General features: G+C 42.3%; 6 protein-coding genes across 6 annotated transcripts; 2 read left to right on the forward strand and 4 right to left on the reverse strand.

The window, feature by feature from the left end:
• Window positions 1-10227: 10227 nt before the first annotated feature.
• On the reverse strand, window positions 10228-13600 carry LOC127336208 (uncharacterized). The gene is made up of 10 exons (XM_051363004.2): window positions 13392-13600; window positions 13035-13228; window positions 12773-12844; window positions 12455-12544; window positions 12299-12341; window positions 12055-12161; window positions 11629-11724; window positions 10880-11070; window positions 10725-10794; window positions 10228-10598 (listed from the first exon to the last, which is right to left on the reverse strand). Exons 2-10 carry the CDS (start codon window positions 13215-13217, stop codon window positions 10476-10478), a joined length of 975 nt encoding a protein of 324 aa, XP_051218964.1. The 5' UTR covers window positions 13218-13228; window positions 13392-13600; the 3' UTR covers window positions 10228-10475.
• An 85-nt stretch (window positions 13601-13685) lies between these two features.
• On the forward strand, window positions 13686-15835 carry LOC127336209 (small ribosomal subunit protein uS17). The gene is made up of 6 exons (XM_051363006.2): window positions 13686-13895; window positions 14454-14494; window positions 14599-14699; window positions 15081-15225; window positions 15319-15408; window positions 15577-15835. The coding sequence occupies exons 1-6, from the start codon at window positions 13701-13703 to the stop codon at window positions 15665-15667; spliced, it is 663 nt and encodes a 220-aa protein (XP_051218966.2). The 5' UTR covers window positions 13686-13700; the 3' UTR covers window positions 15668-15835.
• A 772-nt stretch (window positions 15836-16607) lies between these two features.
• LOC127336207 (UDP-N-acetylglucosamine diphosphorylase 2) lies at window positions 16608-20702 on the reverse strand. Its single transcript, XM_051363003.2, has 15 exons — window positions 20305-20702; window positions 19814-19868; window positions 19551-19702; window positions 19414-19453; window positions 19093-19182; window positions 18902-19014; window positions 18695-18769; window positions 18464-18503; window positions 18273-18355; window positions 18120-18197; window positions 17862-18005; window positions 17707-17774; window positions 17311-17425; window positions 17050-17206; window positions 16608-16956 (listed from the first exon to the last, which is right to left on the reverse strand). Exons 1-15 carry the CDS (start codon window positions 20476-20478, stop codon window positions 16859-16861), a joined length of 1482 nt encoding a protein of 493 aa, XP_051218963.1. The 5' UTR covers window positions 20479-20702; the 3' UTR covers window positions 16608-16858.
• A 4970-nt stretch (window positions 20703-25672) lies between these two features.
• LOC127336206 (uncharacterized) lies at window positions 25673-30038 on the reverse strand. Its single transcript, XM_051363002.2, has 5 exons — window positions 29896-30038; window positions 28680-28732; window positions 28478-28582; window positions 27599-27748; window positions 25673-27067 (listed from the first exon to the last, which is right to left on the reverse strand). The coding sequence occupies exons 2-5, from the start codon at window positions 28680-28682 to the stop codon at window positions 26048-26050; spliced, it is 1278 nt and encodes a 425-aa protein (XP_051218962.1). The 5' UTR covers window positions 28683-28732; window positions 29896-30038; the 3' UTR covers window positions 25673-26047.
• Window positions 30039-34684: 4646 nt separating this feature from the next.
• LOC127336204 (iron-sulfur assembly protein IscA-like 2, mitochondrial) lies at window positions 34685-37734 on the forward strand. The gene is made up of 4 exons (XM_051363001.2): window positions 34685-34971; window positions 35703-35833; window positions 35980-36088; window positions 37376-37734. Exons 1-4 carry the CDS (start codon window positions 34816-34818, stop codon window positions 37436-37438), a joined length of 459 nt encoding a protein of 152 aa, XP_051218961.1. The 5' UTR covers window positions 34685-34815; the 3' UTR covers window positions 37439-37734.
• Window positions 37735-38423: 689 nt separating this feature from the next.
• On the reverse strand, window positions 38424-48646 carry LOC127336203 (carotenoid 9,10(9',10')-cleavage dioxygenase 1). The gene is made up of 13 exons (XM_051362999.2): window positions 48508-48646; window positions 48287-48418; window positions 47715-47817; window positions 47368-47627; window positions 47097-47276; window positions 44471-44549; window positions 44303-44384; window positions 43534-43596; window positions 43313-43451; window positions 41077-41347; window positions 39544-39608; window positions 39290-39448; window positions 38424-38735 (listed from the first exon to the last, which is right to left on the reverse strand). The coding sequence occupies exons 1-13, from the start codon at window positions 48622-48624 to the stop codon at window positions 38625-38627; spliced, it is 1761 nt and encodes a 586-aa protein (XP_051218959.1). The 5' UTR covers window positions 48625-48646; the 3' UTR covers window positions 38424-38624.
• Between the last annotated feature and the right edge of the window lie 21852 nt (window positions 48647-70498).

Genomic DNA, 70498 nt, shown 5'->3' on the forward strand with positions numbered 1-70498 from the left:
CACCCGCATTTTATGAGACAATAATACATCTAAAAGAAGAGGTTGTTGAGTTTGACATTTATCAATTCTGGTAAAATAAAAAGCAACGAGCTTAACTTTCAAATTGGAAAGATTCCCCGCTCTAATTAGACGTTAAAAATAGATTAGTGCCGGATGCGGAAAAGGTTGGGTTTTCCCATGAGTGGATCCTTTTTTATTTTTTTAGAAATCCTAATTATTATTAATTATGAATTGAATAAGGGATATTATGGATTGAATGTGTAAAAGAAGCAGTATATTGATAAAGAGGCTCTATTCCAAAGTCAAAAGAGCAATTAGCCTGCAAAAATAAAAAAAATTGTTATGTTCTCTTTTGTAATTTAGAACAAACATAAACTAATTGGGTAGAAAAGGAGTGGAAAAAGATCTGTGGATTAGACTACCTTTCTTTCCAGGGTTTGTATTCAAAAATACCCTGTTCTGATCATATTGCACTATGTATCATCATTTGATAAACCAAGGCCCAAGACACATGTGTTGGATTTACCGCGAAAGAGATCTAGCACTTGAAACCACACAGATGCATAACAATATTATCTTGTTATTGCGCTCGGTATTATCATGATGTAGCACATTATATATGTGCATTGAGAAATAAAAGTTTAGTACCCGTGGCAACGCACGGGCATTTGTACTAGTAATTCTATAAGCTCCAACATGGTTATGCGTTCTTCCATAGCAACAGATTTTAATTTTTAGGTTTTTCAAATTTTTATGGATTTTTGGGTATATGAGAAAAGTAAAACAAAACAAAAAGAAACTAAGCAAAAGTAAACTAAGGAAAATAATACTAGACAGAAATAAACTAAGCACAAATAAACTAAACAAAAGTAAACTAAGCAAAACAAAATAAAACAAAATAAAAACAGAGAGAGAGGTAGAGTGTACTCCCCAGGTGAACTTATGAGTAGAGCTATGCCTCCCCGGCAACGGCGCCAGAAAACAGTCTTGATAACCCACAAGTATAGGGGATCGCAACAGTCTTCGAGGGAAGTAAAACCCAAATTTATTGATTCGACACAAGGGAAGGTAAAGAATACTTATAAGCCTTAACAACTGAGTTGTCAATTCAGCTGCACACGGAAAAGCACTAGTAACGGGGGTGATGTGAAAGTAGCGATAATATGAGAGCAATAATGTGATAACACAGCAGTAATAGTAACACAGGAGCAATGGCACCAGAGAATAGTTGATACTACTTCCAATGACATGTAGAACGAGTATATGATGATGAGAGATGGACCGGGGTTCCCAGCGATCTACACTAGTGGTAACTCTCCAATAACAAGTGATAAGTGTTGGGTGAACAAATTACAGTTGGGCAATTGATAGGATTGATAAAGCATTAAGAAAGAACATCAATTCATTAATCATGTAGGCATGTTTTCCATATATAGTCGTACGTGCTCGCAATGAGAAACTTGCACAACATCTTTTGTCCTACCAGCCGGTGGCAGCCGGGCCTCAAGGGAATCTACTGGATATTAAGGTACTCCTTTTAATAGAGCACCGGAGCAAAGCATTAACACTCCGTGAAAACATGTGATCCTCACATCACCGCCATCCCCTCCGGTTGTCCCGATTTCTGTCACTTCGGGGCCTTTGGTTCCGGACAGTGACATGTGCATACAACTTGTAGATACAATCTAAGCAATAATTATAGAGCTTAAATCTAAGATCATGCCACTCGGGCCCTAGTGACAAGCATTAAGCATAACAAGATTGCAGCAACAATAACTTCACAAACTTTATAGATAGACTAATCATAATGTATCATCCATCGGATCCCAACAAACACAACACCGATTACATCAGATGGATCTCAATCATGTAAGGCAGCTCATGAGATCATTGTATTGAAGTACATGGGATAGAGAGTACCAACTAGCTACTGCTAGAACCCGTAGTCCATGGGGGATCTACTCACGGAGCATGATGGAGGCGGTGGCGTCGATGGAGATGGCTTCCGGGGGCACTTCCCCATCCCGGCAGGGTGCCGGAACAGAGACTTCTGTCCCCCGAATCGGAGTTTCGCGATGGCGGCGGCGCCCCTGGAGTCTTTCTGGAGTTTCGTCAATTGGTATCGAGTTTTTAGGTCGAAAGGACTTATATAGGCGAAGAGGCGGCGCAGGAGGGGCGACAGGGTGGCCCCACACCAGGCCGGCGCGGCCGGTGTAGCTGCGTGGCCCACATGTGTGGTGGCCCCCTGGCTCTCCTCCGACTCCCCTTCGGTGTTACGGAGCCTCCCGGGAAAAATAAGATCTTTGGCGTTGATTTCGTCCAATTCCGAGAATATTGCCTGAACAGCCTTTCTGGAACCAAAAACAGCAGAAAACAGGAACTGGCACTGTGGCATCTTGTTAATAGGTTAGTTCCGGAAAATGCATAAAAACATTATAAAGTGCGAGCAAAACATGTAAGTATTGTCATAAAACAAGCATGGAACATCAGAAATTATGGATACGTTGGAGACGTATCAGTATCTACTATTTTCTGGTGCCATTGCCTCTGTGTAACTGTTACTACTGATAAACTCTTGCGAGCAAGTCTGTTTTCAGGTGCAGCTGAATTGACAACTCCGTTGTTAAGGCTTTCAAGTATTCTTTGTCTCCCCTTGTGTCGAATCAATAAATTGGGTTTTACTTCCCGCGAAGACTGTTGCGATCCCCTATACTTGTGGGTCATCAAGACTATTTTCTAGCGCCGTTGCCGGGGAGGCATAGCTCTACTCATAAGTTCACCTGGGGAGTACACTCTACCTCTCTCTCTATTTTTGTTTTATTTTATTTTGTTTTGCTTAGTTTATTTGTGCTTAGTTTATTTCTGTTTAGTATTATTTTTCTTAGTTTATTATTGCTTAGTTTCTTTTTATCTTGTTTTACTTTTCTTATATACCCAAAAATCCATAAAAATTTGAAAAACCTAAAAATTAAAAACTGTTGTTATGGGAGAACCCACAACCTATTTGGAGCTCATAGAATTATATAATAATTATAGAGAATCAAGAACGGGTAAAGTTATGAGTGCTGTGATAGAAAAATTGAATACAATTGCTAAAATCTTGCTTAAACGCCATGATATAAACTGTTGCTCTCAACAGGATACTAAACATCTTCAATTTCAATGTGGCTTTAGTGAGGAAATTTTAATTAAGAACTATAATTGGAATAGCTATATTCATCTTGGGTTCGAAGAGGTAGAACAATTTGTCTTATTTATGGGAGCCTCTGAGATAGAATCCTTCATGGTTAAAAATTATGAAACTTGTGTTGTTTGTAAGGACCTTAAAGATTATGTCTCTTTTATCCTTAATTTTTGCATAGAAAGTTACAGCAATAATCCTTATATCATTGATTATAAAGAGAGACTCATTAATGCACAAGAATGCACTCACAATTTGCAGAACCTGTGGAAAAAGAAATTGATGAACCTGAAAGCTCATTGGATGAAAAAGAGGAGGAAATTGATGAACCTGAAAGCTCATTGGATGAAAAAGAAGAGGAGAGTGATGAACAAAAGGAGGAAGAATGGATTAGCTACCCATGCCAACCTTCTAATGAGAGTAACTCTTTATCTCTTACACTATTTGATTGTCCTCCATGCTTACCAAAGGAGGTTGAATGTTATGTTCCTGTGGATTCTCTTGAAATATTCCCTATGAGTAAAACTTGTGAATAATTATGCTACTGTTATCTATGATAATCCATGCTACTTTGATAAATCTTATGATAATGCTTTGTTTGAGCCTGATGTTGAAATGCATGGTACTAAAGAGTTTTGTGTAGCAAATGTTTATGATAAATCTCTAGATGATGGTCCTATGTTACTTGATAATATTAATTGTACTACTAATGAAAATGGGATTGGAGAGTTCTTGACTTTATGTAGGAGTCCCATATCTCTTGAGAATGATCAATCATCTTGTTATATTATTGATAAAAGTGGGTTTGAAAGTTTTAATCCCATTATTTTTGAGCTTGATAAAAATTATGTGTTTATGGATCATGAAAAGCATGCTGTATGTGATAGTTATATTGTTAATTTTTCTCATGATACCACTGAAAATTATTATGAGAGAGGAAAATATGGTTGTAGAAGTGTGCATGGTACTAAAACACCTCTCTATATGCTGAAAATTTTGAACTTATTCTTGTTTTATCTTCTTATGCTTGTCACTTTGTTCTTCATGAATTTATTTGTGTACAAGATTCCTATGCATAGGAAGTGGGTTAGACTTAAATGTGTTTTGAACTTGCTTTTTGATGCTCTCTTTTGCTTCAACTCTTATTTCTTGCGAGTGCATCATTAAAACTGCTGACCCCATCTTAATGGCTATAAAGAAAGCACTTCTTGGGAGATAACCCATGTCTTTATTTTGCTACTGTTTTGATGTGTTTTGGAAGTTGATACTACTGTAGCAACTTCTCCTTATCTTTATTTTATTGCAATGTTGTGCCAAGTAAAGTCTCTAATAGAAGGGTGATGCTAGATTTGGATTACTGCGCAGAAACTGATTTCTCGCTGTCACGAATCTGGGTATGATTCTCTGAAGGTAACTCAGAAAAATCTGCCAATTTACTTGAGTGATCCTCAGATATGTACGCAACTTTCATTAGTTTTGAGTTTTCTGATTTGAGCAACGGAAGTACCTCTTAAAAATTCGTGTTTACTGGCTGTTCTGTTTTGACAGATTCTGTCTCTGTTTTTTTTGCATTGTCTCTTGTGGACTTTAAGCAAGGCTTTCTAGACGTGGAGAGCTGTAGCTAATGTTTTATTGAGTTCTTGCAATGTGTCACTATAGGACCAAGGTGGATTAAAGTTTTTTTGAGTACTAACCCCTCTAATGAAGTTTATGAGAAGTTTGGTGTGAAGGAAGTTTTCAAGGGTCAAGAGAGGAGGATGATATATGATCAAGAAGAGTGAAAAGTCTAAGCTTGGGGATGCCCCCGTGGTTCATCCCTGCATATTTCAAGAAGACTCAAGCGTCTAAGCTTGGGGATGCCCAAGGCATCCCTTCTTCATCAACTTATCAGGTTTCTTCTATTGAAACTATATTTTTATTCGGTCACATCTTATGTTCTTTACTTGGAGCGTCTGTGTTTTTTATTTTATTTTTGTTTATGTTTGAATAAGATCGGATCTTAGCAATCCTTGTTTGGGAGAGAGACACGCTCCGCTTTTTCATATGAACACTTGTGTTCTTCGTTTTACTTTTAATGTTCAATGACAAAAGTTGGAAGCTATTGCTCTTATTGTTATTTGGTTCGAAACAAGAAAATGCCTCATATTGTCTTGGATAATTTGATACTTTGGCAATTGTTTTGAGCTCTCAAGTAGATTATATTTCTCTTGCATCATGTAGTTTAAACTTATTAGTGGAGAAATACCGTAGAGCTTGTTGAAATTGGTTTGCATGATTGATCTCTCTAAGGTCTAGATATTTTCTAGTAAAAGTGTTTGAGCAACAAGGAAGACAGTGTAGATTTTTATAATGCTTGCAATATGTTCTTATGTAAGTTTTGCTGTACTGGTTCATACTTGTGTTTGCTTCAAACAACCTTGCTAGCCAAAGCCTTGTACTGAGAGGGAATGCTTCTCGTGCATCCAAAACCTTGAGCCAAAACCTATGCCAATTGTGTCCACCATACCTACCTACTATGTGGTATTTCCTGCCATTCCAAGTAAATACTTCATGTGCTACCTTTAAACAATTTAAAAGTTATTATCTCTTATTTGTGTCAATGTTTTATAGCTCATGAGGAAGTATGTGGTGTTTTATCTTTCAATCTTGTTGGGCAGCTTTCATAATGGACTAGTGGCACATCCGCTTATCCAATAATTTTGCAAAAAGAGCTGGCAACGGGGTTCCCAGCCCCAATTAATTAACTTTCATTAATAATTCTCTTCACATGTTTTGCCCTGATTCATCAGTAAGCAACTTAATTTTGCAAATAGACACTCCTTCATGGTATGTGAATGTTGGAAGGCACCCGAGGATTCGGTTAGCCATGGCTTGTGTAAGCAAAAGGTTGGAAGGAGTGTCAACCATAAATAAAACTAAAGTACATGTGTAAACAAAAGAGAAGAGGGATGATCTACCTTGCTGGTAGAGATAACATCCTTCATGGGAGCCGCTCTTTGAAAGTCTGTTTGGCAAGGGGGTTAGAGTGCCCACTACCATTCGTTGACAACAACAAACACCTCTCAAAACTTTACTTTTATACTCTCTATATGATTTCAAAACTTAAAAAGCTCTAGCACATGATTTAATCCCTGCTTCCCTCTGCGAAGGGCCTTTCTTTTACTTTATGTTGAGTCAGTTTACCTACTTCCTTCCATCTTAGAAGCAAACACTTGTATCAACTGTGCATTGATTCTTACATACTTGCTTATTTGCATTCATCATATTACTTTGTGTTGACAATTATCCATGAGATATGCATGTTGAAAGTTGAAAGCAACTGCTGAAACTTAAATCTTCCTCTGTGTTGCTTCAATGCCTTTACTTTGAATCTACTGCTTTATGAGTTAACTCTTATGCAAGACTTTTGATGCTTGTCTTGAAAGTACTATTTATGAAAAGTTTTGCTATATGTTATCTATTTGTTAGCAACTATAGATCATTGCCTTGAGTCACTGCATTCATCTCATATGCTTTACAATAGTATGATCAAGGTTATGTAAGTAGCATGTCACTACAGAAATTATTCTTTTTATCGTTTACCTACTCGAGGACGAGTAGGAACTAAGCTTGGGGATGCTGATACGTCTCCAACGTATCTATAATTTCTGATGTTCCATGCTTGTTTTATGACAATACTTACATGTTTTGCTCGCACTTTATAATGTTTTTATGCGTTTTCCGGAACTAACCTATTAACAAGATGCCGAAGTGCCAGTTCCTGTTTTCTGCTGTTTTTGGTTCCAGAAAGGCTGTTCGGGCAATATTCTCGGAATTCGACAAAACGAAGACCCAACATCTTATTTTTCCCGGAAGCATCCAGAACACCGAAGGAGAGTCGGAGGAGGGCCAGGGGGCCACCACACAATAAGGCGGCGCGGCCCCAGCCGCGCCGGCCTATTGTGAGGGGGGCCTAGGCACCCTCCTGCGCCGCCTCTTCGCCTATTTAAGCCCTTTCGGCCTAAAAACGCGATACGAATTGACGAAACTCCAGAAAGACTCCAGGGGCGCCGCCACCATCGCGAAAATCCGTTTCGGGGGACAGAAGTCTCTGTTCCGGCACCCTGCCGGGACGGGGAAGTGCCCCCGGAAGCCATCTCCATCAACGCCACCGCCTCCATCATGCTCCGTGAGTAGTTCCCCCATGGACTACGGGTTCTAGCTGTAGCTAGTTGGTACTCTCTCTCCCATGTACTTCAATACAATGATCTCATGAGCTGCCTTACATGATTGAGATTCATCTGATGTAATCGGTGTTGTGTTTGTTGGGATCCGATGGAGGATACATTATGATTAGTCTATCTATAAAGTTTGTGAAGTTATTGTTGCTGCAATCTTGTTATGCTTAATGCTTGTCACTAGGGCCCGAGTGGCATGATCTTAGATTTAAGCTCTATACTTATTGCTTAGATTGTATCTACAAGTTGTATGCACATGTCTATGTCCGGAACCAAAGGCCCCAGAGTGACAAAGAATCGGGACAAGCGGAGGGAAGGCGTAGGTATGAGGATCACATGTTTTCACCAAGTGTTAATGCTTTGCTCCGGTGCTCTATTAAAAGGAGTACCTTAATAGCCAGTACATTCCCTTGAGGCCCGGCTGCCACCGGCTGGTAGGACAAAAGATGTTATGCAAGTTTCTCATTGCGAGCACGTATAACTATATATGGAAAACATGCCTACATAATTAATAATCTTGATGTTCTGTCTTAATGCTTTCAATCCTATCAATTGCCCAACTGTAATTTGTTCACCCAACACTTGTTATTGGAGAGTTACCACTAGTGTAGATAGCTGGGAACCCCGATCCATCTTTCATCATCATATACTCGTTCTACATGTCATTGGAAGTAGTATCTACTATTTTCTGGTGCCATTGCCTCTGTGTAACTGTTACTACTGATAAACTCTTGCGAGCAAGTCTGTTTCCAGGTGCAGCTGAATTGACAACTCCGCTGTTAAGGCTTTTAAGTATTCTTTGTCTTCCCTTGTGTCAAATCAATAAATTGGGTTTTATTTCCCGCGAAGACTGTTGCGATCCCCTATACTTGTGGGTCATCAGGAACCTAAACAAAAGGAAAGAAGATTCATCCATCTTTCCTATGCCTGGCTTAGGATGACAACAAGGGCACCAGATGACTAGACCATGAGCTCTCTCTAAGGTCATCTCCAGCGGCGCGACGCAAGCGGACGCTGAGCGACCGTTTGTGTCCGCCGTGACCAGAAATGCGTCTGGCACCACCTCCAGCGGGGCGACGCAAAGTGATCGGGCCGTCCGCGGAGACGCAAATCTGGCCCAAATATGCGCCAGGTTTGCATCTCGGCGGATGCTGCGCGGACGCGCAAAGTGTCCGCTCGGTCCTCGCGCGGGCCCACCTGGCAGCGGCACAACTGCTTCGTCTTCCGCGGTATTACTTCTGGGCGGCGCGCTGCAGCCTTTGCAGGGGCCACGTTAATGGCGTGCCTCGGCTTCCGCGAGCGTGCACAGCTAGTAGGCGTTGCACTGGCAGGCCATTGAAGGCGAGATGGCGTCGGAGCCTCTTAAAGGGACGCTGCCGGCGCCCATTTCCCCGACCAAAACCATTGGCAAAATCCCACAGTAGCCACCACACCGACGCCATGGGGAAGAAATGTTGGCCGTTCCGAAAGACGAAGAATGACCAGGAGGCTAGCGGCTCGCGTTCCGGCAAGAAAGCACGGGTCGGCCGGTACGTCCGCGTTGACCTCGCTCGGCACTATGGGAGGAAAACCGGCCGGTACCATGGCCGGACGCGAACTTGCCGGGAGGGGGCTGGTACCTGAACTCGCGGCGCGTGCCGGTCCCCCCCCCCCCTCCCCCCCCGTGCCGCGCGAGGGCCGAGAGCGGCGGGACGAGGTGCGGCGCCGCCGCGCGGTCTTGCCGCCGGATCTATGGGAGGATCCGGCGTACGCGCTAAACTCCTACAACTGGATTTCCTTCGGGACGTGGGAGTTCGACGCGCGGCGCCGCGCTGCCTACCTCGCCGACGTAGACTACTTCGAGCGCGAGATCGCCGCCGAAGAAGAAGAGAACGACCATGAGGACGAGGACGGCGACGTGACCATGCCGCAGTACGACCACGACGACGGCGGACCGGCGTGGGATCCGGAGACCCAGCCGCCGGACATTTCAGAGGAGGAGGCCATTGCCATGGCACTGGCCAACAGCGAGCAGGACGAGCTCAACGAGCTCGCTTTGTGGGACGGGCTCGCAATCCAGTTCCGCGAGTCAGCGCTCGCGCAGGGGAGGCCGGCGACTCCTCCGGCCACGCCGACGCGTTCCAACGTCCGCGCTCCGCCTGCTGCTCCAGCGTGGGATCCCTGGCCACAGCCTCCTGCCTGTGCGGCGGTACCTCCTCCACCGCCGGCGTACGAGCTTCCATGGCCGACGCCGCAGCTGATTGACCTCGTCAGCGATGACGACCAGTAGACAGCGCGTATTTTAGCACGCCTTTCTGGCTTTTTTATGTCCTTTTTATTATCATGTAAATTATGGCGTATAAATGGAAAAAAAAATTATGCGTCGTGCCGCTGGAGCCACCCCCGATGGAAACGGACACCCGGACGCTTTCGACGTCCGTTTGGACGTCCGAAATGCGTCGCGCCGCTGGAGATGCCCTAATGGATTGGTGGCGCCAAGCAAGACACGCCACGGCCACATCGCTTCGCAAAGGCCTCGCTTCTGCCACCCTATTCATCACTTGGATGACCTGGAAGCACAGAAACACTTTGAGGGAGCTATAAAGTCCCGACACATAACATCAAGGAAGATATCAGAAACACAAAGAACGTTTTCTCGGAAAAAAATTCTTCATTTTCGAGCTGTAACACTTTGCAAAAGCTTTCAACATAAAAACTGAGCCAAACGACGGTCTTTCTTCTAAAAACTGCTTGGGAGTGCCTCACATAATATGCGCTCTTCCAATTCAGGAAGACAATGTGTTCACAGTTTCAGTTTAGAGAATGAACTTCGATAGCAACAGGCCAACATCAGTCCTGGTGCAAGACCAGATGAAAGTAGCAACTTGCTTTGCATGTGTTCACAGTATTACACGATAAGCAAACCAGCTTAGCTGCTAAAGATGCTACGACACAGCACAACACAACATTTCCTTTCCTTGGAAGGTTGAGACTACACGATACAACCTTCTTCTAGACATCCGAGGGAAGATATCTTCCCCTGCTTGCAATTCACAAGAGAATGTATTATTGTTGTACACTACAGCACCTAAACTGGATTATATCCCCATCATGTGATCCAGGCCTGGCTGGGGAGGACCTCCCATGCCAGGTCCTCCCATGCCACCCACTGTCACATTATGCAGCAGTTGTTGGAGCCAGCGCCTTGTCGCGGGGTCATCCTTTATTTGAGATAAATAAGTGCAGTTAGTATCTGATCCTTAACTTCGATTTTTATACACATCAATTCATTTAAGATGAATGAAGTCATGACTGGTAATGACAGATAGGTTGATAGCATGACTCACCCTAAGAGAGATATTGAATGTCCCGTCTTTCAGCATGTCTGGGAGGCAATTGTGCAGTGCAACACAGGCCCTGCGGGTAAATGGGGAGGATGAAAATTAGCACATGGGGAGATATATGTAAATTCATTCTGTAACATATGAATGACAGCACAAACCTGGGATTATCTGACAGCCTGAGGTAGCATCGGATAATGTGCTTGAGCAACCTTGTGGAAGGCTGATCAGCAAGTGATATTACCATGTTTCCTAAAACGCTGCCCACAGCGTAGAAACGCTCAGCGGTAGCACAGACGTAACGCAGTCCAATATCATCCAGCAGAATCTTTTGGACAATGAAGGTAGCGACCTGTTTAGACATTGAACTAATTATAGCAAAAATTGTAATCCCAGCCTCAACTTTGAACTCAACCAAAACAAAAACTTAAGCCCCCTCAAAGCTCATATGCAATTACTGTAGGTTATTACTAATACATGAAAGATGTAAAAAACGATGGCATATTTACATTTGAACAAAGTTATATATATATCTTCCAGTTCAAGTAATAACTAATCAAAGTAAGGCACTGAAACTAGAAGCAATGTCAGTTCCTGAATTGCCAAAGCCAAACATCCTTTGAGGTTTCTCACATATACACATTTTAGGTTTATAAACCGCAATTTCATTTTAAGTTCTTATCAGGGAGAAGCCCCGTGTGGCAGAAGAAGGTTGTAATGGTAATCAGTGGCCTACTTTACAACCCAGACCTGGCAAACCAGTGAACTGATAGTAAATTTGCTTCAACACGAACTTCAGACAGCAAGATATTTTTTTCGAAAAGAAGAAGCAATTTGATCTTTGCTAGAGCTAAACAGAAAAGAAATATTGTGATAATTTAAATGAGGATTGAGATGGCTGGCTACATACGGTTTTTGACAGCTCACTGCCCATCTCCATGGTACGCAAGCACAGAGGAATTATTTCAGTTTGCAGCAGAAAACCGATAACTTCAGTATCATCAACCTGCATGCATCAGAGGTAAAGAAGCTTCATTAACATTTACAAAATTAGTTTGTGTAAAGACATGCAAGTTTATTCCAAACACAGCATGAGAACATTGCTTGTTTATCAGCTACATAATTGATTATCTCTTTGTTAAACACAAAGTAACAAGGATGTATCCCTTGTGACCATATTAGATTCATCATTCATGCCAGGGTATTCGAATAACAACATGGATCATCCTTGGTGGCTTATTACAGAATTAGGGAAAGGACCATGTTTGGCAGAGTTGGATGCATTATATAAGATAAGAATGACCATTCATGTAAAACTTGCAGGCAAATAAATTACCTTAACAAGAGCACCGATGACACCCAAGCTGGTAAGTCGCAAGTACTCAAAGGGTCGTGTCTTGCTGAATGTATTCAAGAACGGGTACAAGAACAGTGGCACATGAGCTGAAAGGAACAAATGGAGGACAGAAAGGGGAAAGTGAATAGCTGAAAGAAACAGTAGAGCTAAATAGCTCTTGTCGTATCATACTGCTGGGTTTTAGGTATATGTGAGACACAGTAAAAATGGATGTACTCGTTACCGTGTAAGAAAGGGATTCTGGTATCAGGGTGCGATGCAACACACTGCAATTACCGTAAAACAAGCATACAAGTAATTAGAGGATAGACATATATGCAATGGATCTGGCATAGCAAACTTCAAGCAATTCATGAATGTAGTTTCCCCCGAACTGTACCTGAAGAAGTGCAAGTGCGTTGCAGACTCGGTTTGATGCACCTGGCGACAAAGTTGGGGGTGAAAGTGCAGGGTAGATTGACACAATTTCCTGCGAGTAAATACACCAAGTGAGGAAGGCAGGCTTAGCCTTAGACAAATTGCATTCGGAACAGCAAGTGCCGACTTGAAAAACAAACGGTGACTGATCTCAACAGTTTCTAAGGGTATAAACAGAGGGAGCATAAGGTAGGAAATCAGGGCCAAAGCTCCCAGTATTTCTACTTCAATGTCCAAGCATGCGCATCCTAAAGAAAGGGTACAGATGAATCATGCATACCTGAAGCAGAGCAGCGATTGTGCCAAAGGAGTGCCACAGGAGAGGGGCCAGGTCTTGAAATATCTCCCGTTTCTGAAACGAGTACAGTACATCAAGTTAGATTCTCATCACCAACCGAACACGCAAGTCCTGCAGTTGCTCTGTTCATCCTAATGTAAAACAAACAAAGCCGCGATCCCTCCCAGAGATAAAAGAAAAACCCCACGCAACACAATCCCTCTTCGAGAGGAAGGGCTAGAACCCTAGAAGAGCAGGGGCGGACCTTAGACAGCTCGAGGAGGGCGTTCTCGCGCAGGTCGCGGTCGCAGAGGTCGAGCACCAGCTGCTCCGCCGACGCCAACTTCCTGTCGTTGGGTTCCTGCGCGCCGCCGATCGGGGAGGGGGACGGCGGCGACGCCCCCGCGAAGGAGGGCGGCACGGGGAGGGAAGGCTGCAGGTTCGCCATCACGCCGCCAACTGCAACGAAACCAGCGCGAGGCCATTACGAATTTCCCCAACAACAACAACAAAATCAGGCGCGGATCGCGCGTAGCCGCGCAAGCGGCGCGCGCGCCGCCGGTTGACGCGAGCGCAAGCCGGATCAGGGAAAATGTGCAGCAAGCGGAGGTTTGGAGATTACCGAACGACGAATCAACTCAGTGGAGTTCCGGATAGATCTGCAACCACACACTGCTCCGCGGAACCCTAGCACTTGGAGAGGGGCGGAGGGGGCGGAGGCAACCGGAAACCACCGGAGCTCGCGGCGCCGCGCCGGAGATCACCGGAGCTCGCCGCGACGCGGTGGGGAAAGGGCAGGGCGAAGGAAGAAATCTGCCGAATTATGTTTCCGTTTCTGGTCGGAGCGAGCATTAATTAAGATCGAACGGCCGACGGCTAATCCAGCATCAACGGCGTGATCTAGCTGGGCCCATCTAAATGGGCCTCCAATATGGGCCGGCCCGAGAAGCCCAGAAAGACGGAGGGCATTCGGCAGCGGCGCCCCGTCGTTATAAGAAGGCACCCTAGGGTTTGCGCCCCGCCGCCACCTCCTCCAAGAAGCCTCAGCTCTCGCTGCTCCCGCACCTCCCCGCGCGCCGCCGCCACCTCGCCGCTCGAAGCCCGCAGCGCAGCCATGGCGGAGCAGGTAAGGGCTCCTCCTGTCCTTCCCGTCTAGTGGTGTCCCTTGGTTCTTCCGTTCGCCTGCTCGCTCCTGGTACTTGGATAGTTGGATTTGTGCTGCACAATCGCGCTTCGGGCCGTGTATGCTTAGATCTGTTCGTGAAGAGGTTTTTGTATTCGTCGCAAATCGGTTGGCAGCAGGTAGTTCTTAGCAGTTTCTGTGGCCAGAAATATCTGATCAGGGTTTGATGTTTGTGGGTGAGATAGCGTTCTACTTCACTTCTCACCTTGTTTGCTAGTGATTCCTTGTTTCTGCGTAGCCATTAGCTGCTTAGTGAGTGACTTTTTTTTTGACGAACAGCCTTGAACTGTCATGTTATACAACTATATATGCGATCTTGATTTGCTATGTACCCGATTCATGTGAAATCAATAGGGAGTGTGCCTGTTGTTATATTTTCTGGCTAATTATTGCGGTGCATTAGCCCAAGATTTGTTCCTCTACATGCATGTTTCAGTCCAAGCATATGATTAGATGTTGGTCGTCTTGTTTTAATGGTTTACATCCATTCTTGTTGTGCAGACCGAGAAGTCTTTCCTCAAGCAGCCCAAGGTTTTCCTCAGGTGAGGAATTTGTTCATTTCATGATCTTGTTATTGTTTAGCATTGGACAAACGTTTTCTTGATCAAAGTTATTGTACTTAACAATGCCTTTCTGTTTGATATAGCACAAAGAAGGCTGACAAGGCTAAGAGGCCTGGCAAGGCTGGCAACCGTTTCTGGAAGAGTGTTGGCCTTGGCTTCAAGACCCCAAGGGAAGCCATCGAGGGTAAATAATAGGCCACCACCCCTTCTTGTTTAGCTGTTTCTATACTTGCAAGTAGCTTCTGTTATCTTGATTCTGGATCAGTGCTCCACAATATCATGTTTCTTGGTTACACTAGCTGTGCTCTTTTACATAAAGGATTTTATTGGGTTAGTACTAAAATGTTGTTGAGTTGCTCTCAACATTTGGAGTCAGTGTCTCATGGGAAAATTTCATTTTATGACGTGGAAAACTACTGAGATGCTGGGTTCACTTTCTATTTTTTCTGAGAAATTGTTTCTAAATGTCTAGGATTAATTCAGTATGCTTGAATGATTAATAAGATGAGTTGTACATTATCTTGTCTACTCATTGTACAATCTATTAAATTCTATTCCCTTGCAGGCACATACATTGACAAAAAGTGCCCATTCACCGGTACTGTTGCCATCAGGGGCAGAATCATAGCTGGAACATGCCACAGCGCCAAGATGAACAGGACCATCATTGTCCGCAGGAACTACCTCCACTTCGTGAAGAAGTACCAGAGGCAAGTAAAAGGATTATGTATTCCTGAAACAACATATTTTTTACTCCTTCTGAGTTGCATTTCTAACTCAGAAAACAATTGCGCTCTTTGCAGGTATGAGAAGAGGCACTCAAACATCCCTGCTCACATCTCCCCATGCTTCCGTATCAAGGAAGGCGACCATGTCATCATTGGCCAGTGCAGGTAACTACTCACTACGATGTAGACTTCGTCCTGGTTGGTCTGTATGCTTAAAACACGGAGTTTCATGGGCAATTGTTGCTGTGATCTCCAATTCTTCGTTCTTCCCCTATTGATTACTGCACAACATGATTTTCTTATGTTGCTGAACTTTTTGTTCTGTCTTTACAGGCCTCTGTCCAAGACAGTCAGATTCAACGTCCTCAAGGTCATTCCAGCTGGAACCACTGGTGGTGGGAAGAAGGCTTTCATCGCTGCCTAAGCTTAGACTCTGATTCATGAGTAGTTCATAGTCAGAAGTTTTTCGCACTTAAAAAGATCTACCAGGCTGGTGTTTTGGTATTTGATTCCATATTTTCTGTCAGACTGAAGTCTCTCGTCGTATGAACGTGTTTGTGGAATCTATCTATCATTAAGAGTTTTGCTTAAATTGTACCATGTGTTGTGTTCTTGTTGATTCTGGTCAATTTGTTTCCCTGCTGGCTTGTTGCTTGCTCAAATTGACTGTTGCTTCAGCTGTCAACGTCATGTCTCAAGACTTCCCATCAGTGTTTGTATCTCATTTGCAACACAGTACATGACTACTCGTCACATTTTAATTTTTGGTATAGATACATCAATATTTAGTAAAGGTGGAGACACTTATTTTAGAAAGAAGCTGTACGACCTAGCGAAATCGATTTGGCTGTCCAACTATCCAAACATACACGAAGTGAACTTAGATTCCAAATGGTTGTTTTCTCTTTACTCGCAAATTCATTGTGCCAGAATTGATCACCGAAATAACTACGGGTAGAGACGGGTAGATCGTCTCATTCAATAGCACTGCTTAGCGTATTCTAGTTTGTAAGAAATGCCCATTTCCCTCGGACTTCCTTTGGGCAACGAAGAGTGTCTCCGTCCAGTATTTGTTTGATGGTTTCTCTATGCTTTCTTTCGACTGGAAAGCTAAGCTATTCTCAGTGCTCTTATACACCCACACAATCGCGACTTTGTACTTCTTCTACTCTCATTTTTGTTTAAATATCTCGGAAACTGATGCTTCCAATCTTCTTCGGGATGCACGTGAAAAAGTGGGCACTGGTTTTCTCCATTCCCTCCATCGTCGAGTGCCATCGTGAGGAGGAGACTATGGTTTTGCGTCCTTTTTCTTCAACTAAAGACAACTTCAAATAATTTCGTAGTGAAAGACAAAAGTCTCATCAATCAAGGCATGTTTAAATGCCTTTGAAGAAGCAAAGAAATCATCTACATGGTTACAAGTGCTTCAGAACCTGGGCCAAATACTCACAAAATACACAATAGGCCAGTATCCGAAACTCAAATGCTATGGCTCAAGAGCTCAACCCCGTCCACCCAACCTCTGCTGCATCCATTTGCAATTGTTGTGGACAACTGCTTCTACCCTTTGCAAGAGTAGGGCAACTGCTGCTGTTGCCATGAACCAATGCACCTAGAATGAGATCTCACTAGGTGCGTGGAATGTTCGCCCACGGCAGATCGCCTCAAGGTTTTCGCCGGCATACGAACTGAGTGGAGAAACCTCGACGCCTAAGGAAAAGTGATCATGAGAGATGACCCGGAATGTACTTATTTCAAATGTTCAAGTAGTGATTTCTTGCAAGTTTCTGGGTAAGGAATTACCTGTCATATACAAGGGTACTGAATGGGTCAGAAAGCCGCCAGCAGCAACCACCCATCTGCTGTGGAGCCGGAGCAGCATCAGTTTGGCGGTATCAGGGGTGTCATAAGCTGCGCCGTTTGCATTCTTCACTGGTGCAAATTCCTCCTCGCGTGACACCTGAATGTTAAGAGATGCACCGGTGAGTATCTCCAGTTTTTTAACAGGAAAAAGAGATGGAACATAAGATGCTACTATATCAGGACAGGTAACAGAAGTTGGACCTCGAAAAGTGTCGTGGACGGGGAGTAACTGAATGCATCGAATATGTATTGTTCAAGCTTCAGGCCCATTGTACACCCATGAATGGAAGGTATCTTCTTCTCTGCAAGATGATACCTGGACACCAAGTTTGTAAACGTCAAGTACGAAAACAGAACATAATTTTTCTGGAGCATGACATTTGCCAGGTAACTTTACTTCCATGACATGCCTAGCAGACCCTTAAATAACAAAGCCTAGCATAGGTGTAATTCTCACTCTCCCAAGAGGTGAAAAGAGTAGATAAGCAGCAAATAGGCAACAAAAGTATCCACCAAACTCGCAAGTTTGGAAGAATTGGCAAACATTCAATGAATTCATAATGTTTCAGAATTTAAATTGGACAGAGAAACACTCACACACTGTCCTTTTCAAGGCTGTTTGCCACTTGATTCAAAAAGTCCAAAGCGAACATATGCAAGCATACCTGCAAAAAAACAACGGAATATGAAGTTGTCATGCGTCAGAGTGTTTGAAGGAAGGAGTGAGCGGCAAGCGAAGGATAGAAACGTACATTGCTCCAACAATAACGAAGGCGTCCTGTTGATTGATTGATTTCAGTAGCCATAGCCGCATCCATTTCACTATACTCGACCACGGAGAGAGGTCCACCACGACCTCGTTGAACAAACACTCCAACATTCTCTTGTGGATAAGCCTGTTCAGAATACGACTAACTATCAGTGGGTTGCACAGTATGGTAAATGGTAAGGCATCAAGTGATGAACCATGAGAATTTATTCTTGCGACCTCTTGAAATATTTGACTTTACCTTCCTAACAACCTTTGCAGCAGAAGATACACCCTTATCTATAAAGTACCCTAGGAATGTAGGATCGGCAACACGAACCTGCGTATAAGATATCGATTAGCGAATGAGGCCGTGCAGAAAAATCAGTTGACATCTCAATGTGTCTTTCCTCACCAATGCGTTATCAACACCGTAGCAATCTACATATTTTACACCCCGTGCAGACATATCTTCAAGCAACTTCTTAGACTTCAGGGCTGTGAGATGTTACAGTTGTAAAAAAAAGCATCAGCAATGATCATGTATTTAATAAAATAGAACTACCGCACGAGACATAGCCATTATTCCAGATCTATGGGGATTACCGGAATAAATTCCTCCATTTCCATCAGGAGCCTTTGCAACCTAGTTTCAGCAGAGCATGATCATTTAGAATTGCAACATATGCACTATCAAAGTAGATTTGCAGGCATAACAATTTGCATTTAAAGATATCACACCATGAGTAACTTAGAAATCAAGTTGCAATAAACCACAATTCTGCCTCCAATTAATATATGATCAGATGAATGAATCATAAAGTTAAGAGATGGTACCCTGTATGGTGTCTCCATGATAAATCTGCCATCGTCAGAAACACATGGAAGAGTGCCTTGTTGGAAAAAGGTCACCTGCGATGAAAATGTTTGAATTTCAAGCCAAATTGTTAAAGATAACTCTTACTATTGAATTGGAGATTATGCACTTATTATTTAATTCCCATGAATATTTAACGCCGCAGAAGATATTGTACTTGTTCTTACCTGTTCAGCCTCTAAGCCAAAATATTTACGGCTTTCAAAGAATTTGCGTGTGACATCATGGGTGAAGGGGCTGGTCATTATATACCAGTGGATCGGTAAAATATTGCCAGGAGCTGCAAATATTTTCAAATTAAGGGTAATGACGTGAAGCAAAAAATAAGATCTAGAAGCTTGGGATCAAAAGACATTACAATCACTGGATTGAGCAGCCAACTTTTGAATACACAAAATGCGTTCCGCCTGGAGTTGGAAAAGTGATTTTCCAGATGGAAGTCCAATATCTGAAGGTCGAAAATGAGGTGTCAGAAACAAACAATGAATCATGATACATATAATGTAAGATGAAATTATCAGCAAAGTGCAATTCCAACTAGTAGGGATGAAGAAAGATGCATATAGTAGTACCCCCTCTGTTTTCTATGGCATACATTTATGCCTTAAAGAAGAGAGCATACCACTGCACATATGCAGTCAAGTAGTAAGATACAAGAATTCAGGTGGAATCAACTTACTGAAACATCCCTTAGGATCGGAGATACCAAGTCGAGTCCCCTGCACACAAAATGAGAAGAAATTAGATCATAAGAAAAATGTTTTCCAATGTGTTGCACAGATAACAGGATTGTGAGATTCAATGTCATCAGATTACCTGACCACCAGCCAATAAGACAACGGCCAGCTTCCCTTCTGAAATGGCTCTCAGCCCCTTCTTCCACCACCGTTCTTTGTCCTCTGAAGACCTATCCTCCACCCTGGAGACACTGGATTCCGGTACGGGCTCGACAGCGGGCGCCAGAAAACCTGTGCTTAGCAAGTTCACCACATTAACTAAGACTGCCAATCAAAGATACACATGGCATAGTGTTCTTCGCTGTAATGAACGATAGATTATTCAACTAAAAGACCTCTAACCTTGCGATCCAAGAGAACGTCGAATGATCCGATCAATCCTTGAAAGATCCAGACTCTGCGATATAGTAGTATGAACAGCTCCATCAGACAGTGTATTCAGTAACACACAAAACGGTAAACAAATGCTGCAAATTTGGATTGTGGCGTGAGCCGAGGATCCAAGGCAACTTATCCAACTGGATACAATGAAGTGATGGAGATTTACACCTCCCATTCTCCACAAATCTTAGCAGCATTCGCAACTCAGAAACAAAAAAAAAAAAACTCCAGCTGACAACCGAATCAGCAAGCAGAATTCCAACTTAAAACAGAGTTACCTGTCTCATAATCCCGACGCGGAAACAGATATGCAGAAAGAATAAAAAAAACTCGAATCAAAACCTTTGCCGACAATTCCAACGCGCAATGCAAGACCAAATCTTTACCCCGCGCCGACTACGAGCGAAATCTTGGTCCCCGAACAACCGAGACCGCGGCGACATTGGGCTCACCTCGATGTCCCGGACGAGGAGGTCCCGGTCCTCGGGCGAGAGCTCGTCCCAGAGCGCGAAGGCGCCCTCCTGGCCGTAGTCCTTCATCCTCTCCAGCAGCGCCTGCGGCGGCGCCGCGCCCCACCTCCCGACCGGCCCCACCGGCGCCACCGACCCAACCATCATCTCCTTCATCTCGCCGCGCGCGGCAACACAAGAAGCGGAAGGCAGACGGCGGGTGGCGAGGCGAGGGGAGATTAGCAGAGAATTATCAGGTAGAGATCAAGAGGGGATCCGTGATTGGGCAATGATACGCTGTGGCCAGCCAGCTCGGAATGTTCGCCGGTGCGTGGGCCGCCGCGCGAGGTTATATACCACGGGCGCGTGATGCCTGTGCAGTGCATCGCAGCTGTGCAGTGTAGGTGTCGCTCCTCGATCCTCACTGGATTTTGGATTGGAGCAGGTTGCGTAGATACAAGGCAAACACGTGCCATGGCGGCGACGCCATTTGGTTGTTACGATAACCATGTTTGGTTTGACAGACACACTTGTGTATACCTGTTATCATTTGGTTAACCTTTTTTCCTTTTTGCTATTTGTTCAACAGCAAATTGTAAGATAGGGTGTGGCTAGTTCTTTACTGAAAATTAACTTAGTTCTTAGTTAGATGACATAATTAAATTTTAATTGCAATTTATGAATAGAATGAACCATGAAGCAAATATAACAGTTCGGAGTATTTTTTTAAATTGCAGCTCCACTTTTCAGTTGCAACCGGAAAAACTCGGTTCAAATTCAACTTGCAATTTATATGCACGAATCATGATGTAATAAAACAATGTAGAACTTGACTAAGCACTAACTTAGCTAGCTGAGAACTAGCAAACCCTCTATAATAGAACCGCATCATGGTTAAAATTGACAAATTAACAACAAGCTGGTCAAGCAACATGATTATCATTACCAGCCGGGGACTTGATCATCAATACCATATAAATCTATACTATGTTCAGTGCAAACTGTTGTTCACTACAGTCTTTGCCGCTTGTTCCATTTTGGGGTTGGTCATGCATGTGATTTTTAGTATTCTTTCCTTTTCATAATTAACATAGCTTTGTTTATATAATAAAATATATTTAGATACACTTTTATCTAGATAAAGCCGTGTCAGTTAATTTGAAATGTAGGTAGTAGTACATTGTTTCTAGCACCTGGGAAATGAGCCTAGCTATACAGTACATGTGTTCTTACCATATGAGAAATGGTCTCTGTACAAGAGTGGCTAGTGCATCCAGCTTCAAATTCATTCATGACGTACCACCAGCACCAGACCTACCCCTGGCAGTTGATAAAGTGTTACACTTGCTTTGCATTCATGCTGTCATGGGCCACAGTGAATTAATTGGCATGCATATCAATGCATACGAAGAACAGGGAAACATGTTGCAGTATTGCAATCTCAGATACTACAACAGTACTGTATAGTTGAGTACATTATCTGGTAAGCGGGGTAGGGCACCTTATCTTAAGCTTCTGAATGATAATTAATTAACTAGACATATATCTCCAAAATATCATTTGACAAGAAGTTCATAGTCACTTCTTATAGGGAGTGGAGGTTTAAAGCTCAGGCTACGCATGATTCTTTTTTAACCATCAAAAATAATATTTTCAAGTTCCAAAAAATTTCAACCAAAATTCTAGATATAGAAAATTACGCGCTCTATCAACTTGAAAAACTCTTAACGCGATATACCCTGTATTTTAGGCTGCACAAAAATGGCGGCATCAAAAGTAGTGAACAATGCAAATATTTAATCCTTCGAATTTTGTCAGATTTTATCATTTTTTTGTTGAGAAACACAGTATAAACGCAGACGCTCACATACACGCGCATACACTCATCCCTATGAAGGCACACACGTGCACCCTACCCCTATGAGCATCACCGGAAGACTGGCGGATTGAATCTTGAAATTGACGAAGTCACCATATGCGTCTCACTGTCGACGGGAATGTCGCCTCCCACTGAATGAATGTTCCGCCTTTATGAGACACACAGATGTCAAACCTGAGGTTTGATCTCTGGTGGGCTAGGGGTACAACCACCCACCTAACCACGTAACCTCGGGTTTGTTCTCTAATTTTATCATTTCTGTTAAGCCCATCAAATAAGTCATTCCGGGTTGACATATTGTGTGTTGATAGGGTACATCAATATCTACATTTAGAAATTTCTTCCATGTTTTCTTTGAAACTTTGCGTGTTTTCCAATTTTAGAAAAAACCAAGCTCCATGTAGCTCGAGCTCTAAAGTGGTTTTTTCGCTTCTTGTGATAATAGTATATATCCATATGATCCCAGTGGCAATTTCTTTGCTCCGTGAGCGTTTTCACCAGTCTAGTTGGTGCATAATTAAAACTCAATATAAACACTGCATAATTAATTGAATCGGTTGGATTAATGGATGCAACTAGAGAACTGACAAGACAGACGGATCACCGACAGGACAACCTGATGAATCGACCAAAGGCTTGAATTCCAAGTTAGGTTGTCTTTCTGCCCAAAGAAAGGTGCCACCATGATTTTCTATCTCTCTGGTTGCAGGATCCGCTACCAATAGCAGCCTAGCTTTTACAGCCTTCTCTCTCTAGATCCTTTTTGCTCTCTCTCTCTAGATTCTTTTTCTGTCACTACCTACATGTATATATGATGCAGCATTTTTCTTGGGCGTGCACCTCACTCAAGAGATGGGTAGCAAGCAGACCAAATCCAAAATGCATGATGTGAAAATGTGAACCGTTTATATATATCATCAACCAACGGTTTGGTGATGCGTCGCTCGATGGGAGAAGATGACCATGCATCGCATCACATCGACGTCTAGAAAAGGTGTATTTTTTATTTTGGTTTTCTGTCGAGTGGACGGTAGGAGTAGATGCAACCGCATGCACCAACCGGCCGGGCTGTAGTGCGAGTGCGGTGCAGAAATGAATGGTAAGATGATCAGGCACCTGACACGGACCGCACGGTGGTCAGGCTGGAAAACAAAAGGTTAAATTGGCATGATAAGTTGCCCTGCAGGCACGCAAGCATTGGCACATGAAGTCCTCCACCTTTGGAATCCCTTCGAGAAATTCAGAGGAAATGGTAGTAACTAACTATGTTTTTTTCTTCTTAGTTTCAAAGTGGTGCGTCAAAGGATTTCTATTTCAAAACAACACATCTCCAAATGAACAAGAAGTGAGATATTGGCGAAATCCTACTCAACGCCTTAACGTCAGAGAAGAACAGTAGACAAGAATTGGTAAAACTGGCAGCTACATGACGAGAAGCCCAAAAAATAAAATTTAGAAAACATGAAGCTTACTAACTTTGACTCTGGTGAATCTATTGATTGATTTGGTATTAGAAATTTGTGCTGCTTTACGCCTTATTCATTAGAACAGAGGGAGGAGAAAGTATTGAACACTAACTTTTTCGAGAATACACCCTGGAAGGTGTACTAATCATATAGAAGAAAAGGCAAGAAATCCTGAGCCACAGGTATTAATGCCAACAAGGGGTGGTAGCTCCCCTCAAAAACAAAAGCCTAATGTACACCCCTCCACGAAAAAGGAAAAGGCTCAGGAAATCCAAAGGACTCTGAGCGGAAAAGCCTAGCTACACACCATCTCTGGTACTTCTCCGTAATCCTATGCCTAATGGTCGCCGCCGCCAGGGTGGCGCCATTGAACACCACATCATTCCAATGCCTCCAGATACACCAGAAAACACTAACTAGCTCGACACAAATTAAAGAATCAATCACAACAGCACAAATTTGAGGGAATCCTATTCCATTGTGTGCAACGAACCTGAAGAAACGATTCCAATAAGTTTTCAACCATAGTTGGTGTTGGTTTCTTTTAGTAATGGACTGAGAAACACCAAATGCGTCGGCCTTATCAACGATAGTAGGTGTTGGATTCTTTTCGCTGCTACGGCCAGTGGCTGCTTTAGCACTGCATTCATCATCATCATATTATGTTCACAGGTCTCAAGTCGCTGTCATGCAAGCTAATTAGCTAAACCTGTAGCTGCAACGGAACCTGACATCCGAACTAGAAACACTCAATTAAGCTGATGGTTTTTGGAAAGGAATGAATGGATGTGTAGTCGATGGACATTAAGCCTTTAACCAAAACAAGCTGAATTTGCTTAGATAGGTAGACCAATATGCAAAATATTGCTAGACTTTCCAATTTTAACTTTACCAAAGTTTTTATCATTTTGACACCTTGCACGCCCGCATGAATTTTGAGGAGAGCCGGGAACTGGCTTTCCTGGATATCTCTGCAACTGCCAGGTGGTCACCAGTACATTTTCTTGCGTCAAAGTTGTGAACTGGGGACAATCATGCACATTATAAGTTTCTCATATCAAGGAAAATATTTCCTCACCGAACAAAACTCAAAAAAAGTCATGTCATCAGTGTACTAAAAAGTCAGGAAAATATTTTCTACCAACAAAGAAAATAATAAGAAACTCGCAACGCAATATGGACAGCTCAATTACAGCAAAGCACGCAAGTAACAAAGAAATGCCTAGTTGATGGCAAAATCTCACGAGTTAAGAGGCACCACACAGACAATGTACTGCAAGTCTATAACATATCCAAGCGAAGAATATGCTTGCTCCCTAAAAAAAAGTTTCTTAGTGATGTTCATTAGCACATTACTATTCTGTTCAAAGGTGCATCTCATCATGAGATAGCATGGATATCGGGGATCATATAGTGTTAGGCTCAGATTCTCTAGTCTATTATAGGAGCTGCAGCTTGAGTGGGCAACTAGCAATCATGCACTATTTTTTAGCCTGCATACCCCCATTTGGAAGCCTTGTCAGCATTGTTTGCACTATCTGTTAACTTATAAGCAGATAAGGCACACTTGAGTACCTGTACAGATGATAAAAGTGCCAGTAGACGGTTCTGTATTATCACAAGATCATCTCCCAATTAAAGATTGACAAGTGATGAAGATCGGATAAGATTTAATTTGCATTGAGAAACTTTGACCTCTAGCCTCAGTCACAGTGCAAGGTAGTGTGTGTGTGTGTGTCTGTGTGGACCTCTCAACTTCTTTTGATGTCTGATTACTGGTCCTGGAATAGTTCAGAGGACCACAGGCACAGATTAGACCATTGATCTGTACTTCCATGGCATCCAATGCATCGCCATCCCAACAACTGTTGCAAGCAAGTTCAATTATTACCCAACCACAGTGTACATGGCAAAACAAAATACAAGGTGCAACTGCCAGCCACACTGATGTACTTCAAGAATCAATGAAGAGAGTGGTACATCACAACAACATTTGACACTCCATCAAAAGAGAGATTCGATCAGGGACAGTAAAACAGAAGCTAAATTCAGGCAGAACTTAGTCCAGTTCAGATCAAATGTCTTACATGCAGACAGAGTGAACCCCAGCCACGAAAATAAAAGGGGGTGCCACAATGCTGCCGGCATCGCTATCTGCTAACCACACGATGAACGGAGTTATTGGTCAGCTTACTACCCAAAAGGTCTATCAAGTCTAGCATATGATGATATGGATCGATCCACTACTAGCCACAACAAGGTACAATCTTTCTTACAACATGCATCCTTGTCAAGGTACCTAACGGTGACGAGCACTAAGATAAGAAGCCTAGCTATGACCCAAACTAAGGATTTTTTTATTATTTGCATTTCAGCAGTTGTCGCATATACTCGGTGGAGTTCATTGGGGAGGGAACCAACCACTGCTGTAGAGATTATCTGATTGCCTAGGCATTGGCAGCCTGACACGGTCTACTTGCGCATGGTTCTTCCCATCATAAGTGGAAGAGGAACAATTCGACGCTGCCCCTTTGTTCAAGTTCTGTGGTGGAAGCAAGTAGTTTGCGACGGCTAGATTGTTGTCAAGAACAGGGATCTCACCTGTAAGAGTCTTGAATGCAAACTCAAGGCATGGATCCCCTCTGGTCAAGTCCGGTGGTGGAATGAAGTAGTTTGCATCAGCTAGATTGTTGTCAGGAACAGGGATATCACCTGTAAGAGTCTTGAATGCAAACTCAAGGCATGGATCTGACAAGATACCTCGCAGCAGCGACGATAAGGAGGAACCAGGCATATCATCAGCTGTTTCAAAGAGCCCAGTCTGTTGTGGTGGAACATGTAACTCAGAAGGCGCATTTTGGTATCTAACATCTGTTATAGAGCATGCAACAGATGTTCCTGGTATCTGTTCATGAGCTGAAGGACACTTATCTCCAGGATGTTCAGAAGCACTTGCGATATGTGCTCCATCTTTCTTCCAAGGAAGTAAAGAGGGTATAGCCTTTGATTTAGGATTTTTGACCAGCTTTGTTGGTTTTAACTGAACGGCAATATCTGTTTGTGTGCTGACAGGCGAATCTCTGAGCACATTACTGGTTTCCTGGTTGTGTTTCAATTCCTGGTTGACTTTAAGTGCAGTTAAACGAGGCGACGCTCGAAGAGGTGTAGAAACCTGTTTCGCAGGTTTAGTTCGTTGTTTCTTTCCCTTGGATTTTGGCCCCACATTTGCATTTTCTCTCCCAGTTGATTCATGCTTCAGAGACTGATTGTTCACGCTTGCCTTCTGAAGCTCTAACTCGGTTAGCCTCCCTAGGGAGACACCCTCGTGTTCTGATAATGGCATGTTTCCAGCATTCTCTCTACTCTTTGGATTCGACTCATGAGCACTATCCATTTGTATGTTATCTGAAGTTCCTTCTGCCTGTATATTTCAAAATAGAGGTTAAGATGGTGCACTAATAACTAAATAGAAAAGACAAACATAGGTAACAAACAAAGATCCTTGGAATTCACTCATCTGCAGTATAGCAGAAATCTGAGGGCATCGGCAGTTCATTGACAACTACAATGCTGATGCTTAAGGTCAGCATAGGAAAATTTAACCATCCCCAACTTCGTATCAAAATTTCTTCAGCATTTTAATATTTTCGTGCCCCTTCTCTCTTATATTTTAAAATACCATAATTTCAATGGGTGTGTTGCATTGTAGCAAATTGTCGCAATTTCTTAGGTGCATCAGGAAACCATCCATTTACTGGTGTACTTCAGCAAACGAAATACTTTTGCATTATCTTAGAACTAATTTTATACTACCTGAAATACTTTTTATGTCACATTGTTATTACTTCACCAATGAATAATTAGCTGACACAAGATATTTGAGCAGGGTGGGTGGCGCTAGGAACATTTAGACATGGGTCAAATAAGAAATGTCACATTATAAAGAACATACATGATGAAATCGGTTCTCTGGAATCTGCAAGTCTTCAACTTTTCTCTTGTTTGGTGTCTCAGCAGAATTGCTGGCATCTTGAGACTCGAGATGACGGTAAACATCTTTCAGAGAGCGGAATTCATAACTATTGGTAGGATCAATGTAGAACTGTATAGATCAAATGATTAGATCAGTGACAAATACAAAATAGAGATTAAATAGAAAATGAACAAAAGGATGCCAATGTCATATAAATTGTCCATACCATCTTGTGGCTAAGTAAGAGCCCAAACAGTATTGTAAGAAAACAAATCAAGAGTAAAGAAGAAGTTACTTTCAGTTAATTTCTATTTACCTAGAACTCATTCCCTAAGAACTCATCAAGGCATGTTATCATGAATTCATTCAGTTAATTAAACAGGCATGTTAATGTGAATTCTTTCAGTAAAAAGGCACGTAACTTATTGTACACTATCTATATAATGGTCAAAGTAACATCTTTCCATTTGTTGTTCATTTGCATACCATGACAAGTACAAGACTCGATGTTTTTTTTTGTCCAAAGTTGAATAAAGAATCCAAGTTTCGCTGCATTGCTCATATAGTACACAGCTGGGCAAATAACAAAGCCACTAAAACCCTGGATCACCGACGTATACCACTAAATTAAATTGGCCAGCGTATTCCTTTCCTAGTGAAAAAAGGAAAGGCAGCGTTCTAACCTCCACTAAAAGAACCGTACAAATCCTAATGCGAGTGGGGAGTTAGACAGTTGTTCTTTGTTCAATCTCGAAGAAATTTGGACATTAAAATAGTTACTACCAACTTGATGCATGAATATATTGCCCATTATCGGTTAAAAAAGGATCTCAATTGACCAAGGGAACTACAGTTTACCATGTCCCTCCTGGCTCTAGCTCCAGGTCGAACCTTTCTGGGCCTGTACTCTTTGGACCAACCATCAGGCAACCCATCTCCGGCAGGCTCATTCTTGCTACCAACCTAGCAGGTAGGTAAGAAATTGGAATTAAGCTAAGCTTGACAAACAGCACTGAATAGTTATACAAAACAAAACGAGAAGGGTGTAAAGTTCACATACCATGATTCCGTTTGGGTAGTGCAATCCAGAAGGTCCTCTTTGGCTAAAACATCCTAAATCATGCAAGGAATATGTTAAGCATCTAAATGAAACAGACAGACACATGGAGCTTATTGTGAAGAAAATGGCTTTGTTATACTAGCAAGTAAGTATCCGTGTACTTTACTGAAGGAGCAATACACACTGCCTGAAGCGGTCTGATGGCACAAGGCCATGGGAGCGCAGCACTTGCAGAACATGGGCTGAATTAGCTCAGATCTACTCCTGATACCTCAAATTCAGCTATTAATAGAAGTGTTAACCTAGCCCTTTCACAGACGGATCTAGCTACACAAAGTCCCAATCTAGCAGTTGAAAAAGTACCGTTAACCAAGAGGGCTAAATAGGAGGGCTAATATTTAGAAGGATGCTGATTGCAGTGGTGTGTGGAATGCACGTGCCCCCAGTCTTGTTGCTCATTGTTCCAGGGGAAAAAGTGTTGCTGCTTATGCTGTTTTTTTGCTGCTCATACTGTTGCTACTGATTGTTAACACTTTAATACTTGTGTTTAATAAATAATCTCTTTATTTAACCTAAAAATAAAAAATCACAGTGGATATATCTCACCAAAAACCCAGCTTACGAACTTGGTAGGGTGATTGGAGCTGAAAGATCTCTCCAACAAAAATCTCGGAGTACTAACTAGTATAATCAGCAAGAAAAAAGAAGGAAGCGAAGAACTGGGCAATACTCGTTCTTGTTTTTCGCATAGGAAAATCTGGCGTTTCCATGGATTCCTCAGCCAGGAGACCAACCGAGTTCAGAGGGACTGAGCCCTGGAACTAGTGTGCTCGATTCCGTGAACAAAGTCACATACATGCAGCTAGGGACTGCATGCACCAAGAGTATGTACTGCATGTATATCTTTCGCAGAGTTTCAGAAATCCAGATCCAGAACCTCGCACGGATAGATTATCACCAAACTTAGCAGCACGGGAGGCGAATCGCATGCGAACTCGAAGAACATTTTCTTGGCAGACAAAGCGGTAAGGCCCCACGAAGCAGTAACCCTCGAGGAAGAACACACTAGGTAAATTTGGTCGGGGAAGGGGGAAAAAGAAGTATTTCGCACCAACTAATCTGAGATATACTACTATAATCTGCACACAGGCCAGCAAAAAATGAAAATAAAAGGACTGCGCGCGCCAAGAAACGGTCAGGTGGAGCGGGAACTTACCCAGTCAGTTACTGCCCAGCCGCCGCTGCCATGGAGCTCGTCGCCGCCGAATGGGTGGGATTGGAAGAGGAGGAGACCTGCCCGGGAAGGAGGCGAGGACGAGGACGAGGACGAGGACGAGGAGGTGGCTGGCTCCGCTAGGGGACGAGCACGAGCACTAGTACTAGGGGCGCAGCCGCGCAGACGGAGGAGGGCAGCGAAAGCGGCAAGGCTCCCTTTCTTCTTTTTTCTTTTGCTCCGTCGTCCTCGTGATCCCGTCATGCGTCGACTGTGACAGTGTCGTCCGTCCAGGTAATTATGTTATGTCCTCCATGGGGCCACCAGTGGGCAGACGTTTCCCGTCGCTCCGCCTCCAGGCTCCCAGCCCTCCACAAACTGCACGTGCCATCTCAAAAAACAATTGCATCTGCATGCGACTCCAAGCTCACTCAAGAGAAAGAGCAATGGGGCAAATGCCTACACATCTGTGAGCTGAATTTAGACAAGAAAAGGTAGGCAACGACCGTGGTCGTTCAAGTGCATGTTTTGCACAATCATGGGCTACTCCGTTTAGACTTCTTTTGATGTGATAGATTTCGGAGAAGTTGTTCTGAGGTCTTTTTGTAGTCTGCAATTTGCTGCCTAAGTTCCGAGGGCAAATAATTATTTGTAACTGGTGAAGCTGAAGCTGCTCTTGCAACGTCCTCGGGTCGGGACGTACGGGTTCCCCGGCAACGACGAAATCACCCGCGTAGGCGCGTGTATACCTGTGCATTCTTCGGGCCGGGCCGGGCCTCGGGCTGGGCCTAACAAAGCCCGACGCAGAAAACCCAGGCCCAGGCTCGGCCTTGCCCGGCCATCAGGCCTAACTTTTAGGCCCAAGCCCGGGCCATCACTGCAAAAGCCCGTCGGGCCTCGGGCCGGGCCTCTTCCCTATTTCATGCATTTCTCAAGCCCAGGCCCGACCCATCATAGTCATCGGGCCTAAAATTTCGGCCCAGGCCCGCCCCACAAGCATGCTCGTGCTGGCCCAAGCCCGGAAATTTCGGGTCGGGCCGGGCTGCCCATGGCAAGGTTTGGGCGCGTGCCATGATGCCCCGCGCGGGGCCAATGACGCAGAGGCGGGGAGCTCCAGTGTCGCTGCCTGTGCTGCCTGTTCAGTCATGGTGTGCGGCCACGACGCCCGCGCGGGGCCAACGATGTAGAGTCGGGGAGCTACAGCGCCGCCAACCGCGTCACTTATGGAGCCATGGCGCGTGGGCACAACGGCCTGCGCGCGGCCAACGATGCAGAGGCGAGGAGCTCCATCCCATGTCATCTATGAAGCCATGGCGCTCATGACTGGCATGTGCCCGAGGCGCTCTCTCCCACAACAATTCGAGGGCATGGTCACGGGCGGAGCTACATAGTCGTTCAATGGTGCATGTGCACCAGGGATGAAGGAATTTTTCAATTAGTTGGGTGCAAAAATGGCAGTGTGCACCAGGTTAGCTCAATATAAGTGCACCACGGATGGAAAATTCACACAAAAATCAAGCTCAACGTGATTTTTTTCTATTTTTCTCCATTTGTGGAACTAGTCCAGCTCAATTTTTTTCTAGCTCTGCCCCTGGGCATGGTGCCAACCTGTTTGGATCTTCTCAACAAAAAGTTGTTCCCGGCGGTCAAGGCCAACCAAGACGCCTTGCAGACCTTCGTCAACGCAAAGGAGGTGGCGAGGGCGAATCCTGCGGACGCGGTGTCATGTTGAGGAGACGAAGGAGGGCCTCAACCTAAAGTAGGAGGTCACCGAGAGCCTCTCCATCCAGCACGGTCTCGTGTGACCACCACGTCCCCCCTACGACGACGACAGTCACATCTTCTAGGCTCCGCCGATGAGTGCCACAAAGCCTAGGCTGCCGTTTAGGGTTAGCTTCTTGGAATCTAGTTTTGGATTTCCTTGGCTATGCTTGCAATGAAAATGAGAAAAAAATAAGCAACCTTTTTTTTATCCGGTACTGTTTGATTTCGCGAACCCTAAACGCGTTTCTGCGGTTGTTATTTGGCTGTGCGGGGATCGATCAATATTACTGCCTGTGTATAATCATCACCAGGCAAAAACAACAGCACAGAGCTCTCGCGTCGCTGCACCAAAGTCAAAAGGCATCCCTCCTTTGCGCTTCCTTTTTCGTACTGCTACTGTGATGCATGCGTCCTTGTCTATTGAAGTCAGCGTGATTTCCGTCTGCCTCATCGCTCCGTAATTACTTCACTGGCGGCACCCTCCTGTGCTGCGCCATGCCGATCCAGGCCTAGGCGTCGTGCGTCTAGCTCCGGTGACTGTTGTCGTACGGGCGAGGAAGCCTAATTCGATGGCATGGGCAAGCCACTACTACTCTCAATTATTGGTCTCTCAATTCTCAACTGCATTGCTTCTTCAGATGGATAAGAAGGATCATCGTCATCACACGGATCACTAAATCAGGCCAGGACGAACAAGATGCTCTAATGATTTCTTTCCTAGACGAGACGGAACCACCGGAAAAGGGTCAATTGGATAAGACGGATGACAGCAAGGAATCCAATACTCCTCCGCAAAGGCTTGGCTAGCTAGCCGGATCATATATGACAGTGATAAGGTTTCCTGAAAAAATCGGCTATAAGCTCTGTATTTCTCTGCTTACCAGTAGTACCACGTCTTTTCCAGTGTCAGGCGTTCGAAGCCATGGATGGACGGCTCTGCCTCTCGGTGCTGCTACGTATGGGAAAAAACAAATCCTAAATTGCAGAATCTCAGAATCCATAAACACAGTCTTTGTCTTCTTCCAACCTGTGAATAATCGGCACGCTAGAGGCCAGACTGATGCTCATTCATCGACAAGTTCTGGTGCAACGTGTTGAGACGTATGGAGAAAAGTGACTAGGTAGTTCGACACGACAACTCTTGCCGGTAGTGCTTGTGCTACTCGGTGACTTACCGAAAATACCGATCTACATACTCGCCAAGACTTTTTTCTTAAAAAAACATTTATCTAGACTTTATCAAAATTTGTCAAATTTGGATAAATTATCATAATTTTTGTAAATATCGGTCGGTATTTTCTCATACCCGTAAGTACCAAGAAAATCAGTTACCGATGAGCTTTTGGAAATATCGGCCGAGAAAAAACTTTTGCTCCGAGCGCATGTACGGGGCAACGGAAGTAGAAAATGCATGGTTGCACTCGGCTTCACAACCCGCCATATCCAACCCATAGTTTAGGTCGAGATTGATGTTGTTATTAGTACATTATGAGGGGTTTTCAGGTTATCATTCATACATAGGTTTATATCGACATGATGTTTTTGCATCTGGGAGGTATTTGCTCCTGGTCATTGAAATAAATTTTGAATGTATTATAAAGTATAAAAACATTCTGAAAAAAAATCACACGTACATCCTGATGTTTTATATGTTTGCAAAGTTCTTTCACAAAAACTGATGTTTTTTGTGTCATGTCTAAAAAAGACAAGAAACCTTTTTACACAAGACAAAAAATGTCGGTTTTCCGTGAAACTTGGCAGTTTTCGCAAAGTCGTTTCACAAAAAACTTATATTTTTTTGTGTCATGTTTAAAAAGAAAAAAATTGGTGCTAAAAATAAGTTCTCCACGAGATAGTTCCTTGTCTTTTTTACACAGGATAGATAATGTCGGTTTTCCGTGAAACTTCACATGCATAGATTATCGAATATACGCAATTTTTTTCCCGCGCTTGAGATCAGAAGTGCATTTTCCGTGCTTGCTTTCCCGACATACTGAGTAGTGGGCCCTTAAACATAATGGCTATTGGCCAATAGCTTTCGTCATGAGAACCAACCTGAGGTTGGGTGGTTAGGAGGGTGGTTGTACCTACAGCTGGGCATGGGCAGCCCGGCCCGGACGGCCCGGCCCGAAAATCCCGGGCCGGGCCGGGTCGGGCTTGCATGTCGGGCCGGGTTCGGGCCTGATTTCTGAGCCTGAACGTCGGGCCGGGCCGGGCTTGGGCTTGCAGGAAACGCGACCTAAGCCTAGTTCGGGCCGGGCTTTGTCGGGCCGGGCCGGGTTCGGGCCCGATTTATAAGCCCGAAGGTCGGGCCGGGCCGGGTTCGGGCCTGGGAATTTAGGTTCGGGCTTTTTCGGGCTTGGCCCGAAACCCGGCCCGGCCCGAGAAATGCCCAGGTGTAGTTGTACCCCCAGCCCACCAGAGTTCAAACCCCAGGTTTAACATCTGTGTGTCTCATAACGGCGGAATATTCTTTCAGTGGGAGGCGACGTTCCCGTCGACAGCGAGGCGTCTGTGGTGATTTCGTCAATTTCAAGATCCAATCCGCCGGCTCGGTCTTCCGGAGGTGCTCATAGGGGTAGGGTGTGCGTGTGTGCGTTCATAGGGGTGAGTGTATGCGCGTGTATGTGAGCGCCTGTGTTTGTACTGTGTTTCTCAAAAAAAAAAAAGCTTTCGTCATGGCAACATTTACCAACTTCCATTTAACAACCAACACAAACTTAATTCAGATGACACCTAAAAGTAGAACTTTGTTCATGACAGTGACAATATAACTTAGTTCAAACAACACACAGGCAAATAATGACCGCCAACAATCACTTGTTGAGCATGGCGTGAGGGCTGGAACGAACGCAAATATTTTATGAAAGAATATCGAGTTTATCAAATATTTTATTAGAAGTAAATGTACAGACGCATAAACGAACGCAATGAGCGCATTCGTGGACAGTGCCGTCGGGTTGTCCACCTTGTGCAAAACGACCGCGTGTCACGTTAGACGATCGACTGTGTGTGAGATTCATTCATTTTTGACGCGTCGTCGATCTATCGAGAAGGCCGACCCCAGGTCACAAAAAAAAATAGAAGGCCGACCCAAACGCGCCCAGGCCCCTCCTTCCGCCTCGGCCGTAGAGCGCAGCCGCCGATTAGTCACCGGCGATGGCTTCGGCTCGCCCCCCGCTCCGCCGCCTCGCGGCCATGGTCTACGGCCGCGTCCGCGCGAACCAGCGCCTCCTCACCTCCTCCACCGCCGAGCGGGCGTCGCCGTCGCCTGCGGAACCGGAGGCCGTGCGCATGACGGAGGGCTGCGTCCGAGTAGGTATTCCGAACCTTCGGTTATTCTCTGTACTTGCTCCAGTATTCTGTGCGGGATGGCCCCGAAAGGAGATTTCTGCAGTTTCGGGAATCTGGAGGTTTTCCAGTTAACTGAGATTAATTTTAGGTTTGTTAGCCACGGTTCTGCATGTCTGTCTGTCTTACTGATTTCCATGTTAGTAATACCTTATAAGTATACTTCTGCCCTGGGAGGGGGATCTTTCTGGTGATCTGTCTAGTGATTATAGAGGCGGCATCAGGGTGATTCTTACATTTACTTATTATAATTGACCACACAACTCGATGGTAGAAACAAATGTTCAAACCAATAAATTAGATTGTCTCGAACTCTCATCTGATATTCTGTATTTCTTATGATGAATATTTCATTTTTCATGCAAGTACTATTGTATTGCTTCGGATTCAAATTTTAATCCTGTCGCATCTGGTTCATACTGCATTTTGCTTAAGATAACAAACACTTTTTTTAAAAAAAAGTTTAGGGACTATCCTTCTGTATTTCAATCATCTCCAAATGAATTTACCCTCTCTAGTTTTTACCAAGCCGGAGTAGAAATAACATGCTGTCAGTTCTACCTCATAAATCTTAGTTTCAGATTTTTAACATTAGGATATTGCAAAAGGGACCAGAATAAATATCAGGATAGAATTACCTTGAAATGACCTTTTTCTCATTTTTGTTATGCATTGGCCAATTTCTTACATTGCAGAGACTGAAAGAGTTGCATGCTAAAGAACCATCTGCTGAAGGGAAGATGCTGCGAGTAAGCGTTGAAGCTGGCGGATGTTCTGGATTTCAATATTCTTTTTCTCTGGATAACAAGAAAAATTCAGAAGACCGGTAAGCCAATTATTCTGGTTGGTTTAATTTTTCAAATATTTACACAATTGCGAATGAACTGTTTATCTGACCAGCGATTGGTGTAGCGGGCGGCTTCATACTCTATATATTTTTTATTATTCTTTCTGGTCTCACTATACTTGCAGGGTCTTTGAAAAAGATGGTGTTAAATTGGTTGTGGATGATATCTCATATGACTTCGTGAAAGGTGCCACTGTGGATTATGAGGAGGAACTTATACGCTCAGCTTTTGTGGTTAGTTTTCAAAGTTAGCTCTTTGTTTCTTGAATTGGAATGTTTTTACCAGGCAACTGGGGTAGCTCATATGTTGATACAACCAGTTTGCACTGAGATGATTAGTGCTGGCCTTGATCATTCACCGCACGTAGCAAGCAATTAGCAGCAGAATGAAATATAAAATATGAGTATTCGATGGACGCACTTAATTGGAGAAAAATAGATAGAAGATAGTTAGCGGAAAAGCACAGGGAGATTTTTTTTGACCCTCGCACAATTATGCAAGAAACAAAGGGTGCAGACTTTCTTCTCACCAAGGTTGCTCAACAAATCTCAACACTCAGATCAAAACCTGACATGGTTGTTTTGTGGGTTTAGTCACAAGTCACATTGTCTCCCTTACAATGGCACACGACCTGAGATATTTACAGCCAACTCAAACACAAGGAGAAAAGAACAGAACATGTACACGTAATTAACTTGGCTAGGACTCATTCCCTTATTAATAGACCGCATGCCTCATATTTCTGGCATGCAACTGGTACAAACTGAAAACAGTTTAAATAGAAACTGAACAAACTGGACTCTTGGTACGCAATGCTCACCTGAACCGATCCCAAGTTCCTTCACTGTAATCACCTTGGCTCATAATTTGATTCAGATGTGACTCTATTAGTCTATTAGGTAGCTTGCTAGTTGCAATGACACTTGAAACTGAACCAAACAAAAGATCTCCTTGATCCATGCACTTCCCAATGCGTCTGCATGCATGTAATGTTTTGTAGTATCGCTTTATGTTCGTAAAGTAGTAGTAAGCACTTCGATATGTATATTTTGGCCCAGCTTCATCATCAACCATGACAACAGAACAGTAGAGATGGGGTAGCCATATGATATTTTATGCTGAACATTAATTAATTCCTTTATAAAATTCTTTGAGCTAAAATTCTCCTACTGTCTCATTTAACTATCATCAACTATAAGCTCAGTGACATTATTTCTAGGCTCATGAGGCATATATCTTTTAAATAAAATAAATAATAAAAATAATGCCTGGTTGAACTTACCTGCCACATTAAGATGGATTGAGAGAATTGCATTGGTTTGATTTTTTGTTTCAAGTAAAGAGAACTTGAAGTTGTTAATTGTATTTCTGATTCTGATTCTTTCCTCGCACTAAAAACAATGGTTGCATGCCTATTTCTGTCCCAACTTGATTGTTTTTTCTCAAGCTAGACACTGGTGCTTTCAGTTCTGAATATCTTGTAGTTTGTTAAAATTTATATATGCCTTCATAATATGCAGGTTTCAACAAATCCAAGTGCAGTTGGGGGTTGCAGCTGCAAGAGTTCTTTCATGGTCAAATAGTTTCAATTTTATTAGCTTGAAGAGATAGGTAACTATCATAGCATTTTGTGGTGAACTATACCTCATTGATACACTTGTACAATTGGTATTATTGGCAGTTTCAAAAATACTCCTGTATGAGTTTTGGCATAGAAATATTATCACCAAATTCTGATTTATATGTATTTGCGTCTACCATGTGATGACAAGTTATGTACATTGAATAATTTGGCCTTTGGTACTTATATCATATGCTACTGTATCTTGTAATATTGATACGACAGATATATTTGAGAGATTGTGTGTATTATCTGAAATTCCGAATTATTCGAACTTTCTCTGCATGTAATAACAATGTCCCTTCTTTCATTGAAAATTTTAATATCTACCATGCCATTGTTTATCCAATGTTCTTTTCAGTTCAATGTTTTCTGGGAACTCAGACACTTGAGTGTTAACATTTTAAGTCCTGATGAGTCGTCACGATATTTTGGCTATTTGAATCCTTTGGTAGGAAATTGATTGTGCTACACATTCATCTTCAACAACTTCACATGTTTGGACTATACTGCACATTAGCATTGTATTGCATAATGTATGCTAGTAGTCATGTTGATGTGGATATAGAGGAGTACATTGCATATATTTTACAAATGGAAAGTTACACCTTCAGATCTTTCAGATCAACATGGCCACACTCCTGTTCCATTTCTATTGAGAATGAAACAGCAGAGTGTTACACCTTCAGATTGGCATCTTTCAAGACCATCTGTGTGTGGTTCATTTGAGACACAATCTTTGAATAATTGTTGATCTTCTGGCATCTCACAGAAAATTTATCGTAGTAAATAAGTAAAGACATTGCTGTCTTGTAACCTCTCTATGGGGATATACGATTTAGTGAATAATTAAATTTTAATTGACAAAGCTGTTAATAACACAACCATGTGCATCTCCAGTAAACTTTAAGCATAGGAAGTAGCTCCTTTTTTGTGGTGAATGGAGGGCTTGTAGGAAGAATCTATCCTTTGCTATGTACTTCATGAGACAAGTGCTCTATGAAAATCATAGGACCGAAGTTACATATTTGCTATAGGGTCACAGTCTCAACAAGCTTTAAGACTTATGAATGATAAAATGAGTATGTACTACTACATCTAGTGGTAAATGCAGGTCTTATAGCCTTGTTGTGAAAAATTCTCCTTTGTCATGTGCTTTTTGGGACAAATGCTCCATGAAAACCATAGGGTACTCTTTGCGGCAATGTTATCTTGGCAATAGGCCCACATCCAAATCTTCGAGTGTCGATGAGATGCACCTACAACATGAGAAGATGAATCTTGTAAATGTTTATTACGATGATACTGAAGGTATCAAACTAACACCTTCCGTATTTCATTCATTTGATTTTTTTTTTTGACAGTCTTGGGCTCTTGGTGATAACGTGTATTCGCTCTTTCCCAAAACTTCAGTCCTATCAGTATTTGTTTTGTCTTAGGCCAAACTTATCAACATCCACCATAACAAATCAATATCATGAAATATCTTTCTGAGTGTATTTAATTGATATGGATATCGATAGTTATTTCTGTAAACTTGGTCTTCAATTTTTTTGACTTAGGACAAAATAAATAGGACTTGCATTTCCGGAAGGAGGGAGTATGTTATAAGATGTTAAGCAACTGTGTAGAGTAAATAGATGGTACATTCATGGAAACAGCTCTGAGGCTCTATGCTGGTAGCTAAATGACCGGATGCCAATAATTAGAAAGCGTTGGAATGTGCTGGTTTTTATAAAACAACAATGTCAATTAGTAACAGAACCATTATAGGAGATATAGTAAAAGATGGATGGATCGGTTGAAAACATACTTCTGATTTATGTGTCCCCTCATCATGCACAAACGAAACGATCCAGCCATCATCTTCGTTTGCACCACTGACCTTTGGCACAAAAGTTGCTCCTGTGCAGAACTGGTTTCTGTCTAGGTGATGATACTCGACCTTTATTAGACCCTCTCTGCCTGTGTCCTATAAGATTTTCCAGATAGGAAATTAATTTCATTTGATGACAGTAATTTCAACTGATGGACCAAAGTGAAAAACTTGTTTAAAGATGATAATACCTTGGTGGTTACATCCTCTTTTTCATCAAGGAGAATTTTTGCGAAACCTCCGAATTTTGGTCGTACTGCAAGATTGACAATAGTATTAAACTATATTGTATTAAGTTTGTGTGTGATGAGATACTGAGAGATGACATCTGCTGTATTTAAATCTATAGCCATTCACATGATATGTTATTTGGCAGAACTATGTATATGACCATGAAGTCTTTATTCAAGAACAAAACAAATTCCATGTATTATCAAGTTGAATCATATACACCAGTTGCAGATGTGTTGTACGTATACGCCAAACATTACTTCGATCAGCAGTTCTATTGTTAAACATTTGCAATATAAGTTGACTTGATTTCGGGATGAACACAAGAATAAGTGGTCAATAAATATCATGCTTGTTGATACGGCATGAATTGAACCTAGCCAGTTGATCTGGGCCTTTATAATGCACATAAGGTGGCACGTGAAATCAGGAATTCGATTCTGTGGCCTCGGCAATGCTCCAAATACTCATTATCATTTTTGTATGCCCAGTGTGATGATTCATAAAGGTACTGGGTGGGGAAGTTAAAATGCTACTTTTGCATGCTTTCTAAGAACACTTTGTTTTTACTAGAGATGCACCTCATCTATATGTGGTGATACTTCGGAAAAGTCTTATGTGGCCAAAAACTTGCAGGGGTTATTGGACTCAAAGGTAGAGTACCTTCTTCAACTATTGTGGCTGTTCTATTTAGTTGCATTGTGGAAAAGAAATATTATTTATTTTCTACATTAATACTTCCTCCATTCCTTTCTATAGTGCCTATAGATTTTTGGCATTTGTTTCAGAATATAAGGTTGTAGCTTGGCTTTTTTCCAATTACCCCCTCCCCCGTTCAGCTCCCACACAACATGCGTGAGAAAAAATCCATATAAAATTGGAAACAATTAATTGAGATTCCTAATGCATGGCCCAACGATTCCTTAAAATTAGGCAGCAATGTTTTACTTTCCTCAATTGAACTTGGCTGCACATATATGGAGAATCAACAAGAGAGATTTGTGGGATTTGTTATGGTAAGTTAGGAAGATACGGATTTCCCAAATTTTGCGTTGATCTCAAATCATTCAGTTAGGGGGTCTTGTGTAAAAAATACTCTTGCGCTAATTTCCGTGCCAAAAAACTATAGGCACTACAGAATGGAAGAGAGGGAGTATATTTTAATAGGTTGCTCACCTGTTTCTCGTAAATGAGACCTTGTTTAGTAATGGAAGGGGTTTGGTAGAAACATCATGAAAAATTACTTTCAAAATCCGTGGCTCATCAATGTGATATCTTTATCTTGGGTAGTCAAGCAATAAAATTCCTTATTTTTCCGTACCTATTGGGCTCACATGACTCTCTAAACTTTTATGACTCTGTCAAGTATCTGTACAAGCAGCTGGGACAAGCGGCCAAGGTATGGATAATAACTGTTACTTTATAGACGATTTCTGTTGTTTTAATGGAAGTTGCATGTACTAAAGAATGTAACAATGTATGTTTAGCAATACCTATTCCAGGACCACCCGCAAAGCTTGCTGGAGAATCTGCCACTTGTGCATATGCATACTTGTGGCACAATCCAACATACTTGTTGTTAATAACAGGGAATTCTAGAGCAACCTCCATGCCAGTTAAGTATTTGCCTGTAACTTTCCTTGTTTTCAAGTTCAATCTCCACTCATACAAGCGAGAATATTCCTTGGTTGTTTCTTTCGTCATATCGATGAGCCTTGGGCCCATAATGATAGAAGGTGGCACATGAAATCCCCGTACAATGACCTAATAAATCATTAAATGAGAGAAAATTATAATATGGATTATGGAAGAGGAGCTGGTGAACAGTTAGATACACGTAGGCTGTTGCTTATAGATGTGCTGCAGCCTGTCACATGACAAATTCCAAAGGGGATAGATGCGTCTGATTGGTGGGCAAGGGTATTTTGGTTTCTGGCCGGCATGCAGGAGGGCATTGGGTTTAGAGGCAAGCCTCCCTCTTTCTTTATTGGGCATGCAGGAGGGTTTTGGTTGGACCGCTGGCTCAATGGAGTCTAGGTGATCGACCTTGCACCTAACCTGGTGGCCAAGGTGACGGCACACCGGAAGAAGTCTCGGACAGTCAAGGAAGGCCTCACCATGGCGTGGTTGCTGGATTGTGGCCCGGACATGGGAGAGGTGGCCCTGGATGAATTCTTTGGAGATGTGCTCGCCAATGTGCAGCTCACCCTGAGGCAGGAAGATGTGATGGTTTGGAGATGGCCGAGAGACAGGGTCTACTCGGCCAAATCAGCTTACGGGGCATTCTTCCTGGGGACGCCGATGGCACCAGGAGCGACCAAGTTTGGAGGTCGCGGGCGCCTTACAGCTGCAAGTTCTCCGTTGGCTAGCGTCGAGATAGGTGTTGGAAAGCTGACAGACTTCAGCGTCGTGGCTGCTTCGCTGGCTTGCCCGCTTTGCGATCAGGGGCCGGAAACTATCCAACACCTGTTTCTAGGTTGTGTGGTAGCGTGTGAGGTGTTGTCTTGGGCCCTCCGTCGATGGGCCAAGCTTTAGTGGATGCCTCTGCCCGACTCAAAGTTCATGTAGTGGTAGACGACCAAGACATATCCCACTAACCTACGCCGTGACCTGTGGATGGCCATCGTCCTAGTCTTCTGGTGCATCTGGTGCCACTGGAACGATGTGGTCTTCAGCGAAGCTACACCGGCAGCCGGAACAATGAGGTTGAAGATCAAGGAGGAGGCCGAGAGATGGCGGTTAGCTAGGTTGTTCCGTAGTGATGTTTTTTTGGCTTTCCGGAGCCGTTGCCCCTTTGGTTGCAGGTAGGAAATTAGGACCTGAGTGAGTTGTGAGCTGTCACCTCATGTTGACAGCGAAGTGGTCGCCCTCACGGGGTTGTACATGCCTCTTGGCATCTTCTATATGATAATACACCTTCCAAGTTGTATTCTCGTTTTACACTTGTCTTAGAAAAGAGCTGTACGAGAATACAGAATAGTACTGGATCCAACTTGGGGATTCAGTTTAGGTCGTCCTATTTAAAGAAGGTGATTCATCTGATACTGTACTGGCAACACGCCCTGCTGGCTACCTTTTTTAGTTCCAAGAGCTCCCCTAGTCACAGTGTGGCTCCAAGATCCCAAAGCTCTACCAATCTGATGTTGCCATCCCCTTGTGGGTTCGGGGTGTGATGCTAACAGTGGCAGCCCATTCATCATTAAGGGATTTGAGGAACATGTAAGCCTCATTCATTTAAATGAATTTTGTAGGATTCCAATCCTTAGAGCTTGTTGGATTCATAGGACTAGAATCCTTTGGGTTTTTTTTTCCTACGGTCACTGTACACTTGATTCCACTTTCCAAAGGAAGATTCCATTGAGTCCAACCTCTAGAAAATCATCCTTTGTGCCTATGCTAACTATGTTATCCCTCATGAAAATTCCTTTGTTTTTCTTGTGGTGCACAACTTCTGTTCCGTATTCATATATTTTCAGTTCCTGTAGGAAAAGAATGTGTCATGACATCCAATCCCTACATTATCCTGTTCCCGCATTTTGGGAATTCTGGGATCAAAGAGGCCTTAACTTCTTGACCATTGAACAATTTTTAGCAATTTGTACTTGTTGATCAAAACTGGTTTCCTTTTGGGTGAGAAATTGGTGGACTGCTGCCATTCTATACTACAGCAGACCAGTGTATACTTCAATACGCCAACATAAAGTGTATTGGCATTGTTTAGATTTATACCTCATCATCTTCCTCAAAGCAGTTGACAAGATGTATCGTGCAGAATGGCTGTACGTAAAACCATATTATCGAGCTTGCATCGCCATAATGGGGCATGACCCCTATTCTCGCGTAGCTGTCCTTTTCAAATTCAATCAGCCTGCATGAGGGGCATATAATGGTTAAATTGGACACTTCATTAGAATTCTGAAATGGAGACAAAGATTGTTGTTAGTACTTACGGAGCACCTCTCAGCATCCTTCCTTTGCTGAGTGTAAGTGGAGTATCTAAGATAATGTTGTACCTACACTTGATATTTGATTCCATCAATTTCGTTTCTTTGCATCACTGGATTGCTAGCATGCCGTTCTTCTAGAAACTGCATCTTGCTTTGTTAAATACTTAACTGTCTTGATGCATGCACATTTTTTTGCCTTAATTTAAATATATAATTTTAGATAATCATTCAATAAAAATAAATGTGTTCTATGTATACAAATTTAAATGAAGAATTTATATACTACTTGTTAGTGTGTACACATTGACCATTCATTATAATATATTCAAGATTTTTTCCGGAGAACACACATAAACGTGCACATATTTTCATTAATAAAATCAAGGTTTGTATACACAAGAATGACAGGAGTGACCATTTAACTCTAGGAGTGTGGGAGTCCACCCAAAGACCCACCCTTTGGCCCAAATTAATTGGAGCAAATCAGGAGTACACTTGTACTTGCCAATTAAGTTGGGCTGGAGGGAGTAATAGAATTGATATTACTATTAGGTTAGTTTGCCCTGGCAACTAACTTGAATGGAATGTTTTCATGTGGCTATTGTGTCCACTGAGGTTCACGCTATACTACTTTAGTACATTACTTTCTGCATTTTGTTTAGTATTGAATGAAAAAGATCGATAAAATATTAAACATGATACAATTTTCTGTCTGGCAAAAAAATTATATTAGTCGTCACAGTAGTGCAGCTTGTGTTATGGAAAAACTTACGTCGCAGTAACTCCTAGTTCATGACAATATGTGCATCTATCTAGCTCGATATCAACCTTCCGCTTTAGTTTCTTCCCATCGGCTGGAGATGACAGTATAGGATCAAGTCTTGAGCTGAGTTTCTTTAATCAGACATAACAGGAAAATGAATCTCTTAAATAGTAAAACCTGAGACAATTCCAACTGTTAGGAAAGGTCTGTCCAAGTTGAACCCGAAGATGACCAACTCTCCTGTTCCAGGGATGACCTGTTCATATAGTCAGCTTGCATAGCTTAATAAAACACGGGAAAAGACAAGCATATACTGAAAACATTTATTCCCAAATTCCTACAGAAAAAGCACTCTGGGTTCAATGAGGAGTCAAGGACCTCATGGAAAATTTGGAAGTTTAACATGAATGATTCTTGGACTTGTCTCAGTCTTTGCTGCATCCACTTGTATGTTATTTGTACATTGAAATCTAGCTTCTCAGTCTGTAAATGACAAGACGTACGTGTAGTACTGTGGATGACTTTTTCAATCTTTTTTTTTGTTGCAACAGTTATTTGCACAACACTTGTCAGGGACATGTATGTCGTAAGTTCGTAACAGGCATTTGTTCAACAGATCTTGTAACATGGGCAAAAGCTCCACAAATTCAAGGTGGGGGATCAGTTGTCTATATTTCATTCCCTCCTATATTATTGCAAGCATGTGAGCAACGTTCACTTGAGTTGCTTCTCATTTCCATTCCACTCGGTAATAGCATTGTTGGTGCTATGGCTCATTAAATGTGATCTATGTTTGCTTCTGTATTCCTTCTTCTGTTTATAGTGAAACACTATGTTTTGACTTATGCTAGTTCCTCTTTTCATCTTTTATTTTTGTTGGGGATTTCCTTTTTTTCTTCTGTAAGATGGTTGTACATTTTGCCATGTTCTGTTGAGACAGTTCGGATACATGAAAGATAGTTTTGTTCAGGCAACTTCTGAAGTTTCAAATTCGATCCCAAAGTGTCTTGCTCCCTCTGTTCACTAATGTAAGACCGTTTGAACATTTCAAAGTGGATTAGATACGGACCAAAATGAGTGAATCTACAAAAAAAGGTTTTATGTTGGTGAACGGAGTGAGTAGAAACTTTGCTGCAAATTGTACCATACGTGTTATGCTGGAACAACAGTTTTTTCCTTTATGACTGACCTGTATTTTCTTCCATGTAAACCATTTTGTGCTTTGCTTAACAATTTTTTATCTCACCATTACCAAATTTTGATCCTACTACTTAGTAACACTACTAGGAAAAGGGCTATAGCTGCACGGAAGGGTGCCGGCGCACCATCATTGACGCGCGCCGGTGGCAAAATACCGCCGGCGAGCCATGTTAGGCCGCGCCAGCGAAGAACCTATACTGCCGGCGCACAAGAAAATTTAGTGCACCGGGAATAAAATTCGAAGAGTTCTAGCCGGAAACAGAAAATATGGGCACCTTACCCCCGGCGCACCTCTATGGTGGTGCGCCGGTGGTAGAAATTTACCACCAGCGCACAACCATAGAGGTGCGCCGGGGGTAAGGTGTCTACATTTTTCTCTCCGCCCCCCCCCGGAATCGCCTTTTCAGTTTTCGAAAAAATAAAAGAAAATGATAGAAAATTCAAAAAATAAAATCCTTTGAACTGCCCATGTATTATGTAATCTAGCTTTCATGAAAATTTAAAAAAATGAATTTCGATATATTATGCAAAATGGCGCCATCCTTCGGTAAAACGGGTTTTCTGGTTGCATACGACCTCCGATGAAAAACTTTTTTATATCAAAATCGATCTACGCGAAATTTCCTATTCGAATTCAACGGCCAGCCGTTTGGAGAAAAAATGGATTCGTCAAATGGAAAACAGAAACAGGACTTTTTTCAGATTTAAGATTTGGGTGAAAAAAGAAAAAAATTACCCCCGGCGCACCACCCTACTTGGTGCGCCGGCAGTAACCTAGGCTATATATGCCAAACCAGCCCGGTGCACCTTCTCTCTCTTCCATTTCCCCCATCTTCTGTTTCACTTCTCCTCCTCCTCCTCCTCTCTTCCTCCCTCCGGCCACCTTCTCTTCTCCTCCATTTCCCCCCTCTTCTACCTTCTTACCCCTCTAATCCCTCCCTCCGGCGAGCACCTCCTTAAGCTACTCACCGGAGCACCTCCTCAAGATACCCCCCGCAGCACCTCCTCAAGCTATCTCACCGGAGCACCTCCTCAAGCTACTCACCGGCGAGCACCTCCTCAAGCATCTCGCCGGCGAGCCCCTCCTCAAGAATCACCTCCTCTCACCCCTGGTCCGGCCACCTCCTCTCACCCCGACGATCACCGACAACCACACCGGCAACCACTTCCTCTTTGCAAGCAGATGACCACGGTGGTGGCGGTACATCTCCAAGGCACGACCTAGAACTTGATCTACGACCTAGAACACGACCGACCTAGATCTAGATCTAGATCTAGATCTAGATTTGCTTTTTTTTGAATCCTGGAAAACATACCGCCGGCGCACTAGGCTGGTGCGCCGGTGATAAATCGAGTTACCGCCGGCGAACAAGATGGTGCGTCGGCAATAATCCTTTACTACCGGCCCGTTCGCACCGGCGGGCGCTGGTGCGCCGGCAGTAGTGCTTTTTGGTGCGCCGGCAATAAGCCTTTTCCTAGTAGTGTAATACCTCTTAGCGTATTACATCATGCACTTGTTATTTTAACAAGATTTTGACACTTGTGCAGGAACCAAACAGTATTATATTCAGTTCATTTTCAGGAAGTAAGCTAGAAGACAAACCTTTGGGTGGGCAGTGAATGGCATCTTCCATTCGCCCTCAACATTCCAACTACCTAGTGTGCCAAGACTATACAAATCAATCTCGTGGGGATTGTCATTTTCTGCGGCTGAGAAGACTCTCCCAGCATGCTCAAACACGCTGGTGTTGCTAATGTTCTTGAAAGCCTTTCCGTACATTAGCTGTGTATATATTAAGCATCCCATAACTATCAGAGCAGAAAAAAGACCTATTGACAGAAGTGAGCAAACTTATAATGTATGGAGTAATTACAATATTGAGGGCAGCGGCGATAAGCACCGCGGGAAGGTCACCGTCAGTGGAAGGGATAAAGCATGGTTTCTTCAGTTCTTTCTCAAGCCTATATGTATCGGACTGCACGTAGCGGTTGGTGTACGAGATTGTCCATGTGTTGTGGCTGCTCTTGGTGAAGTACAAGCCGTGGAGCATGCCTTCTCCTTCGACCCAAATGTCATGGGACTTGCCAAAGATGGACTTCGATGAATGGAGGGCTCCAAAGAGTGGGTTCGAACCTGCATTGGACAACCGGTGCAATATGTCGGATTCTGCTCCATGACCTTGATATTTCAATGAAGATGAAGGGAGAATAGAGGGTTTACCGTTTCTTATATAAACACCCTCTGGAAAATCAGCTGGGATCTCTCCTGCAATATCTAATATCTCCTGTATCTCGCCGATCTCTTTGACTGGAGCAAAATTACCCTGCATGGAGAAAGTCCAAACATGAGGTAGTTAAACACGGAGGTGCTGTCTTGGTTCTCCCATTACGAAAAGTATATTAAAAAAATGTCCAAAATTACATTTATACATGTACGTGTCTTTTACATGTCCAAATTGTTTTGAAGAAAAATTATTTGCAGTGTTGTAGGCAAAAAAGATTAAAAAATGTCTCATGAAAAGTCATTTTGTAGCACTGAAAATTGTTTTTTTACACAGGAAGTAAAAAAATATGATTTACCATAAAACTTTATATGTGCACGTAGAGTATGTTGATGTACACCCGAGAATTCTTTTGTCACTTTAAAATATGTTTTTCATGATACGAGCATCTAGTCCTCGTGACCCAAAGTGGATTTCCGGTTAAACAGCTCAACTTCTCTGTAAACTTACATGCCAAAAACCATAGTACTGGTGTTAGGTGGTGTGATCACTTTTATTTTGTGTTATTTACCTCGGTGGGACGTAAAGGCTGGTGACTGAGTGTGAAAGTGGACTCCACAAACGCACCCAGTAACCTCTTGGAGATACTGTTAACAGCCCCGGTTCTTAAAGCAAACTGTTGCTGAAGCTCCTTGAAATATGGCTGAAACGTACACAAGGCATGCAGTTTTGATCAGTATCGCCCACCTATCGGCGTCTTGGAGTGGAGTTGAGGGGCAGAAAAAGAATTACCTTTGCAGTCGACATGATCTTATGGGAGAGACGAGTAGGGCTGATGGAGATGGAAGAGGGCCGCCTTCTGCCGCTGCACATGCTTGGCCGAAGAGAACAGTGAAAGGTGGTCGCCATGCTTGGAGCTTGGATTTCTCTACGTACGTGTTATGCCTCTGCCATTTCTGGTTTTATATACGCCGCATCCCTACAGATTACAGAAAGTGAGAGGAAGAAAACGTCGACGATCTTTCAGAGCTGCATCTGTCTCATCTATTTTTTTCGAGAAAACACAAAAGCCTTTGCGTTTTATTCATTGAATCTGTCACATCTATGCTCTGCAAGCAACAGGGATACCCCGCTTGCTTCGCCGTGGTTGACTTGGTACCAATGCAAAACAGTACATAAAAGATGGTGCCGACTGCCGAGCCCCCCCTTTGGCAAAACGATATTTGGTTGTGACCTTGTTTCTGAGCTGAGGGTCTCTTTGACGTTGCAGCTATGCTCGCAGAGGAGTCGCCTTCACGTTGCAGTTCTATTCGACTATTCCTGGCACACATGCGACTTGCCTGTGAGATTTTTGCCGCCGTGCTCCTGGCCGACTTTTGCCATCGTTATCCGTTGCAACCCTTGTTCAGCTTGCCGCACATGAAGGCTAGCTGTTGAGCTCATCTGAGCTCATCGTGTATTTATACAAGTAATGCATCGTGTATTTATACATAAATAAATTACCAAACCATCATCAAGATAAATACATTGGATCAACTTAATATACTGCACACCAAAATATATAGTGCGATGCGCCACAAAATTTCTCTGTTTTTTTTTACTATATGGGTTGTTTGATTTGCAGTGTTGACTCGTACTGGAACTCTTTCTAGGAATTGTAGTAAGGTATCCATTCACTGAAAATGCTCGAAAACTATCGGTTGCTTTTTGTGGTACTATGAAACAAAAATGATGGAAATCAAATCACGCATGATTCAAATGAGTATGACAATGAAATAATGTGCATCTACTATTCAGCGGGTTTTGAAATCCTGCACAAATCAAAGAAGGCCCTCCAAAGAAATTTCCTAGGACGTTATTAGGGTTGAACCCTAGGATGAAGAGACTCAAATCAAACGGAAGTACGGAACAAGCGGATTGGTTTCCTGCCGCAAATTTACGTTCCTCCAACGTTGATGGATGGCGGCTAATGTAATGAGTTGCGTGGACGGCTGGTCGCTGACTCGCCGGCTAGCAGCCGTCTACACGTTGCTGACTTGCTGTATACTGTGCTAACTGTATAAGACGACTTCCTTGGCATCGGCTGCTAACCAGCAAACTTTGTTTTTTGTTTCTATTTCTATTCCGTTGGCTAATAGTCTAATACTACCTCCATTCTAAAATATAAATCACACAAAACTCTTAACATCTAATATGTCATTTGAGTGCAAGATGAAAACGCAAATGTTTTTTCCCTATAATGCCAAATACTCCCTTCATTTTAAATTAATTGACTCAATTTTATTTACATTTACATGTACTATATATGCAATTGTAGATAAAAGAAGTTAATTAATTTAAAACGGAAGTACTTTTCTAAGGAAACAGCAAGAGGTAGGTGTAAATGTAATGCATGGGTCGTGCATGCAGCAATATGGGCTAAATAGGTGAGTGAGTGCGTGGGTGTGGAATCAAGTGGCTCGGTTGTTCAAAGGTTTCATTTTGGAAATCCTTCGCCCTGACCCCGCATCGCCAACCCTAGGTGGCTCGGGGGGCGACCGCGCCACCGGCCGCAGGGCTCCTCCTCCCCTGTTTCCCCTTCCAGCCGCCGCTAGAGACACCTGCCAAAGCCTGGGCGCAGCGGCGGTGGGGACTTCTGCGACGACATTCAGTCTTGCGGTGACGGCCTATGGTCTGGTGGCGAGGTGCCGCAGGCTCCCGACGGTAAGCGCGTTTCGATGGCGACGGTGCTGGCTCGGCCACCTCGCAGCGGAGGTGCCCGTTCTAGCGCAACAATGAGCTTCGGGATGACTCGGGTCCATATGGGCTTGGGCGAGCTTACGTTTCTAGCCTTGGCAGCAGGCAAGCGCGGTGGTGGCTGCATGGCACCGAGGTGGTGACATGGGCGACACTATACCACAACACTTAATCCCAATAGACAAGTTGGCCAGGAAAGCAGCTTTTACCGTCAAAAAGTGGAAAGCAGCTTTCACCGTCAAAAAGTCAGTCAGGAAAGGGTTTTACCAACCGAAAATGTTGGTCACCGTAAGTCCGATCGGCGAAGACCTTTCCCGACCAACATTTCATTGCCGACCAACAGTTAGTCAACTATGTGGTACTTTGCCGACCGACAATTCTTTCCCGACCAACATTTCTTTACCAACCCACAGTTGATTGGTCTATTTCTTGCCGACTAACATTCTGTTGCCCCTGTCATTCAGCTTTCCCGACCAACATTTAATACAATCGCATATTTGGCATTGTGCTTAATCAGGTCCCAAATTTAATACTCCCTCCCTCTAAAAATATGTGTCTTAACTTTATCTAGATACGGATGTATCTATACCTAAAATGCATCTAAAATACATCCGCATCTAGACAAAAGTGAGACACCCCTATTTTTAGACGGAGTGAGTAACAGCAATATCCAAGACAAATACAAAGTATTTCATAAGAGTAACGTGCATGCCCTCCAAAAATATTAAACCAATGCCAAACAAAACAATTAATTCTCATATATAAATAGTTCATCTATTATCAACATAATTACCATCCAAAATTCTCATAAACCAAAGGCATATAGGAAAAAGTATTGTTCAGTGCCAATTCTCGGTACAGGTTTACAAAACAATGGGTAAAGGATGTATCCAACGACTCTCCCATTACAGAAATATCAATGACGTGAACCGCCAGTTTCACCCCACGTTGCATGTATTTCCTACAAAAAGGAAAAAAACAATCCCAATCTATTGCAGTAAATTGTATAAAGCATAGATGTGCACAATTAACATCATTTGCATTGGCACACTTCACATATACAAGCATGACAGTATTAGTATTCACAAGATAACTCACATCATAGTAATCAAAACCTACTAGCACATCAAATTCGTGCAATAGTACACACAGAAATAGACTACATTGAGCCAAACTTTTTTTAGGACACTGCCAGAACTACTAGTACACCACTCATGTTTGTGTCATACCACATCATAGTAATCGGCCCTGATTATAGCTACTGTTAGCTAGCGTATTGTTCATGCTCAGATTTAAAAACTAATAGAAATGAAAGTGATAGCCACTAGAAATGCAATTTCATCTAAGGTATCTGATGACCCACAAGTATAGGGGGTGTATCGTAGTATCTTCGATAAGTAAGAATGTCGATCCCAACGAGGAACAGAAGGTGTTGACAAGCAGTTTCGATGAAGGATTCACTGTAAATGCTCACAGACAAGTATTCAGGGGGTTTTGATGTAACAGATGAATAAAGTACGAGTAAGTAAAGTGCGAGAGTAACAATTGCAGCGAGTGGCCAAATCCTTTTTAGCACAAAGGACAAGCCGGTTTGTTTACTTATAATGACCAAACGTTCCTGAGGACATACGGGATTTTAGTCTAGTGCTTTCGCTACATACGGCTAATTAATCTTCATTGTTTTGATAAGTGTTGTGTGGGTGAACCTGTGCTAATGTACCGCCCTTCCTAAGACTAATACATACTTGTGATTATACCCCTTGCAAGCATCCGCAACTACAAGAAAGTAATTAAGATAAATCTAACCACAACCTTAAACTCTGAGATCCTGCTATCCCTCCTGCATCGATATACCAACGGGGGTTCAGGTTTCTGTCACTCCGGCAACCCCGCAATTGGCAAACGAGTACAAGATGCATTCCCCTAGGCCCATAAAGGTGAAGTGTCGTGTAGTCGACGTTCACACGACACCACTAGAAGAATAACACCACAATTTAAATATCATAACATTGAATATTACTCAACCATACTTCACTACTAACATTTAGACTTCACCCATGTCCTCAAGAACTAAACGAACTACTCACGAGACATCATATGGAACATGATCAGAGGTGATATGATGGTGAATAACAATCTGAACATAAACCTTGGTCCAACGGTTTCACTCAATAGCATCAATAACAAGTAGAAATCAACACCGGGAGAGTTTCCCCTATCAAACAATCAAGATCAAACCCAAATTGTTACAGCGGTGACGATGTGCAGCGGTGAAGACGATGGTGATGATGATGGAGATGATGATGATGGTGATGGAGATGATGTCCAACTCGATGGCGGTGACGATGGCGTCGATTTCCCCCTCCGGGAGGGAATTTCCCCGGCGGATCTCAGCCTGCCGGAGAGCTCTTTTCTCCCTGGTGTTCTCCGCCCCGCAGAGGCGGCTGTGACTCTTCGCGACTTATCCCCTGGAGCTTAGGTTTTCGGGACGAAGACGTTCGCGAAGAAAAGGAGGCGAGAGGGGGTTGTGGGCCCCCTCCTTACAGGGCGGCGCGGCCAGGCCTTGGGCCGCGCCGGCCTATGAGGTGGGCCCACCTCGGGTCCCCTCGGCTCCCCCTTCTGGCTCCCTTCGTCTTCTGGAAAAATAGGATTTTTCATATAATTTCCGTCAACTGTTGATCTTCCGAAATATTGCATTCTGACGGCGCTTTTTCCAGCAGAATCCTGACTCCGGTGCGCGATCCTCCAATAATCATGAATCATGCAAAATAGATGAAATAACATAAGTATCATCTCCAAATATGAAATATATCAATGAATACCAGCAAATTATGATATAAAATAGTGATGCAAATTGGACGTATCAACTCCCCCCAAGCTTAGACTTCGCTTGTCCCCAAGCGAAACTGAACTCGGTAAACAGGACCACATGTTTATTGAGTGAAGAGTCGATAAATAAAATACAGACAAGAAGCATCATATTCATTCACACAAGACATTCTAGTAAACAACTTCCTCATATAATTCAACTTGAAACAAGTATAAGGTAATCACAAATAAAGGTACATAAGAAATCTTAGTTGGTGATGGCAAACTTCGTTCTTGGTCAAAGAACAGTTAACATGTTATACTTATCTATCGAGCAGCGCTCTTATGTTAAAGTTTGTATGGCACAACTTGCATACTCAATCATAATAATCTCCTCATGATCATTGATAACTTTGAAAGCTATATTCATTCAGATAAAACTTGTACTAAACAAGGAAGAGTAAAAGACATGATGAGGTAAATCACAATATAGTAGTTTGATCACAACAACTCAAATGCTTGCTTAAGATGGAGGGAAATAGGTTTACTGACTCAACATAAAGTAAAAGACGGGCCCTTCGCAGAGGGAAGCAGGGATTAAATAATGTGCTAGAGCTTTTTCAGTTTTGAAATCATATAAAGAGAATGAAAGTAACATTTTGAGAGGTGTTTGTTGTTGTCAACGACTGGTAGCGGGTACTCTAACCCCCTTGCCAGACAAACCTTCAAAGAGCGGCTCCCATTTTATTTTTATTTTTGTGTGGCACTCCTTCCAACCTTTCTTTCACAAACCATGGCTGACCGAATCCTCGGGTGCCTGCCAACAATCTCATACCATGAAGGAGTGCCTTTTTATTTTAGTTTTATTATGATGACACTCCCCCCAACCTTTCTTACACAAGCCATGGCTAACCGAATCCTTCGGGTGCTGTCCATCAATCACATACCATGGAGGATTGTCTATTTAGGTTAATTAATTTGGGACTGGGAATCCCATTGCCACCTCTTTTTGCAAAATTATTGGATAAGCGGATGAAGCCACTAGTCCATTGATGAAAGTTGCCCAACAAGATTGAAAGATAAAACACCACATACTTCCTCATGAGCTATAAAACATTGACACAAATCAGAGGTAATAAATTTTGAATTGTTTAAAGGTAGCACACGAAGTATTTACTTGGAATGGCAGGAAATACCATGTAGTAGGTAGTTATGGTGGACACAAATGGCATAGGTTTGGGTTGAGGTTTGGATGCACGAGAAGTATTCCCTCTCAGTACAGGTCTTTGGCTAGCAAGGTTAATTAGCAAGCATAAGAGTCGAGGGAAACAAACAAATATACATGTGATAGAAACAATCATGCATCTTCCTTGTAAGCACAAACAATTTTAACTTCAGAATAATAAGCTATGAGCTAACAAGAAAGGGAGACAATGAAACAACTACATGTATTTATCGTTTCTACTTAAACCTCAAAGTGTTGTTGCTATTGACCAATGCTAAGTTTGCCAAAACCAAATAGATTTATTCAATGCTCCCAAAGTGATACCAATACTAATAACAAGATCAATCATATAATAAGGATTGCAAACTAAAATAAGATGTGCAATATGTAAATGATAAGACTTCTCATTAATATTCCATAACGATAACTCACAGCAAGGGATACATAGACAACCAACTAAAGGAGAGATACTTCCACACTGCAACTCATCTTATATGATAACTTCCCTACTCATGATATGACACTACTTGATAGTAAAAAGTAAAAGGTAGTGATGATGTGATACCGCGGCACTCCCCCAAGCTTGGAACAAACCAAGGGGATGCCAATACCGATGATGAATTACTCCTTCGGCGATGGTGGTGATGAATTCCTCCCGCGCTTCTTACAGATCTCCTTCAGCTTCAGTTTCTCAGTTTGGCAATTCTGCACTAAGACTCGAAGAGATTCATTGTTATCTGAAGTTGGCGGTGGCGACCTTGTGATGGGAATCGAATAATATTCCAGTATTCTACGGAGTCGGTAATTCTCCTCCTGGAGTATCTCCACTTCTCTTCTTAGAGCCCGGTATTGATCACAAAACTCATCGGTAGTCCGTAGAGCTTCTTCCAACACGGGGAAAGAGTCGAGGCTAAGAGCAGGTGGTAAGGGTCCCTGCAAGTTATGAGAAAAAGAACGTCGAGTGTCAACAGATCCCACCAAGATTTGCTTACTCCCAACGGCTTGTTGCTCTTGTTTTGATGACACCCTTTTCACTTCTTCCTCCGAAAACCCCTTGCCCTTGTTGTTGGAGGTCATGGTGCTCCTAGATTGAGAACAAATCCTGGCAGAAACAGCTCGAAATAAAACACGTCGAGAAAATGATATACGGACCTCCAGGGGTCCGGGGGATTATATAGCAGGAATTTGTATGTCATAAGGAAAGTAGCAGGTCGAACCAGAGTCGGAGAGAGGCGACGAGGCGGCCAGCTCATAGGGCGGCGTGGCCTGGCTGGGGCCCGCGCCGGCCTATGAGGGCACGCCCTCGTGCGTCTCCTCCACTCCGTTTCGATCTCGTAATTTTTCATATTTTCCAAAAGTACCAAAAACATTGTTCAGAAAGTAAATTGCGAACTTTTTATTACCAGTACTGTTACCTATTCAAAGTCGAGTTCTGGCGGACTGTCAATTTGTCCTTTGATGAAAGCCTCCGGTGTTTCCACTCGAATAACATCAATATCTACATTGTAAGAATCACCTGAGATATAATGCTTGAGTCTTTGTCCATTCACCACTTGTGTGGCATTGCCTTGGAGAGAGCTAATTTTAATTGCTCCTGAACGATACACCTCCTCAACAACATATGGTCCTTCCCATTTTGAGAGTAATTTCCCTGCAAAGAATCTGAGACGAGACCGATACAATAGGACTTTATCCCCAATATTAAATTCTCTTTTGATAATCCTTCTATCATGCCATTTTTTAACTTTCTCTTTAAAGAGTTTAGCATTTTCATAAGCTTCACTTCTCCATTCATCTAGAGAACTCAATTGCAGCAACCTCTTCTTACCGGCTAGTTTAGGATCTTTATTTAGTTCTCTAACAGCCCAATAAGCTTTGTGCTCTAGTTCTAAAGGTAAATGACAAGCTTTTCCATAAACCATTTTATAAGGTGACATTCCCATGGGATTTTTATAAGCAGTTCTATAAGCCCATAGTGCTTCCTTCAATTTACTAGCCCAATTCTTTCTAGTTTTATTAACAGTCTTTTGCAAGATAGCTTTAGTTTCTCTATTTGATAGTTCTACTTGCCCACTAGTTTGAGGATGATAAGCGGAAGCAATTCTATGATTAATACCATATTTAGCAAGAGTTTTTCTAAAACCACCATGAATAAAATGAGAACCTCCATCAGTCATAATATATCTAGGAACTCCAAATTGAGGAAAAATAATATCTAAAAGCATTCTTAAAGAGGTCTCACCGTCAGCACTTTTTGTAGGTATGGCTTCCACCCATTTAGTAACATAATCAACAGCAACAAGTATGTGAGTGTTACCTTCTGAAGAGGGAAAAGGTCCCATGAAGTCAAATCCCCAACACTCAAATGGTTCAATAATAAGAGTATAATTCATAGGCATTTCATTGCGTCTGGAGATATTACCAACCCTTTTACATTCATCACAAGATAAAATAAACTTCCTTGCATCTTTGAAGAGAGTTGGCCAATAAAAACCTGATTGTAGAACCTTTTGCGCGATTCTATCTCCGGCGTGATGTCCTCTATAAGCACTACCATGGCATTTACTCAATATCTCTTGCTGTTCATATTTGGGAACACATCTTCGCAGAATACCATCCACTCCTTCTTTATATAAGTATGGGTCATCCCAGAAATAATGCCTCAAGTCATAAAAGAATTTCCTCCTTTGCTGAGCTGAAAAGGTTGGAGGCAAGTACTTGGAAACAATAAAGTTGGCATAATTAGCATACCAAGGACTGTCTCGCGAGCTCACCTTTATTACAGCCAATTGTTCATTTGGAAAACTATCATTAACAGGAACAGGATCATAAGCAATATTTTCCAATCTAGACAAATTATCAGCAACAGGATTATCAACACCTTTCCTATCTACAATATGTAAATCAAACTCTTGCAACAGAAGTACCCATCTAATAAGCCTTGGCTTAGCATCTTTCTTTTGCATAAGGTATCTGATTGCAGCATGATCAGTATGTATAGTAACTTTTGAATCAACAATATAGGACCTAAACTTATCACAAGCAAAGACTACAGCTAACAATTCTTTTTCAGTAGTAGCATAATTTCTTTGAGCAGCATCAAGAGTTTTACTAGCATAATGAATAACATTCAATTTTTTATTTACTCGCTGTCCAAGAACAACACCTACAGCGAAATCACTAGCATCACACATAATTTCAAAAGGTAAGTTCCAATCAGGAGGTTCGACTATAGGAGCAGTTGTTAAGGCTTTCTTTAGAGTTTCAAAAGCTTCCTTACAATCATCATCAAAAACAAAAGGTACATATTTTTGAAGAAGATTAGTAAGAGGCTTTGAAATCTTGGAGAAGTCTTTAATAAACCTCCTATAAAACCCAACATGACCAAGAACACTACGAATACCTTTAACATCCCTAGGATAGGGCATCTTCTCAATTGCTTCAACTTTAGCTCTATCAACTTCAATACCTCTCTCGGAAATTTTATGTCCCAATACAATTCCTTCATTAACCATAAAGTGGCATTTCTCCCAATTAAGAACAAGGTTAGTTTCTTCACATCTCTGCAAAACTTTATCAAGGTTCCGCAAGCAATTATCAAAAGAATTCCCATAGACAGAAAAATCATCCATGAATACCTCTACAATACTCTCGCAAAAGCCATGAAAAATAGCAGACATGCATCTTTGAAAAGTAGCAGGGGCATTACATAAACCAAAAGGCATACGTCTATAAGCATAAGTTCCATAGGGACAAGTGAAAGTGGTTTTCTCTTGATCCTTAGTTTTAACACCAATTTGTGAAAACCCAGAATAACCATCAAGAAAGCAAAAGTGAGTATTCTTAGACAACCTTTCTAACATTTGATCAATAAAAGGTAAAGGGTAATGATCTTTCTTAGTAACTTTATTAACTTTTCGATAATCAATGCACATTCTATACCCTACAAGTACTCTTTGGGGTATGAGCTCATCATTATCATTAGGCACAACAGTCATTCCTCCTTTCTTAGGAACACAATGCACAGGACTAACCCATCTACTATCAGCAATAGGATATATAATACCAGCTTCAAGAAGTCTTAATACCTCATTTCTTACCACATCCTTCATCTTAGGAATTAGACGACGCTGAGGTTCAACAACAGGCTTCACATCATCTTCCATATTAATGGCATGTTGGCAAATAGAGGGAGAAATCCCCTTCAAGTCATCAAGAGTGTAGCCAATAGCACCTCGGTGTTTCTTCAATATTTCCAATAACCTTTCTTCTTCAAACTCTGAAAGCTTAGAACTAATAATAACAGGATATATTTTCTTATCATCAATATGAGCATATTTAAGATTATCAGGCAATGGTTTTAAATCAAAGACAGGATCTTCCTTTGGTGGCGGTGTTGTACCCAGATCTTCTACCGGTAAATCATGCTTAAGAATAGGTTGACGAAGGAAAATTTCATCAAGCTCATCTCTTTCTTCCCTAAAAACTTCACTCTCACTATTCTCCAAATGTTGCTGCAAAGGATTATTAGGAGCAAGAGCAATTGATGCGCACTGTTCAACTCTAAAATCATTATTAGGCAAATCAGCTTTATAAGGAGTTTTGGCAAATTTAGAGAAGTTAAACTCATAAGATTCACCAGCAAATTTAGTCAAAATTTTCTCTTTCTTGCAATCTATAATAGCTCCACAAGTATTTAGAAAAGGTCTACCAAAAATGATAGGACAATATTTACTAGCAGCAGAACCAAGTACCAAAAAGTCAGCAGGATATTTAATCTTACCGCATAGAACTTCCACATCTCGAACAATACCAATTGGAGAGATAGTTTCTCTATTAGCCAGCCGAATAACCACATCAATATCTTCAAGTTCACAAGAACCAATTTCGTGCATAATCTCCGTGTAAAGCTCATAAGGCATAGCACTAATACTTGCACCAATATCACATAAACCATAATAACAATTATCTCCAATTCTAACAGATAACATAGGAACACTAGCTTTCTTAGGCTTATTAGGATGTGAAACAATATTAGAAGCATCTTCACAGAAAATAATATGACCATCCTCCACATTTTCAGTCACAAGATCTCTAACTATTGCAACAGCAGGTTCAACTTTTATTTGTTCTTCAGGTTCTATAGGTTTCTTTTCACTTTTATGAACCGCACTATTTATAACAGAGTACTCCTTCATTTTAGCAGGGAAAGGAGTTTTTTAAATATAAGCTTCAGGAATAACATGATCAAAAGTTTCAACTGCAACACATTTATTAATAGATGAATCAATTTTATCTTTATACGGTTCATGATACTTATCAAACTTCTTCTTAGGCAATTCATAATGAGAGGCAAAAGCTTTATAAAGATTTGCAGCAACTTGAGAATCAAGACCATAAGTAGCACTCATATTACGAAATTTATCAGTATCCATAAAAGCTTCAATGCATTTATAATCATAATTTATACCTGATTCTCTATCTTTGTCGTTCTTCCATCCTTCAGTATTTTCCTGGATCCGATTAAGAAGGTCCCTTTTAAACTCTTCTTTATTGGGCGTAAATGATTCAGAACAAGAAGTATCTAGCAAGGTCTTGTCTTGAAAAGAAAGTCTTGCATAGAAATTATCAATAATAACATTACCAGGAAGCTCATGAATGGGGCATTTGAGCATTAAAGACTTCAATCTCCCCCACGCTTGGGCAATACTCTCTCCATCATGAGGCCAAAAATTATATATGCGGTTCCGATCCTTGTGAATTTCACTTGGAGGATAGAACTTAGAATAAAACCGGGGCACAATATCATTCCATTCAAGAGAATCCCCATTATCCAGTAATTTATACCAATGCGTCGCTTTACCAGACAGTGATATAGAGAATAATTTCTTCCTCACTTCATCCATAGCAATACCTGCACACTTGAATAAACCGCATAATTCATGTAAGAACAGTAAATGATCTCCAGGGTGGACAGTTCCATCCCCTGTATAACGGTTATCCACTACACGTTCAATAATTTTCATAGGTATTTTGTATGGTATCTCTTCCTCACCTGGCGCCTCATCCACTACCTTTGCAGTAGTAGTAGATTTTTCAAATAAAAACTCAAGAGAAGATGTCTCCATAATGAATTATGGCAGCAGGCAGAAATAAAATCAGCACAAACAGTAGAAATTTCCCTTACCAATTCCACTTACCAATAGCGCTTCACTCCCCGGCAACGGCGCCAGTAAATAGTCTTGATGACCCACAACTATAGGGGGTGTATCGTAGTATCTTCGATAAGTAAGAATGTCGATCCCAACGAGGAACAAAAGGTGTTGACAAGCAGTTTCGATGAAGGATTCACTGTAAATGCTCACAGACAAGTATTCAGGGGGTTTTGATGTAACAGATGAATAAAGTACGAGTAAGTAAAGTGCGAGAGTAACAATTGCAGCGAGTGGCCCAATCCTTTTTAGCACAAAGGATAAGCCGGTTTGTTTACTTATAATGACCAAACGTTCCTGAGGACACATAGGATTTTATTCTAGTGCTTTCGCTACATACGGCTAATTAATCTTCATTGTTTTGATAAGTGTTGTGTGGGTGAACCTGTGCTAATGTACCGCCCTTCCTAAGACTAATACATACTTGTGATTATACCCATTGCAAGCATCCGCAACTACAAGAAAGTAATTAAGATAAATCTAACCACAACCTTAAACTCTGAGATCCTGCTATCCCTCCTGCATCGATATACCAACGGGGGTTCAGGTTTCTGTCACTCCGGCAACCCCACAATTGGCAAACGAGTACAAGATGCATTCCCCTAGGCCCATAAAGGTGAAGTGTCGTGTAGTCGACGTTCACACGACACCACTAGAAGAATAACACCACAATTTAAATATCATAACATTGAATATTACTCAACCATACTTCACTACTAACATTTAGACTTCACCCATGTCCTCAAGAACTAAACAAACTACTCACGAGACATCATATGGAACATGATCAGAGGTGATATGATGGTGAATAACAATCTGAACATAAACCTTGGTCCAACGGTTTAACTCAATAGCATCAATAACAAGTAGAAATCAACACCGGGAGAGTTTCCCCTATCAAACAATCAAGATCAAACCCAAATTGTTACAGCGGTGACGATGTGCAGCGGTGGAGACGGCGGTGATGATGATGGAGATGATGATGATGGTGATGGAGATGATGTCCAACTCGATGGCGGTGACGATGGCGTCGATTTCCCCCTCCGGGAGGGAATTTCCCCGGCGGATCTCAGCCTGCCGGAGAGCTCTTTTCTCCCTGGTGTTCTCCGCCCCGCAGAGGCGGCTGTGACTCTTCGCGACTTATCCCCTGGAGCTTAGGTTTTCGGGACGAAGACGTTCGCGAAGAAAAGGAGGCGAGAGGGGGCTGTGGGGCCCCTCCTCACAGGGCGGCGCGGCCAGGCCTTGGGCCGCGCCGGCCTATGAGGTGGGCCCACCTCGGGTCCCCTCGGCTCCCCCTTCTGGCTCCCTTCGTCTTCTGGAAAAATAGGATTTTTCATATAATTTCCGTCAACTGTTGATCTTCCGAAATATTGCATTCTGACGGCGCTTTTTCCAGCAGAATCCTGACTCCGGTGCGCGATCCTCCAATAATCATGAATCATGCAAAATAGATGAAATAACATAAGTATCATCTCCAAATATGAAATATATCAATGAATAACAGCAAATTATAATATAAAATAGTGATGCAAATTGGACGTATGAGTATCTTCTACTTAAGATCAGTAGCTAGCTCTGATTTGTTCATGGCACTTTATTCATTGATATCTGGCATGGCTGGCTTTGTTCACTAGCTTGACGTGCCTTTGTTTCCACAATATATCCTACAGTAGCACGGCTTTAGCTTGACGTGCCTTTGTTTCCACAAAATATCTAACAACCTTAGTTTCCAGTAAATTAAAGACACTTGAGCCATTGCCCATGCTAGCTCAAATAGTACACGAATGTATTCAGAGTAGCATCAAGATGATCTATCTAGTCACAATTTTAGTTTCCAGCAAAATTAAAGACATTAACCAAAATTAGTGTAATATGTATGTGCGTGTTCCACATCTTTGTTATTACCTTCATAGGCAAGAAATCATAGATAAAAAAAAGTACTTCAGACTGGGATCTGCGAATGAAAAATTCCATCTCTAAAGTAAAAGTAACTAGTGCAACATTAAGGTTGATAACAGAAAAGTTGAGCATGTGATCAGTCAATGAGGTCACTTGTTTCAAATCAATATTCAGCCCTCTCATATCAGTATAAATTGTAGGGACAACCTGGATAAGAAAAGGCAGTATATTTATTATACAATCATATGGTTGCGAGATAGATAAACCAAGGGGGGAACTGAAATAAAAACGAATGCAAACAATACCTACTTTTATGAAGTATTGATATGATCCATTTGATGCCGGTTGTGTCCAGTGAGCACTGTGTTCATGAATTTGGTTAGTACTTCAGGGGAGAAACCGAGGAAAGACACGTTTTAAAACATTCAGCGGAACAGTTTGTTTATTTTGTGAGGAATCTGGTAAAATTACATAAGGCGTGTTAGAAAAGCTGAAGGCAAACACTTTAATAAACTAAGGACTAGGAAGAAAAAAATTACTAGGCGCACTTGCGCTGAAGCCTGTGGGACACTACAGGATTTGAGCGATATATTATAGAACTCTAGGGGCATGCAGTTCCATCAAGCTTATATTCTATAATACCATTTATGCAGTTCAGTCACATGCCATTAGTATCATATATTCTCAACATTACATGATCAAATTAAATATATTTTTGCAGGTTATGATCAAATTAAATCTAACAAAGCAGAACATTAATAGGCAGCGCCAGCACAAACTGAACAACAGCAAGCACACGCCAGCACCAACTGAACATTAATAGGTGGTTTCTTTTGCAAAATCTAGAATATTAAAAGTCTCAGCTTTACAAAATTAGAATGTTTTGTATGCTTACATAGTGGTGCATCATAACTCCTCTAATGATTACATATTGATATCATGTACACAAGTACACATCCCTTTCCAACAAGTTGTGACTTTGCTACAGTTGACCTGTTTGGGATGAGAATGACCAGAATTATCAGGAGGAAAGTCTTACTTTGCATATCCTGTCATCAGACAAGGACATAGAGTGTTTGTTCAAGCCCTAGTGGCCAACTTCATCATGCAGTCAATTGAGCATATCAATACAGAAGCGTGGAAAAGTAACTAGCACGTCAAAGTAAATGGCAGAATATCCAAACCTGAGTACATGGACATCCATAAGGGATCCATTATCATCAACTATAGGAATTGAGCTTACTCTATCTGGAGGATGAAAAAAGAAACCATGTATCAGTCAGAACCAGTAGCTGTTACTTCATAATGGTCTAAAAAATAGTAGTATTGTTCTTGGAGATTTGGGCAAAGAACTACATACATCAAGATAAAAGTGAGCACAAGTTGATGTTCAGGTTAAATAGCTACAGAATAAAATCTCATAAAAACCATATATTTCAAATTCAGTTCCTAGGAAGAGTTGCAAGATTAAGCAATGGTATCGCTGATATATCAATCGAGAACTTGAAGATAGGGACTGAAAATATTTCATTTTGTACAAGTAAATACATGAACTATGTCCTTCTTTGCATGACTAAGAATCTAAGATAGCAGCATCACACACCAAACAATACGAGCTAAGTGGAGGTAATACCTTGCTCGATGGCCATACAACAGACTATTTTCCTTCCATCCAGGGTGCTTTTCAGCTGCATCTATGCGGTCTTTCTGCAGAATGTACTGTCCTATTTGGGCATTGCAGAGTAAAAAGTACTTAACCTCATCCATATAAAAAAACACAATTTTAATCCTAGCATTTAAGACACGTTACATCCTTTGTTCTAAAATATCTTGTTTTTTTTTGTTTTAAGGAAAGGCATCTCTACAGATTCATGACACCTCCAAAACTCAACATTATATCTTTACCAGTTGGTGTAAGAGCTTTACATTACAATTTATAGTTTTTGATGTAATTACTTTGGAGAAGGAACAGTCTGACTAATTTGAGTCACAAATAACAACGCATCACAAACTCATATTCTCTACACGACCACACTGACCTCATATCTTTAGCTCCAGAATTTAACCAAAAAATCAGCGTAGTGGAAACGGCTATTTCCATAGCTGCATAATCAGATCCTGATTACTGCCTGTAATCACCACTCAAATATAGTATGTTTATATTTTAACTTCAAACATTTGTTTGTGTAGTATTTAATGATTCAGACGATTTACAGGGTTGCATGTTACGACGGGCCCGGTACGCTCTCTCATACGGCTCCATTTCATATGGATTGCAATCCACGGGATGTGCCTCAAAACGCGGGTACTGTGATGTTTTGATCCACTGCATAAAAAACTTTTTAAAGTTAAGAATGTCCTATAAAGTATCACCGGCTAAAATATCACACAGTTGACCAGAATACTACACTAACCACTAGTGGAGAACAGGCATTTCGTCCTAAGCCCTGGGAGCAACAGTCCCGGTTTTGAACCAAACCGGGTCCAATGAGGGGTACTGGTCCCGGTTCATCGTGGAAACCCTTTGGTCCCGGTCCGTTTGGAGTCTTTTGTCCCGGTTCGTAATACCAACCGGGACTAAAGAGGTGGTCTCTAGGGCAAAAGCCTTTAGTCCCGGTTCGTATTACCAAAATGATAGAAAATTTAAAAAATAAAATATTTTCAGATTCTTGTATGTTATGCAACCTACTATTAGGGAAAATTAACAAATTTGAATTTTCACTTTTTTGCAAAAAAGGTTTGAAAAATGGTAAAACTGCATTAACTTTTGCATACGACATCGAAAAAAAACGTATTTTTAGATTCTCGAAATTCCAAATGAAAATATGAAAGCAGGAAGATTTTAGTTTTTGCCAGAAATTCAGGATTTTATGTTTTTAAATTTTATAATTTAATAATTTCATCATGCATAAAGATTACTATTACTTAACCATAAAGTTAGCCAATTTTATAGATTTTCAATGTTTGGGAAAAAATTATTAAAAAATTTAATATTAAAGAACAATTATAATACAAATTAAAAAAATAATATTTATACAAAAATAAAATTATAATATAATTATCACAACATGTTATTACGTTATTAGTTTTATTTATTAAAATAATTATTTGGAATTCGAACAATAAATAAGTGTGACATCAACCAACATGTTAATAGGATTGATATGATACTATTATCACAACATGCGCGCGAAGCACTTGGAAGCGGGATGAGAAAAGAACTTAGAAGTTAAGCGTGCTAGTGCTGGAGTAGTGGGAGGATGGGTGACCGAGCGGGAAGTTGGACCACGTGTAAGTAATTTGACTAGAGATTATAAGCGTAGTTAGAGATTAAGTGTTACAAACCGGGACTAAAGGTCATTTTCTCGACGTGCGCCAGCAGCCCACGTGGCGGGACCTTAACCAGGACTAAAGGTCCCGGATGGTTGGTCCCGGTTCCAAAACCGGGACTAAAGGCTCTTATAAACCGGGATTATAGGCCCTTTTTCTACTAGTGAACGGTTCTCAACAAATGTTGAGCATTTGAAATAGATCCTTCTCATCGGGAAATCGATGGAACAAAAAATATTTATGTAGATCTCTCGTTTGTATATCTAGTAATTAAATTTATGTCGAAATCATGCATACACGTCGTATATAAAAATGTACAATCAATTAATCAAATAGAAAGTTTTGCTAATACATTTGCATGCAATGTTTAATTATAAGCTACTGGTATAGCTGAGTAATGCTTGTGGCATACATGGTTGGTCCCGGTTCCAAAACTGGGACTAAAGGCTCTTATAAACCGGGATTATAGGCCCTTTTTCTACTAGTGAACGGTTCTCAACAAATGTTGAGCATTTGAAATAGATCCTTCTCATCGGGAAATCGATGGAACAAAAAATATTTATGTAGATCTCTCGTTTGTATATCTAGTAATTAAATTTATGTCGAAATCATGCATACACGTCGTATATAAAAATGTACAATCAATTAATCAAATAGAAAGTTTTGCTAATACATTTGCATGCAATGTTTAATTATAAGCTACTGGTATAGCTGAGTAATGCTTGTGGCATACATAAAGCATCTGTGATATTTACAGAAACCATATGGCTGGTTGAAATAAACGTGTGCTATTTAAGGTAAATACATACGACTGCCTGAAAGTCATCGTCTGTGATCTTATAAGTGGCTTACGGTCGGGTGTAAAAAAACGTTTGTGCTGGTCTTTGTAACACAAACGACTATGAAAACAAAATCTTGTGTGAAAGGAGGTCCATCAATCACACGTGGTTTGCTTAACCGTGTGAGCTGTGAAAAAGCATCATCCATCTTTAAATAATAATACTAATAAGATTTACCATGTGCGACCGGCTATTAACCATGGGTGAAAGTTTGTTCTATACTGTGTGTTTTGGCGACGCTTACACTCAAAGTGCAGAAGATAAGCTATCCGGGGTAGTTCCATCCAACCAACACTCTCCTCCTCCCTCTCCCGCTCCCCCTCCAGTTGAGAGTCTTCTCTGACAAACCAGTGCCAGGTAATCGTGGATGGGGACCTTCCCTGCGCTCCTGAGGTGGGAGACGGTGAAGATCACCTCAGATTTGAGGCCCCCATTCAATAAGCATCTCCGCGTTCTCTGCATCGGAGGCCAACCGAACCCGCTGCTCCTCTCGGTCGGCCTCGGTGGCGAGGGAGGGGAGTATGCGTGCGTTCGTCTGGTGGCCATGCGGAGGTGGTGCCCATGGAGTTCTCCTTGTGCGGAACACACGGCGGCCATCGTCGTCGCCATGATCTTCGGTCGAAAGGGTGGCCTGTTCTCAACCTCCTGTGCGGAGGCCCTCAGGATCCGTCGTCGGAGCTCGCCACGCTCAGGAGGTCAAGTGGTGCATCCCCGGCTTCCTAGGTGTTGCCGCAACTAGATCCTCTCGCCGGAGAAGAGCATGCGAGCAACCTCCTCTTTGATCTGGGCTGCAAAGCCTGGAGGTCACCGGCGTCTGGTGGTGGGGCACCCGACGGACTCGATTGCGTTTTCTTTCTTTCTTTCAGGGTGTTTTCTGCAAAAAAGATGCCTTATCTTCAAATGTTAGGTTTTTTAGGGCAACCGATGTAAAGGGTCTCTTTGTAATATTATACCCGCCACGTGTTTCAATATAGCTCCACCGGGTCTTCTAGACCCCTCCATCTACTGTTAAAAAAAAAACACTCAAAGTGCAGAAACTGATCCCGGTCGTGTACAGCCGCCAGTGCACGGTATCGTGGATCACTACACCGGCAAACGGTCCACACCTCGTGAGGGACGAAGCCCTCACGACACCTGATGAGCACGCTCCAACTGTCCGCGGCAGAGGAGTACGTGTACAATGATGTATAGGTGGCGTGATGTCAAACAAAAAGGGATGTGGAGCCAACGCGCTACACACGGTGATATCTGGCGGCAGTGGTGCCTTACCCGTTAAAAGTTCGACTTTTCGAGGCGTGCCGTCAAGGAGTTTCTGCCGTAGTAGTGCTACACAGAAAGGATTAGGATAGAAAAAGGAGCTTTGCCACGCATATAACTTCCATTAGATTCTAACTAACGGGTGCGTGCTGGCTATCAGGGTTGATCCGGCTACTACATCCATGTAACCTCATAACCCGGTTCGACCCAGCGTAGCTCATCGAACGGCTCTAGGAGGGTAGCTACCCACCCTCCTTTGTAGCCAGTCATTTTCAGTGTAAGAATTACCCGCAAAAATTACTATTAATATAAACGCTACCTGCAAATTAAAAATGTTACTCCTACTAAATATATCACCATATGGAACCACACGTTTTTTACATAGCCAATTGAGGTCTACAATTTATGCAGTACGAGCATCAATTTATTTTCCAAAGCCAAAAAAAGATCAACACTATTACGTGTATAAATGTCCAATAAAATAAATGCATGCCTTTTACAGGATACTAACATGTAACTTGCGACAAATCAAAATTAAGGAACTTGCAAGATTAATAAATTAACTTGCACAATTCTTGTAATTTTCAGGTCTACAAATTTTCCATAAACTTCATAATATGCAACCATTTCTATAGCTATGAACATTAGAGAATTAAACACTAGACAAAAACGAGAGCATACCATTTTTGAAAGAGGAGGGTACCTCTTCCATGAGCTCGGGGAAGCTCGAGGATGGAGCCTGACGAAGAGGACGGTGGACGGTAACGGGGATGAACACCCACGGTGGCAAACACCAAGCCGTTGCGGAGAAGGTAGAGGTAGAGGGACAACACAACCCCGACCGCGGTGGGTAGGTGCGAGTAAAGTAGAGCTACAAGATTATGGCAACACGCCAACTGGCAAGCCCATGGAAAGGGAGCCGCCGGCGTTGTTCCCGAAGTGGGAGGGCAGCGGCCGTGGGGCGGGAGGTAGGGGTTGGGGTATATATGGTGGTGGGGGTGATTGTGTGAGGTACATGAGGACAACTCGGGTTGTGCATGTTAATTAGTAACCCTATAGTTCAGCGTCATAACCAAAGGCGTGATTCCTGCCTAACTGAATCAAGTTTCTAGATACTTTGGTGTCAGACTATTCCACGTGGATTTTAGGGTCCGGCGATAGAGGGTTTGGAAGTCGCCAACTTGTATGACATCGACGTCATTTGTAGTGGCACCAAGCCATGGTGAGATTTTAAAATAGTTTGGTAAATACTTGCTATCCTAGTCTGATACGAGGAAACCGACCGCACGCCTAGACTAGGGTCAATATATGTTCGTTTAATCCAACAGTAACAACGATATTCTATATGATTCCCTCCCACCTTCCCACAATCCCTAAATTTTTTCCCACCCTAGGTGCCCACACCGCTCATGGACGCAGCCAGTTCACGCCAAGTTACCACACCCCTCATGGCCGCCTCTGGTTCTAGTGCTTCATCTCTCTACTCGTCTCCCGCTCCACGTCGGTGCTAGCCTTCTCGACACCGCATAACCCACAGTTTTGAGATGGTGCCGCTGCACTCCCGATACCTCTCATGTGGTTCGCTGACGCCAACCCCCACAACTTCCCATTTGTGTAAGAAGAGAAGGTCATCGAGTTTAGGGTGTTTGCGGCGGATAAAGCAGAGAACAATAGCGATAGAGGCCGCACCGTGCCAAATCGATGGAGGCGCACCCGCTGGGCTGCTGGCCACCATAGCCACTATACCGCTGGCCATGATCTGCCGGTATCGACGAGATCCTCGATTGTGGTCATATGGATGATGATGCCAAGGTTATGATTTTTTTCAAGAGCACGTGTATGGCGTGCCTTTTCTTTATAGAAGATAGACGAAACATTTTGCAAGATTAGCCGAACCATTTGCACACAGTTGGATCGACTAGAACTTCACTCATACCTAAGCCTACTTCTGCACTATATGTTCTCTCTCTTCGGATGCCGCTAACTCCCGAAGGTTGAACTCATATCCATTTGCACACAAGGTTATGCTTCTCAACATCTCATGTTTCAAAAAAGCGGAACGGGGTGCTGCGTTACAGCAATGACATCGAGCCGCTGTGTCAGTGAGGCCGAAGACCACATTCCCGCCTTAATTAGCTCTAAAAATAGGAAAGGAAACACAACACAATTACTAGTAGTGTAAATCACAACTACTCCTTTCGCCCCAAAGTATGTTGTGTATAAAACTTTAGTCAAAGTTAAGGGTTTTAAAGTTTGACCAAATATATACAAAAAGTATCAACATCTATAATATATTAAACTTATATTATGAGAGCTACCATGAAAAATAATTTGAAGATGTGTGTATTAGATATTGTAAAAATTAATGTGTTTGTTTTTGTACACGATCAAACTCTTTACCTTGACTAAAAATTATGTGGAATACATTTAGGGAAGTACTAGGTGTAACTATCCACGCACTCTTTTTATTCGGCATA

This window comes from Lolium perenne, chromosome 2 (genome assembly GCF_019359855.2).
Source record: "Lolium perenne isolate Kyuss_39 chromosome 2, Kyuss_2.0, whole genome shotgun sequence".
Taxonomy (NCBI): domain Eukaryota; kingdom Viridiplantae; phylum Streptophyta; class Magnoliopsida; order Poales; family Poaceae; genus Lolium; species Lolium perenne.

Bases quoted from the DNA above. Each gene is read 5' to 3' on its own strand.
- LOC127336208 (XM_051363004.2), bottom strand. From the start codon at position 13,217: ATGGCGAACCTGCAGCCTTCCCTCCCCGTGCCGCCCTCCTTCGCGGGG. The intron at 12,845-13,034 runs GTCCGCCCCTGC...TACTCGTTTCAG, and splicing joins CCCTCCTCGAGCTGTCTAAG to AAACGGGAGATATTTCAAGA. The intron at 10,599-10,724 runs GTGAGTCATGCT...TCTCAAATAAAG, and splicing joins CATTCAATATCTCTCTTAGG to GATGACCCCGCGACAAGGCG.
- LOC127336209 (XM_051363006.2), top strand. From the start codon at position 13,701: ATGGGCCGGCCCGAGAAGCCCAGAAAGACGGAGGGCATTCGGCAGCGG. The intron at 13,896-14,453 runs GTAAGGGCTCCT...CTTGTTGTGCAG, and splicing joins GCGCAGCCATGGCGGAGCAG to ACCGAGAAGTCTTTCCTCAA. The intron at 14,495-14,598 runs GTGAGGAATTTG...TGTTTGATATAG, and splicing joins CAGCCCAAGGTTTTCCTCAG to CACAAAGAAGGCTGACAAGG.
- LOC127336207 (XM_051363003.2), bottom strand. From the start codon at position 20,478: ATGAAGGAGATGATGGTTGGGTCGGTGGCGCCGGTGGGGCCGGTCGGG. The intron at 18,356-18,463 runs GTAATCCCCATA...AACATCTCACAG, and splicing joins AAATGGAGGAATTTATTCCG to CCCTGAAGTCTAAGAAGTTG. The intron at 17,775-17,861 runs GTACGTTTCTAT...GTTTTTTTGCAG, and splicing joins TTCGTTATTGTTGGAGCAAT to GTATGCTTGCATATGTTCGC.
- LOC127336206 (XM_051363002.2), bottom strand. The intron at 27,749-28,477 runs GTAAACTGTAGT...TGATCTATACAG, and splicing joins CTAGAGCCAGGAGGGACATG to TTCTACATTGATCCTACCAA. The intron at 27,068-27,598 runs GTATGTTCTTTA...TGAAATATACAG, and splicing joins CAGAGAACCGATTTCATCAT to GCAGAAGGAACTTCAGATAA.
- LOC127336204 (XM_051363001.2), top strand. From the start codon at position 34,816: ATGGCTTCGGCTCGCCCCCCGCTCCGCCGCCTCGCGGCCATGGTCTAC. The intron at 35,834-35,979 runs GTAAGCCAATTA...CTATACTTGCAG, and splicing joins AAGAAAAATTCAGAAGACCG to GGTCTTTGAAAAAGATGGTG. The intron at 36,089-37,375 runs GTTAGTTTTCAA...CATAATATGCAG, and splicing joins TTATACGCTCAGCTTTTGTG to GTTTCAACAAATCCAAGTGC.
- LOC127336203 (XM_051362999.2), bottom strand. From the start codon at position 48,624: ATGGCGACCACCTTTCACTGTTCTCTTCGGCCAAGCATGTGCAGCGGC. The intron at 48,419-48,507 runs GTAATTCTTTTT...TGTACGTTTCAG, and splicing joins AGATCATGTCGACTGCAAAG to CCATATTTCAAGGAGCTTCA. The intron at 43,452-43,533 runs GTAAGTACTAAC...CCCCTCATGCAG, and splicing joins AGGATGCTGAGAGGTGCTCC to GCTGATTGAATTTGAAAAGG.